Here is a 72,089-nt window from a genome sequence, read left to right as displayed (position 1 = left end):
ATGCCCCCTGTGCTGTGCCCCACACATATAATGCCCCCATCATGCGCCCCTCATATATAATGCCCCCATCCTGTGCCCCTCATATATAATGCGCCATCATGCGCCCCTCACATATAATGCCCCCTGTGCTGTGCCCCTCACATATAATGCCCCCCTGAGGAGACAGGACAGGGGGCATTATATGTGATGGGCACATGATGGGGGCATTATATGTGAGGGGCAAAGAACGGGGGCATTATATGTGAAGGGCACAGCACGGGGCATTATATGTGAGGGGTGCATGATGGGGGCATTATATGTGAGGGGTGCATGATGGGGGCATTATATATGAGGGGCAAAGAACGGGGGCATTATTTGTGAGGGGCACAGCACGGGGGCATTATATGTGAGGGGCACAGCAAAGGGGACATTATATGTGAGGGGCGCAGCAAAGGGGACATTATATGTGAGGGGCACAGCACGGGGGGCATTATATGTGAGGGGCACATGATGGGGGCATTATATGTGAGGTACGCATGATGGGGGCATTATATGTGAGGGGCAAAGAACGGGGGAATTATATGTGAAGGGCACAGCACAGGGGGCAATATATGTTAGGGGCACAGGGCATTATTATGTGGGGGGAACGGGACGGGTCATAATTATTATATGTAGGGGCACAAGATGGGGCATTATTACTATATGTGAAGGCACAGAGTGTTCTGCATTTCAGAAGTATATTGTAGATTATGAGGAATTTCTGGGGTGGTACTTTTTTATGGGCAACAATACATTTGGGTATTTTATTCAGAGGGTGCACTGCACAGCAAGTTATATTCAGAGAGTGCAGTGTGTGGTAGTATTATATACAGAGAGTGCAGTGTGTGGTAGTATTATATACAGAGGGTGCAGTGTGTGGTAGTATTATATTCAGAGGGTGCAGTGTGTGGTAGTATTATATTCAGAGAGTGCAGTGTGTGGTAGTATTATATTCAGAGGGTGCAGTGTGTGGTAGTATTATATACAGAGAGTGCAGTGTGTGGTAGTATTATATTCAGAGGGTGCAGTGTGTGGTAGTATTATATTCAGAGAGTGCAGTGTGTGATAGTATTATATTCAGAGGGTGCAGTGTGTGGTAGTATTATATTCAGAGAGTGCAGTGTGTGGTAGTATTATATTCAGAAAGTGCAGTGTGTGGTAGTATTATATTCAGAGAGTGCAGTGTGTAGTAGTATTAAATTTAGAGGGCACAGTGTGGTAGTATTATATTCAGAGAACACAGTGTGTGGTAGTATTATATTCAGAGGGTGCAGTGTATGATAGTATTATATTCAGAGGGTACGGTGTGTTGTGTTGTTTATTCAGGGGATACAGTGTGTCAGAATTATATTCAGAGGGTGTGTGCCAGTATTATATTCGAAGAATACAGTGTCTGGCAGGTGTTAGGATTCGGCTAGCTGGATGTGGATCCTCTGTGTCAGCGAGGGATTGGCGTGTACCGTGTCGGTGGACCGGTTGTAGGGTTGCTACTGGTTTTCACCAGAGCCCGCCGCAAAGCGGGATGGTCTTGCTGCGGCGGTAGCAACCAGGTCGTATCCACCGGTAACGGCTCAACCTCGCTGACTGCTGAGAAGGCGTGGGACAGAAGGACTAGGCAGAGGCAAGGTCAGACGTAGCAGAAGGTCGGGGCAGGCGGCAAGGATCGTAGTCAATGAGGATAGCAGGAGATCTGGAAACACAGGCTTTGGACAACACTAAACGCTTTCACTAGCACAAGGCAACAAGATCCGGCAAGGAAGTGCAGGGGAAGTGAGGTAATATGGACAGGGAGCAGGTGGAAGCTAATTAGGCTGATTGGGCCAGGCACCAATCATTGGTGCACTGGCCCTTTAACCCCTTAAGGACCGGGGTTTTTTCCGTTTTTGCATTTTCGTTTTTCGCTACTTGCCTTTAAAAAATCATAACTCTTTCAATTTTGCACCTAAAAATCCATATGATGGCTTATTTTTTGCACCACCAATTCTACTTTGTAATGATGTCAGTCATTTTTCCCAAAAATCTACAGTGAAATGGGAAAAAAAATCATTGTGCGACAAAATTGAAAAAAACCCGCTGTTTTCCAACTTTTGGGGGCTTCCGTTTCTACGTAGTACATTTTTTGGTAAAAATGACACCTGATATTTATTTTGTAGGGTCATACGATTAAAATGATACCCTACTTATATAGGTTTGCTTTTGTCGGACTTCTGGAAAAAATCATAACTACATGCAACCCTGACCCCTATAACTTTTTTATTTTTCCGTGTATGGGGCGGTATGAGGGCTCATTCTTTGCGCCGTGATCTGAAGTTTTTAACGGTACCATTTTTGCATTGATAGGACTTATTTTGGACTTTGGAATTTTTTTGCGCGCACGCCATTGACCGAGCGGTTTAATTAATGATAGATTTTTATAATTCGGACATTTCCGCACGCGGTGATACCATATATGTTTATTTTTATTTTTATTTACACTGTGTTTTTTTTTTTTATTGGAAAAGGGGGGTGATTCAAACTTTTAATAGGGGAGGAGTTAAATGATCTTTATTCACTTTTTTTTTCACTTTTTTTTTGCAGTGTTATAGGTCCCATAGGGACCTATAACACTGCACACACTGATCTCCTATGCTGATCACTGGTTTCTCATAAGAAACCAGTGATCAACGATTCTGCCACATGACTGCTCATGCCTGGATCTCAGGCACTGAGCAGTCATTCGGCGATCGGACAGCGAGGAGGCAGGTAGGGGCCCTCCCGCTGTCCTGTCAGCTCTTCGGGATGCCGCGATTAGCCACGGCTATCCCGAACAGCCCGACTGAGATAGCCGGGAACTTTCACTTTTAGCCGCGCGGCTCAGCTCTGAGCGCGCGATCGGCGCTGCGCGCTATTAGAGCCGGGTACCGGCTTCACTATGCCGCCGGGCCTGCCGTGATATGAAGCGGGGTTACTGTGTAACCCCGCGTTATATCAGAAGAGCAGGACCAAGGACGTACCGGTATGTCCTTGGTCCTTAAGGGGTTAAATCTTAGAGAGCTGGCGCGCACGTTCCCTAAGGAGCGGAGCCGCGCGTGCCAGGACATGACAGCCGGGGGCCGGGACAGGTGAGTGACTTAGGATGCGATTCGCGAGCGGGCGCGTCCCGCTATGCGAATCGCATCCCCGCCGGTAGTGTCAGTGCAGCGCTCCCGGTCAGCGGGTCTGACCGGGGCGCTGCAGAGAGAGGAACGCCGCAAGCGCTCCGGGGAGGAGCAGGGACCCGGAGCGCTCGGCGTAACAGCAGGTTTATAATAATTATTGTTTTCATATAGAGGATCAGAATCATAGTGAGGAGACGTCTGGGCGTCAAGTTCTGCAGAGAGAAGATTTAGCTGGAACAAGTAAGTACATCTGAATTAGATAAGTGGTAAGTACATCTGAATTAGATAAGGAAAGACTATAGAGAAGACGTCACCTGTAGTCACTGATATCATTCTGTATCCTCCTCACTATGTCCTATCAGAGCTGGAGTCACTGCAGTTATGATGGGTGAAACAACAACTCACAGCATCCCCTTACCACTGCTAGTGTCATACTGGGAGCTGTAATTTTAAATGGTAAAAACTTTTTTAGCACTTTCCCATTCTGTGGCAATTGGTATATTTGATTATTATTCTGACATGTGAACACGGCCTAAGAGTCTTAAACAAGGTTAGGACTGTATGATACATTTAATAATATTATAAGTTCCGTAAGCAACATCTTATTTTCTGTCCGCCAACACAAAATACTCTAATAGTGCCCCTCTCGAGACTCGACTCTGGATCCGCCCCTGGTATGTATGTATATGTGTATGTTCCAGCATCACGTCCAAACAGCTAAAGATATTAACATGAAGCTTGGCACACATGTTACTTATATGTCAACAACAAACATAAGATAGGTGATTTAACCCTTACTCATCCCCATATGCCAGGGGCGGGGTTTATGTTTAAAGTCCCATACAAGTCAATGGGAAATATATGTTACTGCATAACTTCCTAACGGCTGGAGATATTTCAATAATACTTGGTCACATGTTACTTATATGTCCACTTAAAATATAGGATAATTCATTTAACCCTTAACTACCCCTCCCCCCCATTTGTGAGGGTTGGGGTTTTTGTTTAAAGTCCCATGCAAATCAATGGGAAATGTATGTTCCCACATAACTTCTGTACGGCTGGAGATATTTCAATAACTGGTACAAATATTATGGGTCAGGATAGGAGGTCGGGATAGGAGGTCGGGATAGGAGGACGGGAAAGGAGGATGGGAAAGGAGGACGGGAAAGGAGGACGGGATAGGAGGTAGGAGGTCAGGATAGGAGGTCGGGATAGGAGGTCGGGATATGATGATGGGATAGGAGGTCGGGATATGACAACAATATATTAGGACGGGATATGAAGTCAAAAGCTTCCTCTTTTGTTTATTTTCCTCCCCAACAAGGATTAGGAAGGAAAAACCGGGCAACGCCGGCTACTCAGCTAATATATATATAAAACTCAACGTGTGTGTGTATGTATGTATGTGTGTATGTTCCAGCATCACGTCCAAACGGCTAAAGACATTAACATGAAACTTGGCACACATGTTACTTATATGTCAATAACAAACATAGGATGGGTGATTTAACCCTTACTCACCCCCATTTGCCAGGGGCGGGGTTTATGTTTAACCCCTTAAGGACCAGGCCATTTTACACCTTAAGGACCAGAGCGTTTTTTGCAAATCTGACCACTGTCACTTTAAACATTAATAACTCTGGAATGCTTTTAGTTATCATTCTGATTCCGAGAATGTTTTTTCGTGACATATTCTACTTTAACTTAGTGATAAAATTTTATGGTAACTTGCATCCTTTCTTGCTGAAAAATCCCCAAATTTGATGAAAAAAATGAAAATTTAGCATTTTTCTAACTTTGAAGCTCTCTGCTTGTAAGGAAAATGGATATTCAAAAAAAATAGTTTTTTTGGTTCACATATACATTATGTCTACTTTATGTTTGCATCATAAAATTTATGAGTTTTTACTTTTGGAAGACACCAGAGGGCTTCAAAGTTCAGCAGCAATTTTGAAATTTTTCACAAAATTTTCAAACTTGCTATTTTTCATGGACCAGTTCAGGTTTGAAGTGGATTTGAAGGGTCTTCATATTAGAAATACCCCATAAAAGACCCCATTATTAAAACTACACCCCCCAAAGTATTCAAAATGACATTCAGTAAGTGTATTAACCCTTTAGGTGTTTCACAGGAATAGCAGCAAAGAGAAGGAGAAAATTCTAAATCTTCATTTTTTACACTCGCATGTTCTTGTAGACCCAATTTTTGAATTTTTGCAAGGGGTAAAGAGGAGAAAATTTTTACATGTATTTGAAACCCAATTTCTCTCTGGTAAGCACATACCTCATATGTCTATGGTAATTGTTCAGCAGGCGCAGTAGAGGGCTCAGAAGGGAAGGAGCAACAAATGGTTTTTGGGGGGCGTCACCTTTAGGAAGCTCCTATGGTGCCAGGACAGCAAAAAAAAAAAAAAAAAAACACATGGCATACCATTTTGGAAACTAGACCCCTCGGGGAATGTAACAAGGGGTAAAGTGAACCTTAATACCCCACAGGTGATTCACGACTTTTGCATATGTAAAAAAAAAAAAAAGAATAATTTTTTTACCTAAAATGCTTGGTTTCCCAAAAATTTTACATTTTTAAAAAGGATAATAGCAGAAAATACCCCCCAAAATTTGAAGCCCAATTTCTTCCGATTCAGAAAACACCCCATATGGGGGTGAAAAGTGCTCTGCTGGCGCACTACAGGTCTCAGAAGAGAAGGAGTCACATTTGGCTTTTTGAAAGCAAATTTTGCTCTGGGGGCATGCCGCATTTAGGAAGCCCCTATGGTGCCAGGACAGCAAAAAAAAAAAAAAAAAACACATGGCATACCATTTTGGAAACTAGACCCCTCGGGGAATGTAACAAGGGGTAATGTGAACCTTAATACACTACAGGTGTTTCACGACTTTTGCATGTGTAAAAAAAAAAATTTTTTTTTTACCTAAAATGCTTGGTTTCCCAAAAATTTTACATTTTTAAAAAGGGTAATAGCAGAAAATGCCCCCCAAAATTTTTAACACAATTTCTCCCGAGTACGGCGATACCCCATATATGGCCCTAAACTGTTGCCTTGAAAGACGACAGGGCTCCAAAATGAAAGCGCCATGCGCATTTGAGACCTAAATTAGGGACTTGCATAGGCGTGGACATAGGTGTATTCTACGCCAGTGATTCCCAAACAGGGTGCCTCCAGCTGTTGTAAAACTCCCAGCATGCCTAGACAGTCAGTGGCTATCTGGCAATACTGGGAGTAGTTGTTTTGCAACAGCTGGAGGCTCCGTTTTGGAAACAGTGGCGTACCAGACATTTTTCATTTTTATTGGGGAGGGGGGCTGTGTAGGGGTATGTGTATATGTAGTGTTTTTTACTTTTTATTAAATTTTTGGGTAGTGTAGTGTTTTTAGGGTACAGTCGCACGGGCGGAGGTTCACAGCAGTTTCTCGCTGGCAGTTTGAGCTGCGGCAGAAAATTTGCCACAGCTCAAACTTGTAGCCGGATACTTACTGTAAACCTCCGCCCATGTGAGTGTACCCTGGAGGCGTTGGCGTGGAGAGACGAAGGTCTTCCCTGGAGGAGTTTGCCTGATGGAGGCTGGAGAAGTGGAGATCAGGCAGTCAGGAGGAATGATGTGTTGCGGAGAGAGTTCTACTTCCGAGGCATCCGAGGAACGAGAGAGAGCATCGGCCCTAATGTTCTTATCGGCAGGCCGAAAGTGAATTTCAAAATTAAATCGGGCAAAGAACAGAGACCACCTGGCCTGGCGAGGATTCAGCCGTTGGGCAGACTGGAGATAGGAGAGGTTCTTGTGATCGGTGTAAATAATAACTGGAAATCTTGATCCCTCCAGCAGATGCCTCCATTCCTCAAGTGCTAATTTAATGGCTAGAAGCTCTCGATCCCCGATGGAGTAGTTCCTCTCCGCCGGAGAGAAGGTCCTAGAAAAAAACCCACAAGTAACAGCATGCCCAGAAGAATTTTTTTGTAGAAGGACCGCTCCAGCTCCTACTGAGGAGGCATCAACCTCCAATAGGAAGGGTTTAGATGGGTCAGGTCTGGAGAGCACGGGAGCCGAAGAAAAGGCAGACTTGAGCCGTTTAAAGGCGTCTTCCGCTTGAGGAGGCCATGACTTAGGATTGGCATTTTTTTTGGTTAAAGCCACGATAGGAGCCACAATGGTAGAAAAATGTGGAATAAATTGTCTGTAATAATCGGCGAACCCCAAAAAACGCTGGACAGCACGGAGTCCGGAGGGGCGCGGCCAATCCAAGACGGCAGAGAGCTTGCCTGGATCCATTTGTAGTCCCTGGCCAGAGACCAAGTATCCTAGGAAAGGAAGAGATTGGCATTCAAACAGACATTTCTCCATCTTGGCATAAAGTTGATTGTCACGAAGTCTCTGAAGAACCATACGGACATGCTGGCAGTGTTCTTCTAGATTGGCAGAAAAAATCAGGATATCGTCCAGATATACAACAACACAGGAGTATAAGAGATCACGAAAAATTTCATTAACAAAGTCTTGGAAGACGGCAGGGGCGTTGCACAGGCCAAAGGGCATGACCAGATACTCAAAGTGTCCATCTCTAGTGTTAAATGCCGTTTTCCATTCATCCCCCTCTCTGATGCGGATGAGATTATAAGCACCTCTTAAGTCCAGTTTGGTAAAGATGTGGGCACCTTGGAGGCGATCAAAGAGTTCAGAGATGAGAGGTAGGGGATAGCGGTTCTTTACCGTGATTTTATTAAGACCGCGGTAGTCAATGCAAGGACGTAGGGAGCCATCTTTTTTGGACACAAAGAAAAATCCGGCTCCGGCAGGAGAGGAGGATTTGCGGATAAAGCCCTTTTTTAAATTTTCCTGGATGTACTCCGACATAGCAAGAGTCTCTGGGGCAGAGAGAGGATAAATTCTGCCCCGGGGTGGAGTAGTGCCCGGGAGGAGGTCAATAGGACAATCATAAGGCCTGTGAGGAGGTAGAGTCTCAGCTTGTTTTTTGCAAAAAACATCCGCAAAGTCCATATAGGCCTTAGGGAGACCGGTTACAGGGGGAACCACAGAGTCACGGCAAGGGGTATTGGGAACCGGTTTAAGGCAGTCCTTGAAACAAGAGGGGCCCCAGCTCTTGATTTCCCCAGTGGACCAATCCAGGGTTGGGGAATGGTGTTGAAGCCAGGGTAGTCCAAGGAGAATTTCGGAAGTGCAATTGGGGAGGACCAAAAATTCAATTTTCTCGTGATGAGGTCCGATGCACATTAGAAGGGGCTCCGTGCGGACACGTATGGTACAGTCCAATCTTTCATTGTTAACACAATTGATGTAGAGGGGTCTGGCGAGACTGGTCACCAGGATGTTGAACCTGTTGACGAGAGAGGCCAAAATAAAATTTCCTGCAGATCCGGAATCCAAGAAGGCCATAGTAGAGAAGGAGAAGGTAGAGGCAGATATCCGCACAGGCACAGTAAGACGTGGAGAAGCAGAGTTGACATCAAGGACTGTCTCACCTTTGTGCGGAGTCAGCGTACGTCTTTCCAGGCGGGGAGGACGGATAGGACAATCCTTCAGGAAGTGTTCGGTACCGGCACAGTACAGGCAGAGATTCTCCATGCGGCGTCTTGTCCTCTCTTGAGGTGTCAGGCGAGACCGGTCGACCTGCATAGCCTCCACGGCGGGGGGCACAGGAACGGATTGCAGGGGACCAGAGGAGAGAGGAGCCGGGGAGAAAGAAAGCCTCGTGCGAACAAAGTCCATATCCTGGCGGAGCTCCTGACGCCTTTCGGAAAAACGCATGTCAATGCGAGTGGCTAGATGAATGAGTTCATGTAGGTTAGCAGGGATTTCTCGTGCGGCCAGAACATCTTTAATGTTGCTGGATAGGCCTTTTTTAAAGGTCGCGCAGAGGGCCTCATTATTCCAGGATAGTTCTGAAGCAAGAGTACGGAATTGTACGGCGTACTCGCCAACGGAAGAATTACCCTGGACCAGGTTCAACAGGGCAGTCTCAGCAGAAGAGGCTCGGGCAGGTTCCTCAAAGACACTTCGAATTTCCGAGAAGAAGGAGTGTATAGAGGCAGTGACGGGGTCATTGCGGTCCCAGAGCGGTGTGGCCCATGACAGAGCTTTTCCAGACAGAAGGCTGACTACGAAAGCCACCTTAGACCTTTCAGTAGGAAACTGGTCCGACATCATCTCCAAGTGCAGGGAACATTGGGAAAGAAAGCCACGGCAAAATTTAGAGTCCCCATCAAATTTATCCGGCAAGGATAGTCGTAGGCCAGAAGCGGCCACTCGCTGCGGAGGAGGTGCAGGAGCTGGCGGAGGAGATGATTGCTGAAGCTGTGGTAGTAGCTGCTGTAGCATCACGGTCAGTTGAGACAGCTGTTGGCCTTGTTGCGCTATCTGTTGTGACTGCTGGGCGACCACCGTGGTGAGGTCGGCGACAACTGGCAGAGGAACTTCAGCGGGATCCATGGCCGGATCTACTGTCACGATGCCGGCTGGCAGGAGGTGGATCCTCTGTGCCAGAGAGGGATTGGCGTGGACCGTGCTAGTGGATCGGTTCTAAGTCACTACTGGTTTTCACCAGAGCCCGCCGCAAAGCGGGATGGTCTTGCTGCGGCGGTAGTGACCAGGTCGTATCCACTAGCAACGGCTCAACCTCTCTGACTGCTGAAGATAGGCGCGGTACAAGGGAGTAGACAGAAGCAAGGTCGGACGTAGCAGAAGGTCGGGGCAGGCAGCAAGGATCGTAGTCAGGGGCAACGGCAGGAGGTCTGGAACACAGGCTAGGAACACACAAGGAAACGCTTTCACTGGCACAATGGCAACAAGATCCGGCGAGGGAGTGCAGGGGAAGTGAGGATAAATAGGGAGTGCACAGGTGAACACACTAATTAGAACCACTGCGCCAATCAGCGGCGCAGTGGCCCTTTAAATCGCAGAGACCCGGCGCGCGCGCGCCCTAGGGAGCGGGGCCGCGCGCGCCGGGACAGGACCGACGGAGAGCGAGTCAGGTACGGGAGCCGGGGTGCGCATCGCGAGCGGGCGCCACCCGCATCGCGAATCGCATCCCGGCTGGAGGTGGTATCGCAGCGCCCCGGGTCAGTGGATCTGACCGGAGCGCTGCAGTAGCGAGAGTGTAGCGAGCGCTCCGGGGAGGAGCGGGGACCCGGAGCGCTCGGCGTAACAGCATCCCCTACAGGAGGATACCCACGGAGGAGCCCTCTCTGACCAGAGGTTTGCTATATTGGTCTTAAGAAAGGTATTCACTAGGAACACCACAGGGTTGACCATACACAACCCCCCTAGTCTCCTCGTACGGTAAGTAACCTCCCTCTTCACTAGGTTCAGTCTGTTCCTCCATAACATCTGGAAGAACACACTGTAGACCCGGGTCCAAAGAGGTTCTGGCAACATGCATACACTGCCCAAGTATATCAGTAAAGGGAGCAGGAATGTTTTGATCAGGTTAACCCTTTCCCGGAGGGTCAAAGACCAACCCTTCCACTGATCCACCTTCTGAGCGGCGATCTTAAGCCTGCTGTCCCAGTTTTGTTTGGGGTAATCCCCTTGGCCAAATTCTATGCCGAGAACTTTTGCAGATTCCTGGGGCTCTGGAAGGGCGTCCGGGAGATCAAAACCAGGATCTCCCCCTCCCAGCCAGAGACTCTCGCACTTATCCCGGTTGATCTTGGACCCGGATGCCTCCGAGTAGCGGTCCACCTCTAACATCACCCATTGGCCTTCCTCTTGTGAGGAGACAAACACGGTGACAACATCAGCATATGCTACCGCCCTCAGAGCCAAATCCGGCACCGCCAGGTCCATTCTCACCCCCGCCAACGGTCCACAATCAATCCTCCTAAGGAAAGGATCAATTGCAAACACGTACAGCAACGGGCTCAAAGGACAACCCTGACGGACGCCAGACCCAACCTCAAAAGAGCGGCCAATCCAACCATTCACAAACGGGAAACTCTCTGCCCCTGCGTACAAGGTCTTAAGCCAATCAACAAACCCCCCCGGCAGGCCATATCTCAGAAGAACAGACCAGAGGTATTCATGGTTAACCCGATCAAATGCTTTTGCCTGATCCAAGGACAGCAAGTACCCCTTCCAGTGGCCAGCCCTACCCTGCTCCACAGCCTCTCGGACACTGAGCACAGCACTAAATGTACTGCGGCCCGGAACAGAGCAATGCTGAGCCCCCGAAAGGAGCCGGGGTGCAAACTCCACCAGCCGGTTAAACAGCACTTTTGCCAGAATCTTTCGGTCCACATTGAGAAGTGCTATGGGACGCCAATTCTCAATGTGGGACGGGTCTTTACCCTTTGACAGGATGATCAGCGCTGACCTCCTCATTGACTTTGGCAGAGTGCCCGAGGATAGACACTCATTAAAAACCCCAGTCAAGAGGGGAACCAAAGTGTCCTTAAAGGTCTTATAGAACTCAGATATTAAGCCATCCGGACAGGGTGACTTCTTGAGGGCAAGCCCATCAATAGCCATCCTGACTTCCTCTTCCCGGATCATCTCTGTCAAAACGTCAAGAGAGGAGTCTACTCCTGGTTCAGGGACGGTTTCAGCCAAGAAAGCTGATACCTTATCTCGATCTAGATCCTTCCTTCCCAAGAGGTGCGAGTAGAAGGATCTGACGACCTCCAGGATCCCTGATCTGGACCTTTTCAAGGATCCCGTACTATCAATCAGTCCTGAGACTATTTTACTATTCACTGACATCTTGCAGTTTCTGTAAGGGTCGGGCGAGCGGTACTTCCCGTAATCCCTCTCAAAAACCAAAGATGCGTGTCTGTCATACTGGCACTTCATCAACAAGGACTTCACTCTGGAGATATCGTCACAACTACCTCCAGTCGAGACAAGGTTCTCAAGTTTCTTCCTCAGGCCCTGGTACAAACGGTACCTGTTTAGGCTTCTGAGGCCCGAGAGCTGGCGGAAGAATCTCGCAACCCTTTCCTTGAAGATCTCCCACCACTCTGACTTACTGCTACAAAGGCCCAGCAATGGTACCTGGCTCTGAAGAAAATCCTCAAAGGACTGTCTTATCTCCGCTTCTTCCAAGAGAGACGAATTCAGCTTCCAATAGCCTCTGCCCATCCGGGGGGTCTCTGTAACATTCAGAGAAAACAAAATTAAACAGTGATCGGAGAACTCCACCTCAACAACAGACACTGCTGAAGAGACGGCCTCCTCCTTTAAAAAAAAACTATCTATCCTAGACCTACAACTACCCCTATGATAGGTGAATCCCGCGTGGCCTGGGGTGTGCCGGATGTGGACATCCACCAGGCGAGCCTCACTCGCTATGCTATTAAGGGTGACGCTATCATAAGTCAGCTTGTCTCTGGCACCTCCCCTGTCTTGGGGCCTCGTGACAGCATTAAAATCCCCTCCAAAGACCACCTGCCGACTTGTAAAAAGATAGGGCTTGATCCTCATAAAGAGACACTTCCGGTCCCACTTAGACTGTGGGCCGTAGATGTTAATAAGGCGAAGTTCTTGTCCCTTCATGAGGACATCTAAGATCAGGCACCTCCCCATTTCTAACTCGATAACCCGTCGGCATTCTACCGCTGCGGTAAAAAGGACCGCCACTCCGCTATACGGCTCGGCCCCAAGAGACCAGTAGGAGGGCCCATTCCTCCACTCTCTTTTAGCCTTGTAGATAGATGACATATCTGTTAGCCTGGTCTCTTGCAAAAATAAAATATCAACATTAATATGGGCAAAAAAATCATAGGCCGCAAATCGAGCCGTCTCTGACTTTATGCTGGCAACATTAATAGATGCCAGAGTCAACGGAGAGGGTGCCGCCATCAAGGGTGATTGAGTTAGACAGCTTTCTTTTTCCCACCATCCTTCCCATCCACCCCACCACCCTCCTCATCAGATGATGGTTTACCCCTTTTAAGTGAAATAGATGTGTCCATTTTCCCTTTATATACATTTTCCTCGTCCCCTGACTCTGGGCCAGTCTCCCCCCCTGAAGACATAGATTCCCCAGGGAGAGAGGACTCAGCGTCTCCTGTGAGCCCCACCGCAACATCCGGAACCTCACCCCCAGCCCCCCCCCCCCCTCCTCCGAAGAGGAAATGTCGCGGAGGGCTCGGAACCGGTTGGAGAGACCAATCAGAGGGGGGTCAGTTGTACCTTCCTTTGGCATCTGGCGGGTGGGAGAAGATCTTACATCTCTCCTTTTCTTATTCTTCCGAGTACCCCGCTTTGTTTCTGCCCATCCCCCACTGTCCTCATCCGCGCTCCCACCATGGGAGGACAGTGAGGAGACGGCATCCCCCTCTTTGTGGATCTTCCCAATCTCCTCATCCAGTTCACTATCCCCCAGGGCCTCAGCAGTAAGACTGGCCGCAGGGACAGGATCAGGAGTCACCCCAGTTGGTTGATGCTCCTGTGAGTCCTGAATCTCCCTGTCCCTTTGACGCTTCTCGAGACGCCTCAGTTGGGCAGGCGTCTTCTGCTTACTTTTCTTCCCTGGCCCCTGCACCCCTTCATCCCCGACAGCCATCCCCCCAGCAGAATCCACCTCACGGCTTACTCCCACCGGGGCAACAACCGCGTTGACAAAGGAACGAGGGCAGCGACTGAATGGGTGACCTAAGTCACCACACAGGTGACACCTAATCTCTGCACAAGATGTAGCGAGATGGCCTATTTCCCCACACAGAGTGCACTTCTGCACAGTGCAATTGGCACTAAAATGTGTGGGGTCACCACATCTGTGACAGAGCTTCGGCTGACCCTGGTAAAAGATCTGGATACGATCCCTTCCGAGGAAGGTCGCAGATGGTATATGGGTAACGGTGTTTCCTGAACGCCTAAGCTTGACCATAAACGTCCAGGCCCCTGACCAGATGCCATATTCATCCCTGTTCTTTTTTGGGACCTCCACCACCTCACCATACCGACCTAGCCACGTCATGATGTCAATACAAGAAAGCGATTCGTTACGGGTTAAAACGGTCACCTTCTTGACATTATTTTGGCGAGACACTGCCTGAATGGCAAAGTCTCGCCAGCCGGGCTCATTCTTTACCAACTCATAATTCGACCAGAAGAGCTCAAGCCCCTCCGGCCGAACAAAGCTGATATCGAACTCAGGGGTACCATAAGGATGTATTAAGGCATAGATGTCAGCTGCCTTAAAGCCCAACTTCAGCAGAAGCTCAACAACTTTAGCTCTTGGAGGACATGTATCACTGCCTCTCCACCTCAGCCGGACCACATTCCTTCGGAGACCACCCGGCCCGGCTGTTGGGAGAGACCACACAGTATCCCCCCCTCTTTCCTCTCGGAAGGCTGAAAGACCATGTCTTTCTATCCAAAAGGATAGATCAACCTCCCTACCCTCTACATTGATTGATCTCTCCCCTCTCCTTAAGGCCCCCAGGAGACGCTGCTGCAAACTGCTCTCCCCAGAGCCAGAGGACGAGGAAGCTGCCCCCCTTCCCCCAGCGGTGACATTCGCGTAGCTGCGGACGGGTGCTGCCACCGCTGGGGGTGCAACTGGACCAGGCCCTACATTCCCACCACTAATCTGTGCCCCTTCACCACCCTCCTCCACATAATCCATACCCAAACCATTGACCCCTATTTTAGCTGATGTGCCCCCCATACCTCCACCCGTGCTACAGCCCAAACCACCATTCAAAGCCCCAGAAAGATTTTTAGTAACAGATGAATTATTCCCCTCATTCACACCCTCAGTCACTCCAACATTAACCTCCACATTCATACTGGCTGGACCGGTGCGTTCTGGTGCAGATTTTGTACTGTCAGCATCACTGGGTACCAGGGCTGGAGCCATCACCACAGGACAGGTCACCGGTCCCTTATACAAGGACCGGGAAGCCTGCCTAGCCTGTTTATTAGCGGCCCCAGCCCTGTTTTTACCGGTACCCTCCGCCTCATCCGTACTAGAATGTCCAGCTCCTGGGCGCCGCTGATCTGGATCAGCGGCGCCAATGCAAAACAAAAGTTTTTTTCTACTTTTGGGAGAATCTATTTTTCCCTTAGCCACCACGACTACCTCCGGCACTGAGTCACCCCCCTCTCCCACAGGGGAGCGAACTACAACACCGGAGTCTGCCTCTATGCCCACCGCTGGGCCACCCTCACTGTACGGCCTTGCGGCCGATGCCTTCTCTGCTCCATCCCTGCTACTGCAAACAGGCATGGAGCTCTGCGCCCTTTTAGTATCTGTACTCTCCCCGCACCTTTGCACCGAGTCCACCACAGAACACGGGCTGGGCTGGGTAACGGGGCTTGCACAATGAGCTGACCCTGTGGCCGACTCAGGGTTTACAGGGAGGGGGGTGTAGATGTAACTCACCACTTCTTGCTGCTTTGGCTTGGTCTTCTTCTTCTTACCCCCAGGTGCCTCATTTGGGAGCTCATCTCCAAACACCAGGTTCTGAGGACACACTGGGGATTCCAGCATGCAGATCTGGGCCATTAGCGCCCCTCCCTGGTAGCTGCTGTCACTGTCCTCCCCTGAGTCGGCAGGTGATACTGCTGGTTGCTGTGCAGGGGGCCCACTGTACGGGGCCTGCTGCTGTTGCCGCAGGCCACCAGGTGGATCTGCCTGTTGTTCTTCCTCCATCTCCTCCGCATCATCCACCTGGCTCTCAGGTTGCAGCCCCACCAACCTTTTATTTTCCTTTTCCTCCATTACCTTGAATCGTTCTCCATTTTCCAATTTTTCTTTAAATGGCCCACTCTTCGCCAGTAATTCTCCTCTCCTCTCCTCCAAAGCTTGTATTTCAGCCATAAGTCTCTTTATCTGCCCCTGGATCTCCGTCTTTTTCTTTTTTGGAGTTACCTTAGCCCTGGCACGGTCACAGCGCAGTTCCTCTCGGAGCCTCCTGATGGCCTTACAGGCGTCTTCATACTCACGGAGGTGACTTTTTACCCGGGAGGTATAGGTGGAAATAGACTCCCGGGTCCTCAGCACTCCCCAGCCTTCCTCACTGAGGTCGGCTTCACCTCCGTGAGCACTCTGCCTTCTTTCTGATGAACCCAGCTTTCCGCTGGTAGCACCCAGCTTTCCTGAGGTGGATCCAGCCTTGGAGCTTCTCACCTCTGTGGGGGGAGTTGGAGCAGCATTGCTGCGACTCCTGGTGGAACGCCTCACCCCCAAATCCTCCGATGTTCCGGCCGCTTGCTGGCTTCTACTGCTCCCCTGCGGCCTATTCCGAGGAGCAGAAGCCTGGGCCTCGCCTCCCTCACTCATGCCTGGAAACCCGCTCCCTCCCTGGGGAGGAGGAAGCAGGCCCCAGGTGGAATAGATGGTAATTCCCTGGAGCTCAGGAGACACAGCAGACACACAGCACAGCTGAAGCACGACCACACCCGCAACTAATTGGTCAGCACTCCAGAGCTGTACTCACTACTCTGCTGGTGGGGGTCACTGTGTACATACATTACATTACTTATCCTGTACTGATCCTGAGTTATATCCTGTATTATACTCCAGAGCTGTACTCCCTATTCTGCTGGTGGGGGTCACTGTGTACATACATTACATTACTTATCCTGTACTGATCCTGAGTTATATCCTGTATTATACTCCAGAGTGGCCCCACCCATTGAGTGGCCCGCCCCATTGCCCCTCCTCTTTTGTGGCTCCGCCCATGACCCGCACCCCGGATCTTTTGGAGGCCTAGCAACGCCCCTGGATCCAGGTGAACTATAGAGGGGAGAATTGAGGATACTCGGGAAGCCAAGAGTTTCGCATATATCTTAATGTCTTGGTTCAGTAATGAAATTGGGCGAAGATTCTGTGGGCGATCCAGTGACTTGTCCGGTTTAGGTAAAGTCGTGATAACAGCCTGAAGGTTTTCCTGAGGTAGCGAACCAGATTGCATTGCGGATTGGCAGAATGCTGCCAAATGTGGGGAAAGGATAACCTGAATATTTTGTAGCATGAATTAATAAAGCAATCAGGGCCCAGGGCTTTATCCGGGTATAGGGATTTTATAATCGTACTATGGGTAGCAACCTGTTCCGCTAGTGCGGGGGAGGGGTTAGCTTGGTTTGCACGTTCCGCAATATATAACAAATCATGTACTCTATTAACCCTCTCCTCACGTTGCTTTTTCAAATAGGAACCATACTTTATGCAATACCCCCTTTACAACTACCTTGTGACAATTCCAAAGTGTAATGGGATCTCGAACTGAGCCACTGTTATTCGCGAAATAATCTGTAATATCCTGGGTCAAATACTGTGCACATTGGGGCTGAGACCATAAGAAAGGGTTCCCACGCCATGAATAGGTTGGGGGTGAGGACGCTCCATCTTTGACCTTTAGTGTGATGGCAGCATTGAAGTGCGTTGTATGTTAGGTAATAGATGTCTGTCGAGTAAAAAGAGATCTATTCTTGAATAAGTATTGTGCACGCCCAACAAAAATGTGTATTCTCTCTAATTTGCGTGGTGTATGTGCCATGCATCATATAAATCAAACTTGTGTAAGAAGGAAGATAGTGTGTAGTGAGAGGTGCGATTAGTAGAGGAAGAATCAAGATCAGGGTCAGAAATGGCGTTGAAATCGTCACAGAGTACCAACAAGCCCCATGAGGAACCCCCCGCCACCTTCAAGAGACGTTTCAAAAATCTAGATTGCCCAGAATTAGGGGCATAAATAGAGACTATGGTGAGGGGAGTAGCATTGATGGTGCAACGAAGAATCACATGCCTTCCCTTGAGGTCAGAGATGGAGTCCTGGAGAGTGAAGGCAACAGTATTCTTTACTGCAATCAGAACCCCTCTAGATTTGGAGCTGTAATGAGATTGGTAGAGATGAGTGAAGGCAGGGTGGGGTAGACGGTAAGCATCCTTAGACAGTAAATGAGTCTCCTGCACACAAAGTACATCGCATTTTAAAGACTGAGATTCTGTCAGGGTCCGGACTAGCGGCTGGTGAGGACACAGGAGGTGGATCCTCTGTGCCAGAGAGGCGATGACACGGGTCGTACTGGGGAATCGGTTCTAAGCAGTTACTGGTGTACACCAGAGCCTGCCGCAAAGCGGGATGGACTTGCTGCGGCGGTAACTACCAGGTCGTGTTCCCCAGTAGTGACTCTACCCCTCTGGCAGCTTAGACTGGCGCGGTACACAAGGACTAGACAGAGGCTAGGTCAGACGTAGCAGAAGGTCAGGGCAGGCAGCGAGGTTCGTAGTCAGAGGCAACAGCAGAAGGTCTGGGTACACAGGCTTGGGAACACACTATAATGCTTTCTCAGGGCACAAGGCAACAAGATCCGTCAATGACTGGAAGGGGAAGTGAGTATTTATGTGTAGGGAGGTGATTGAACTGATTGGGCCAGGCACCAATTAGCGGTGCGCTGGCCCTTTAAATCTTAGAACGTCGGCACGCGCGCGCCCTAAGGAGCGGGGCCTCGCGCGCCGGGACGAGACAGCCACAGGAGGAGGAGGGTGAGTAGAACAAGGGGCGATCCGCGAGCGGGTCTGACCCGCCACGCGGATCGCGTCCCCGCCGGCATGAACAGACCCCCTAATATCACTGAAGAGATAGAAGGTCGGCTGCATAAACAAATAGAGAGGGCCGTCCGGGCAGGTACAATGGTGATAATGGGTTATTTTAACTAGGGATCGAGCGATATCGTTATTTTAGGGCCGATACCGATAATCAGTGGAGGTTAGGGCTGATAGCCGATAACTTATACCGATATTCCGGTATAAGTTATCGGCTATTTATCCCCCCTCGACACCGCTGCAGATCATTGATTTAAAGCGGGCACTTTAAATCAATGCACTGCAGTGGCTTTTGCGGTGCCATAGGCCGCCGCCGCCACCACCTGCTTCTCTCCCCCTACCTGTGCGCAGCGACGCACCTGACGTCACGGCGTAGCGGCGTCTATGCAGCGTACTAGGCCGGAGCCTGCCCGGAGTGGAGGAGATGACCCCCTGAGAAGGACAACCCTGACCGGTTCACCCTCCACCCGGAATGCCGCCGGACACTACAGGAAGGAAGGATGGATGGCCCGGACCACCCCCATTACGGGTAAGTTTAATTTTTTTATTGACTCGGAGGGTGGGGGAGGGGCCTGACCGGTATAGCGGTATGGGCAAAAATCCATACTGGTATACCACCCAGCACTACGGTGGGGGGTGCAACGCGGTGCGGTGGGTTGGGGGGGGGGCGGTCGGGGTGCGGTGGGTCGGGGGGCGGTCGCGGTGCGGGGGCGGGGCATTATCGGCTTATTGGCAAGGTAATTGCCGATACTGATAATGCCCAAAATCGTGATTATCGGCCGATAATATCGGCCATACCGATAATCGGTCGATCCCTAATTTTAACTATCCAGATATAGATTGGGGTCCGGGGTTGGCTAAAACTACAAAGGGGCGACAATTCCTAAATTTATTGCAGGATAATTTTATGGGCCAGTTTATGGAGAACCCAACAAGAAGTGATGCCCTGTTGGATCTGATCATTTCCAACAACGCAGAGCTGGTTGGTAATGTAACTGTGAGGGAAAACCTTGGTAATAGCCACCGCAATATAGTTACTTTTGACTTAAAATGTAGAAAACAAAGACAGACGGGGAAGGCAAAAACATATAACTTTAAAAAGGCAAATTTCCCTGGGCTGAGAGCTGCACTACAGGACATAAACTGGGGGGAGGTGTTGTCAAATACTGATATAGAAGGTAAATGGGACATCTTTAAATCAACTCTAAATAACTATACAGCTAAATATATACCAAAGGGGAACAAATATAAACAATTAAAACTAAATCCTACATGGCTGACAAATTATGTTAAAAGAGCAATAAACAACAAACAAAATAGCCTTCAAAAAATTCAAATCTGATGGGTCAGCTATAACATTTAAACAGTACAAAGAGCTTAATAAAATCTGTAAAAATGTAATAAAAACAGCAAAAATTCAAAATGAGAGACAGGTGGCCAAAGAAAGCAAAACTAATCCTAAATATTTTTTTAGATATATAAATGCAAAAAAAACAAGGACAGAGCATGTAGGACCCCTTAATAATGATAATGGGGAGGTTGTCACAGGCGGTAAAGAGAAAGCAGAGCTACTGAATGGGTTCTTTAGTTCTGTATATACTAGGGAAGAAGGAGGAGCTGACATTGGACAGGTCAGTGCTGGTAACACATCATGTAATATCAGTATATTTATGGCCGTACACCACAAAGAACGGAGACTTGGCGGATGACTCAGAGTCTTTGAAATTGTACGAGAATTCAGCCCAGGGTAAGAGGTCGACCCAATCGTCTTGGCGGGAGGAGACCAAATGTCGCAGGTAGTCACCAAGGGTCTGGTTCACTCTCTCCACTTGTCCATTGGACTGTGGGTGGTAGGCGGAGGAAAAATTCAATTTAATCTTCAATTGAGTGCAGAGTGCTCTCCAGAATTTTGAGATGAATTGAACGCCTCTATCAGAGACGATATGCGTAGGCAGTCCGTGGAGACGAAAAATGTGCAAAAAGAATTGCTTCGCCAACTGTGGCGCAGAAGGGAGGCCAGGAAGCGGGACAAAATGAGCCATCTTGGAGAATCGATCAAGAACCACCCAAATGACAGTGTTGCCATGGGATACAGGAAGGTCAGTGACGAAGTCCATCGCTATATGTGACCAAGGCTGTTCGGGCACCGGCAGGGGAAGGAGAAGACCCACAGGCCTCTGGGGAGGAGTTTTGTCACGTGCACAGACAGTACAGGACCGTACGAACTCAGTCACATCTTTTTCAAAGGCAGGCCACCAAAAGTGTCTGGCAATCAACTGAATGGATTTTTTGATTCCAGCGTGACCCGCCAAGTGGGAGGAATGACCCCATTTGAGAGTCCGGAGGCGAAGACGTGGAGGGACAAAAGTTTTTCCTGAAGGAACAGGCACCAGAGAAGCAGGAGCAGCAGAGATTAGACACTCAGGAGGGATGATGTGTTGAGGAGAGGCTTCAGCTTCTGTGGCATTGGTGGAACGTGATAGGGCATCCGCCATGACATTCTTGTCTGCAGGACGAAAATGGATCTGGAAATTGAAGCGGGCAAAGAACAACGACCACCTGGCCTGGCGAGGATTTAAGCGCTGGGTGGACTGTAGGTAGGACAGATTTTTGTGGTCAGTGTAGATGGTGATAGGGTGAAGGGATCCCTCCAGGAGATGTCTCCACTCCTCTAGAGCCAACTTTATGGCCAACAATTCACGGTCACCAATAGCGTAGTTCCTTTCAGGAGGAGAAAACCTTTTAATAAAAAAAAAACGAAAGTAACGTTTTTTCCTTTAGCGTTATTTTAAAGAAGAACCGCCCCGACACCTACTGAAGAAGCGTCTACCTCAAGGAAGAATGGTTTCAGAGGATCGTCCCTAGTCAAGACGTGGGCGGAGGCGAAGGCGGCCTTAAGGCGAGTAAAAGCTTCTTCCGCTTGGGGAGGCCAGGATCTCGGATTCGCATGTTTCTGTTACGAGTGCTCCGGGTCCCTGCTCCTCCCCGGAGCGCTCGCGGCGTTCATCTTCTTGCAGCGCCCCGAGCGCTGCATTAATGTTACCGGCGGGGATGCGACCCGCGTAGCGGGACGCTCCCGCTCGCGGCTCGCATCCCGGTCTCCTCCCCCGTCCTGTTCCCCGACGGCTCAGTCCCGGCGCGTGCGGCCCTGCAGCCTAGGACACGCGCGCGCCAACTCTCTGCGATTTAAAGGGCCAGTGCGCCACTGATTGGCGCCTGGCCCAATTAGTGCTCACACCTGTGACCTCTCTATATAACCTCACTTCCCCTTCCCAGCATTGCCGGATCTTGTTGCCAGTGAAAGCGTTTCCTTGTATGTCCCAAGCCAGTGTTCCAGACTCTCTGCCGTTGCCCCTGACTACGATCCTTGCTGCCTGGCCTGACCTTCTGCTACGTCCGACCTTGCTGTTGTCTAATCCCTTGTACCGCGTCTGTCTCAGCCGTCAGTTAGGGTTGAGTCGCTATCGGGTGGAACGACCTGGGGGTTACCTGCCGCTGCAAGTCCATCCCGCTTTGCGGTGGGCTCTGGGGAAAACCAGTAACCCCTTAGACTCCGTTCCCCTGGTACGGCCCACGTCATCACCCCACTGACACAGAAGATCCACCACCAGTATCCTCACAGTATCCGGATCCTGACAGTAGATCCGGCCATGGATCCTGCTGAGCTCCTGCTGCCAGTTGTCGCTGACCTTACCACGGTGGTCGCCCAGCAATCTCAACAGATAGCGCAACAAGGACAACAGCTGACCCAACTGACTGTCATGCTGCAACAACTCCTGCCACAGCTTCAGCAACCATCTCCTCCACCAGCTCCTGCACCTCCTCCGCAGCGAGTGGCCGCTCCCAGCCTCAGCCTGTCCCTGATGGACAAATTTGATGGGGACTCTAAACTATGCCTTGGTTTCCTTTCTCAGTGTTCCCTTCACTTGGAGATAATGTCGGACCAATTTCCCACAGAACAGTCTAAGGTGGCTTTCGGGGTTAGTCTCCTGTCTGGAAAGGCCTTTTCATGGGCCACACCGCTCTCGGACCGCAATGATCCTGTCACTGCCACTGTCCAGTCCTTCTTCGCTGAGGTTCGTAGTGTCTTAGAGGAACCAGCCCGGGCCTCCTCTGCCGAGACTGCTTTACTGAACCTAGTCCAAGGAAGTTCTTCTGTGGGCGAATACGCCATCCAATTTCGTACTCTCGCCTCTGAATTATCCTGGAACAATAAGGCCCTCTGCGCGACCTTGAAGAAAGGCCTATCCAGCAACATCAAGGATGTGCTGGCCGCACAAGAAATTCCTGCTAACCTGTCTGAACTTATCCATTTGGCCACCCGCATTGACATGCGTTTCTCTGAAAGACGCCAGGAGCTCCGACAGGAGAAGGACCTTGTTCGCACCAGGCGATTTCTCTCCCCGGCTCCTCTCTTCTTAAATCCACTGCAATCTGTTCCTGTGCCTTCTGCCGAGGAGGCTATGCAAGTGAACCGGTCCCGCCTGACCCTACAAGAGAGGACTCGCCGCAGTAACGAGAATCTATGCCTGTACTGTGCTAGTACCGAACACTTCCTAAAAGACTGTCCTGTCCGTCCTCCGCGTCAGGAAAAACGCACTCCGATTCCGCACAAAGGTGAGACAGCTCTAGGTGTGTACTCTGCTTCTCCACGTCTTACTGTGCCTGTGCGGATTTCTCCTTCTGCTAACTCCTCCTTCTCAGCTGTGGCCTTCTTGGTCTCCGGTTCTGCAGGAAATTTTATTTTGGCCTCTTTCGTTAATAGGCTCAACATCCCAGTGACCAGTCTCGTCAGACCACTCTACATCTCTTCAGTCAATGGAGAAAAATTGGACTGCACTGTGCGTTACCGCACAGAACCCCTGCTAATGTGCATTGGACTGCATCACGAAAAAATTGAATTTCTTGTCCTACCCAACTGCACCTCTGAAATTCTCCTCGGCTTGCCATGGCTCCAACGTCATTCTCCTACACTTGACTGGACCACCAGGGAGATCAAGAGTTGGGGTTCTTCTTGTCTCAAACAATGCCTCACGTCTGCTCCCGGTAGTCAAACCCCTGTGGCTCCACCTATACCAGGTCTTCCCAAGGCCTACCAGGACTTTGCCGATGTTTTCTGTAAAAAACAAGCAGAGACTTTGCCACCTCATAGGCCTTATGACTGCCCTATTGACCTCCTTCCTGGTACTACTCCACCCCGGGGCAGGATCTACCATCTGTCCGCCCCTGAGACTCAAGCCATGTCTGACTACATCCAGGAAAATTTAAAGAGGGGATTCAATCGCAAGTTCTCATCCCCTGCCGAAGCGGGGTTCTTCTTTGTTTCGAAAAAAGACGGCCATGTATAGACTACCGCGGTTTAAATAAAATCACCATCAAAAAACGCTATCCCCTGCCTCTAATCTCTGAACTCTTTGACCGCCTTCGTGGCGCCAACATCTTCACTGAATTGGACTTAAGAGGCACATATAATCTCATTTGCATCAGGAAAAAGGATGAGTGGAAAACCGCATTCAATACCAGAGACAGACATTTCGAATATCTTGTTATGCAACGCCCCTGCAGTCTTCCAGGACTTCGTTAATGAAATTTTTCGTGACTTGTTATATACCTGTGTTGTGGTTTACCTGGACGACATCTTGATTTTCTCCTCTAGTCTAGAGGAACACCGTCGTCATGTCCGCCTAGTGCTCCAGAGACTCTGCGAAAATCAACTGTATGCCAAAATAGAGAAATGTCTCTTTGAATGTCAATCTCTTCCCTTCCTAGGTTACCTAGTCTCTGGCCAGGGACTTCAAATGGACCCAGACAAACTGTCAGCGGTTTTAGATTGGCCACGCCCTTCTGGACTCCGTGCTATCCAACGCTTCTTGGGATTTGCCAACTACTACCGACAGTTTATTCCTCATTTTTCCACCATTGTGGCCCCTATTGTGGCTCTGACCAGGAAGAATGCTAACCCTAAATCTTGGCCTCCTCAAGCGGATGAGGCCTTTAATCGCCTCAAAATTGCCCTCGCTTCTGCTCCAGTGCTGTCCAGACCTGATCCATCGAAACCTTTCTTGCTGGAAGTGGACGCCTCCTCAGTTGGAGCCGGAGCCGTACTCCTCCAAAAAAAACTCTACCGGATGTAATATTACTTGTGGTTTCTTTTCTAAAACCTTCTCTCCGGCGGAAAAAAATTACTCCATTGGTGATCGTGAACTTCTGGCCATCAAGTTAGCTCTTGAGGAATGGAGGCATCTACTGGAGGGTTCCAAACACCCCATTGTCATTTACACTGACCACAAGTATCTCTCGTATCTCCAGTCTGCCCAACGTCTGAACCCTCGCCAGGCTAGGTGGTTGTTGTTTTTTGCCCACTTTAACTTCGAGATTCACTTTCGTCCTGCTGACAAAAACGTCAGGGCTGATGCCCTTTCACGTTCCACTGATGCTACCGAATCTGAAGCCCCTCTCCAACATATTGTACCTCCTGAGTGCCTGGTCTCCTCTGCTCCAGCTTCTATTGGACAAACTCTCCCTGGAAAGACCTTTATCCCTCCACGCCAGCGCCTCAAGATCCTCAAATGGGGACATTCCTCTCACTTCGCTGGCCATGCTGGCGTCAAGAAGTCCACCCAGCTTATTTCTCGTGTATATTGGTGGCCTACACTGGAGGGTGATATCACTGATTTTATTCAGGCCTGTACTGTTTGTGCCCAGGACAAGACCCCTCGGCAGAAGCCTGCTGGACTCCTCCATCCTTTACCTGTTCCTGAGCAGCCATGGTCTCAAATTGCCATGGATTTTATTACGGATCTGCCTGTATCCCATGGCAACACCGTCATCTGGGTGGTCGTTGATCGTTTCTCCAAAATGGCACATTTCATTCCATTTCCAGGTCTTCCTCCTGCGCCACAATTGGCGAAGCAATTTTTTATGCATATTTTTCGCCTTCACGGGCTACCCACGCATATCGTCTCGGATAGAGGCGTTCAATTTGTATCGAAATTTTGGAGAGCTCTCTGTAATCAATTAAAAATCAAATTAAATTTCTAGTCCTCCTATCACCCCCTATCCTATGGACAAGTAGAGAGAGTTAACCAGATCCTTGGTGACTATTTGCGACATTTTGTTTCCTCCCGCCAAGACGATTGGGTCGACCTTCTACCCTGGGCTGAATTCTCGTACAATTTCAAAAACTCTGATTCCTGCGCCAAATCCCCGTTCTTTGTGGTGTACGGCCGTCACCCTCTGCCCCCCCCCCCCTCCCCATTCCCACTTCTTCTGGATTGCCTGCTGTTGATGAAGTTACCCGGGACTTCTCTGTCATCTGGAAGGAAACTCAAAAGTCGCTCCTACTGGCCTCGTCTCGTATGAAGAGACATGCCGATAAGAAGAGAAGAACTCCTCCTGTCTTCACTCCTGGGGACAAAGTGTGGCTCTCTGCCAAGTATATCCGCTTCCGTGTTCCCAGCTATAAGCTGGGACCACGTTATCTTGGACCTTTTAAAATCAAGAGTCAAATCAATCCTGTCTACTACAAACTTCTTCCCCCTTCTCTCTGTATTCCTAACTCCTTTCATGTTTCACTTCTCAAACCTCTGGTTCTTAACCGCTTTTCTCCCAAGGTTGTCGCTCCAGCTCCTGTCTCTGGCTCCTCCGATGTCTTCGCTGTTAAGGAAATTCTCGCGTCCAAAATGGTCAGAGGTAAAAAAAAATTCTCGTTGATTGGGAGAATTGTGGCCCCAAAGAGAGGTCTTGGGAGCCCGAGGATAATATCCTCGACAAGGAGCTCATTCGCAGGTTCTTGGGCTCCAAAAAGAGGGGGAGACCCAAGGGGGGGGTACTGTTACGCCGAGCACTCCGGGTCCCTGCTCCTCCCTGGAGCGCTCGCGACGTTCACCTTCCTGCAGCGCCCCGGTCAGACCCGCTGACCGGGAGCGCTGCATCAGTGTTACCGGCGGGGATGCGACCCGCGTTGCGGGACGTGCCCGCTCGCGGCTCACATCCCAGTCACCTCACCTGTACTGTCCCCCGTCGGCTCAGTCCCGGCGCGCACGGCCCCGCTCCCTAGGGTGCACGCGCGCCGGCTCTCTGCGATTTAATGGGCCAGTGCGCCACTGATTGGTGCCTGGCTCAATCAGCGCTCACACCTGTGCCCTCGTTATAAAACCTCACTTCCCCTTCCCATCATTGCCGGATCTTGTTGCCTCAGTGCCAGTGAAAGCGTTCCTGTGTATGTCCCAAGCCAGTGTTCCAGACCCTCTGCCGTTGCCCCTGACTACGATCCTTGCTGCCTGCCCTGACATTCTGCTACGTCCGACCTTGCTCTTGCCTAATCCCTTGTACCGCACCTGTCTCAGCCGTCGGTTGAGGTTGAGTCGCTATCGGGTGGAACAACCTTGGGGTTACCTGCTGCTGCAAGTCCATCCAGCTTTGCGGCGGGCTCTGGTGAAAACCAGTAACCCCTTAGACTCCCCTGGTACGGCCCACGTCATCACCCCACTGACACAGAGGATCCACCACCAGTATCCTCACAGTATACCCATCCGGATCCTGACAGTTACATAGTGGTCGGAAACTCTGCAGCCCTGTAAGGGCACTTCATGATAGTACACCATTAGCCTGCCAATGCCACGTTTATAAGGGGAAGTAGGAGAACACCGGGAGGCTCCAACAGAGACCTGCTCCTCCAGCACTGTGAATCAGAGGGAAGGCTGATAAAGATAAAGCTATTGCATTGCTCTAACATTGCATACCCCACTGGAGAAGGTGCTTCTAAGAGACTTGGGTGAAATTATCTTCTCGGTCCTTTCACTGTATATCCTGATTACCCTGGATGGACTTGCATTTTATTTGTATATCTCAAAGCTATAATCTGTGACTTTCAATATATATCTCATAAACCCGGCTCTTGGTGGTTGCTGAATATCTCTGTGCACTATTCTAATTTCACCACATGGTGGCGGCAGAACTCCACACTACAATATTACTGTGCAAACTGAGTGAGGAGATTTTATTTTCTCCCTGTCGTATTTGAATGCATCATACAACTGCAAAATCTGCTCCTACTGGTTTTTCTTGTCTTGAAGTATGTCTGGTAGGAGGTCTAAGAAACATAATCCTCTTAAATTGACTGAATTTTACTCTCTAAGAAATAAATCAAACTCATCGCTCCTGCCTGACGGTCCTGGTCCCTCCGTGGATACTTCCATTTTGACTGACTCCCAACTTAACCATACATCTCCACCCAAGTTCTCCTCATACTCGGACTGCTTGAGGGGTGACTCTACTTGTTCATCTTCTCCAACACAGAACAACCCACAAAGTTCTGCTACCATGTCCACTACTAATACTGCTAATGTGGACACTTCAAAAGAATCCACCCTTCCTTCTGGTATTGAAACCACTATCAGATCCTTGTTCCAGGAATTCAGGGAGACTTTACAAAAATATTTTATGTCCTCTTTAAGCTCTCTGACTAAAGAAGTTTCCCATCTGGGTGAACGAACAGCACACCTTGAGGACAAGATGGAAAAATTTACGGAAGCTCATAATGCCCTTGTTGATATACAAAACGACACAACTGACGATATGCATGCAATACAATTAAAACTGTCAGACCTTGAAGACCGATCTCGACGGAATAACATCCGTTTCAGGGGGATTCCAGAGGAGGTGTCCAATTCAAAGCTGAGAGAGTTTTTACTGGACTATTTTAGTATCCTGAGCCCAAATGCAGATGACCGCGACATGATAATTGATCGAGTACATAGACTTCCAAAACCTCCACAATTGCCTAGGGAGGTACGTAGAGATGTTTTGGTCAGTATCCACTTCTACCACTATAAGGAAGCTATTATGGACTCTACCACAATTCTGCGTGAGGAGGGGATACCTTACCGTTGGGGTTTCCCCATGAAGCTTTTAGTATCTAGAAACGGAGCTACTCACTCCTTCCTGACACCAAAAGAAACCCTCACCACCATCAGCAAATGGTACCCTGATTTGATGAAAAACTCAATGATAGACATGCAAACAAAGAAATCTCCCTCACTCCACCAGGAATTGACAGTGGTGGGCAACAAGTCTCCAAGTTCTTCCACCAAAGACTCTTCCACCTGTCGGGATGTCCCAAGACCTCCAACATGAGAAGCCATTACACCTGCGACAAAGCACTCTACCTTCTAATTCTGCTCAAATAGTGCTATTCTTACCATGTTTAATCTCTTGATATGATCCATCCTCTTTTCTCTTATATCTTAGCATTTATTCCCTGGTCCTTCTTGTTTCCTCATCTGGTCTTGCTGCTGGCATCTGTTCGTTTTTTCCCTTCTTTTGTTTTATAACAGGTGCAGGACCTGCTGAATGACCTACGATGCAGAATGGACACCACTTTACAGAGACTATGAGTTCCCGAGATGGGCCTGATATTGAACTGTTTGTATTTACACTTGCGGTTAGTAATACTGGTTAAGTTTCAGGGTGGAAGGCACCTCACCCCATTACAATACTTTTTTTTCTCCCCCTCCGAGCCAATTTTTGCCATAAGGCTATGGCATGTTCTCCCAGAAAGTCAATGCTTTACAATCTGTTCTTACTGTTAATGGTTTACATTATGCTTGTTTACCTATATACTCGCTCTCACAAACCAGAGTGACATTATTAATACTAAATTTACACTTGTGGCATTATATGCCCCTAATAAAACACAAGGAAGATTTCTTGCCCACGTGCTGAGAACTATTTCTACAAATAAAGTCCTAATATCATAATATTAGGTGACTTTAATAAAGTCCTCTCACCGCAGGTGGACAAAACTCCCCACAAACCCTTTGAGAGAAATACAGATATCTAAAATCTCTTATTTAAGGAGGATTTATATGATACATGGAGGTCCTTGAACGCCAATGAAAGGGATTATACCCTCTTTTCACATTCACACAATATGTATTCCCGTATAGATTTAATAATGGTCGACAAGTGGCTCCTACAAACTGTCTCGGCTTCGACAATAGGTATTATAAGCTGGTCAGCCCACGCCCCAGTTACGGTCTCTATCAGAGAGGAGTTTAATAAACCCCCTATCTCTCTATGGAGACTTAACAATTCCTTGTTAACAGATGTAGCGTCCTCTAACATAATTGAAAAGGAACTTAATGAATATTTCCAATTCATTGACCCCGCCGACACTTCGGTTTTCACAAATTGGTGTGCGCACAAGGCAGTCCTGAGAGGGGTGTGTCTTAAATTGGCATCTGACCAGAAAAAATCCAGATTATCTAAAATAGTGGATCTCAATACAGCTATTAAATCCCTTGAGGATAAACATAAATTATCTAGAGACCCTGCTATTCTAAAACAGTTGAGCTCCTTATGCTTTCAATTATATCAACTCCTGCATTTTAAATTAGATTTTTTTCTTAAACAACTAAATACCCAATATTGGCAAGGTAATAGGGCTGGAAAGATGCTCGCCAACCGCTACAAAGCCAGGTCTGCTAAAACTAAAATCCCATTTATCTATTCTCCTAAGGGGGAAAAAATACTCTATCCACAAAATATATAGCTAATGTTTTGGCAGATTACTATAAAAAATTGTATAACCTACAAAATGATGCTGATACCCCCCCAACCCCAGGCCTCCTTAATTAAATCCTTTCTGGATGACCTCCATCTCCTGTCAGTTGACTTATCTAAATAAGCCTATAACTGATTTAGAATTTACGTCGGTAATCTCTTCCTTGGAACCTAATAAATCCCCTGGTCCTGATGGATTCACGGGGGTGTACTATAAACGTTTCCAAACGATTCTTTCCACCCATCTTCTGCCTATGCCTAATGAAATATTCCATAAAGGTTTTATCCCCCCCCCCCCCAGAGATGCTACAAACTATAATTGTCACTCTCCCTAAGCCTGGTAAATCCCCTTTATAAGGACCCATCTGCATCAGTGTTTACATCCGGGTTTCTCTCCCACTCCTTTAATATTTCTAATGGGACCCGCCAGGGATGCCCCCTTTCTCCATTGATATTTGCCCTAGTAATGGAACCCCTGGCGGAAAAAATTAGAATGAACCCTGATGTTTGAGGCATAGATACGGGCGAATCTAATCATCGCATAGGCCTATTTGCAGATGATGTCATTATCATATGCAAAGATCCCTTAAACGCTCTCCCTGGCATAATAAAATATCTGCAGTCCTTTGGAAATATATCTTTTTATAAAATTAAAACTAATAAATCCCAAATTTTGGGACTGGGGCTCCCCCCTGCAGTGATCCGTAGAATAAAATTCCGGTACTCCTTTCCTTGGGTTGAGAACTCTATTACATATCTGGGAATTAAATTGACATACCCTTGTAAGAAACTTTTTGATGCAAACTATACTACTTTACTTATAAATCTCAAGAATACAGTCACTAACCTCCCGATTATGGGTGTTTCTTGGTTGGGAAGAGTAGCGGCAATTAAAATTATGGTATTACCTAAAATCCTTTACACATTTCGAAATGTTCCAATTCACTTACCCTGTTCATACTTAAGGAACATTGAATCTGTTATAATGCAATTTATATGGGCCAAGAATAGACCTAGGGTCCAGGCTAACTCCCTTTTCCCTCCAATTCAAAGAGGTGGTATTGGTTGTCCCTCAATAGCACACTATTATAGGGCAGTCCACATGGAACAACTCAAAAGCTTGTGGATAGACGACACTTCAAAACAATGGGTTGTTATGGAAACATCTACACTAGGAGGTATTCCCTTCAAACATATTCTTAGAGCGGCTTACATATTTGACACCAATTTTTCCTCTATACTCCCAACCCTAGGTGCTACGCTCCAATGCTGGAACTTCTATATTCTAAAAAAAGACTTGTATTCTATTGATATTATTCACTCCCATGTGTTAGTTCTGATGGCCCATGTCCCTGACCTCAATGTTCGGAGTTGGATAGCTAAAGGGGTGATCAACATTGCTGATATAGGGGATGGTAACCATTGTGTACATTTTAACATATCCCACAAGGACTTTTACAAGTATCTCCAAATTAGACATGCACTGTCATCCATTAGATTACCGTTTGACGGGGTCGATTCCGAACTTATTAAATGGTTGTCGAACACAACACTGACAAGCCGCAACATTTCATGGAGTTATTCATTCCTTCTATGCTCTACTCTGTTGGCACCTATGTCACATAAACTTAAATGGGAAGCAGAACTAAATTGCCAATTTACTGATCACCAGTGGACCAGAGCTCATTCCATCTTACCAAAATTTTTCAGATGCATCAGTCACCTAGAGACCTCTAAAAAGTTACTTTACAGGTGGTACCTAACTCTATCACGTTTGGCCAAATTTTCGGCAACTTCAGATAATTGCTGGAGATGCTCAAACTTTGGCTCCTTTTTACATATATGGTGGGACTGCCCGAAGTTACAAATTTTTTGGAGAAAACTAGGCAGATTTTTGTCACAGTTGTGTGGATTACCGGTGATACTCAAACCCACATTGGCCCTTCTGAACATAGATATTGATGGTTACTCGGTTTTTCACAAAACAGTTATCATTCATGCTCTTATCACTGCAAGACCTATCATCACTAAAAAATGGAAATCGTCATTGATTCCCACTATCAAGGAAGTAATACAAGGTGTCAATTCGAATTGCTGGCATGAATACAAGGTCTCTTGCGCCCTTAATCTAGATAATAACTTTATGTCTAGGTGGGATGTATGGTTAAATAGCCCTCACAATACAGTGCAACTATGAACCTCTTGTGACTTCTTAACTCAACTTAGTTCCCATCATATAACCAGATCTTCCTCATACCCATATGTGTAAGCTGCAATGGATTGCCTTAATTGCAAATGATGAGTAATTTAATAAGCTATGTTTAGTTATTGTTTCCTGTCTAAATATGTGTTTCATCTCATTTAATTGTACTTTTGAACATAAAGTGGTTCGGTATTGTAACATTCACGTTTCTGAAGACAGGAACTCCGGTGTATGTGGATCCGCTGGACCTGTGTGGCAGATGACTCGGACCATGCCAGGGAACGGAGTCTAAGGTGCCGCTGGTCTTCACCAGAGCCCGCCGCAAAGCAGGATGGGCTTGCTGCTGCAGGCGACACCCAGGTCGTAACCCCCGGCAATGGCTCAACCACACAGGCGGCTGAGGAGATGCGAAGCACAGAAGGGATGAGACAACTCGTAGTCAGGATAGCTGTAGGTCAGGGCAGGCAGCACAGTAGCGTAGTCGGGAAGTAGCAGAAGTTCAGTAGGCAGGCTGCAGAAAAGCTAGGTCAAGGTCACCAGAGCAGGAGATCTGGTACACGGCAAGGCAATACAAAGGAACGCTTTCACTAGGGCACAAGGCAACAAAGATCCGGCAGAGAACTGAGGAGGGTGGAGGAATTTATCAACAAGACACAGGTGGTTACACTAATGAGCGTACTGACCCTTTAAATCTTAATGCTCCGGCGCGCGCACACCCTAAGGGACGGGGACACATGCACTGGAGCAGAGAGGTTGAAGCAGAGGCAGGGGAAACACCCGGAGAGTGACAGATTGGGGCTCGCATGCGGGTGCGTCCCGCAGTGCGAGTCCCAGCCCCTTCGGCAGCAGAAGGTAAGGGGACCATGCGCTCATGGCCAGCGTGTGAGGCCGGAGCGCATAGCGTAACAGGTATCCCCCCCTTTGGTCTTCCCCTCCTTTTATGAGAGAGGAAACTCCTGAGAAGGTCACAGTCCAGGATATTCTCCTCAGGTTCCCAAGATCTCTCCTCAGGACCGTAACCCTGCCAGTCGACCAAAGAAAATTGTTTACCTTGTTTTTGCAGAAAGGATCTGCTTAACTTTGTAGACATCTGATGAGCCGGAGACAGGTGTTGGGAGAGGATTCTTCTGAGAAAACCGGTTTACAACAAGAGGCTTGAGGAGAGAGACGTGGAAGGAATTGGGAATATGTAATGTAGCAGGTAGACGGAGTTTGTAGGAAACAGGATTGATCTTTTGTAGAATCTAGAAGGGACCAAGGTAGCGGGGACCGAGCTTGTAACAGGGGATCTTGAAGCGGATGTATTTGGATGAAAGCCACACCATGTCACCAGGAGAGAAGGACAGAGGAGGTCTTCTACCTTTATCCGCTTGCGCCTTCATGCGTGAAAAAGCCTGGGACAATGACTGTCGGGTCTGTTGCCAGATGGTGGAGAAGTCACGGACCAGCTCATCAACAGCAGGCACACCGGAGGAGACTGGGAGAGGAAGAGGAGGACGGAGATGGAGTCCGTAGACAACAAAAAAGGGAGACGACCTCGTGGACTCGGAATCCTTAAGATTATATGAGAATTCAGCCCAGGGGAGAAGGTCGACCCAATCATCTTGACGAGCTGAAACAAAATGCCGAAGATAAGTCTCAAGGATTTGATTGACCCTTTCCACCTGACCGTTGGACTGAGGGTGGTAGGCCAAGGAGAAGTCCAGATTGATGTCCAGACGGTTACAAAGGGCTCGCCAGAACTTAGAGACAAACTGCACACCTCGATCCGAAACGATATGTTGTGGAAGACCATGTAAACGAAAGACATGCGACAAGAAGTACCGTATTTATCGGCTTATAACACGCACTTTTTAGGCTAAAATTTTTAGCCTAAAGTCTATGTGCGTGTTATACGCCGATACCGCCCAAGGAAAGGCAGGGGGAGAGAGGCCGTCGCTGCCCGCTTCTCTCCCCCTGCCTTCCCTGGGGTCTAGAGCCCTGCTGCCGGCCCTTCTCACCCCCTGGCTATCGGCGCCGCTGCCCGTTCTGTCCCCCTGACTATCGGTACCGGCGCCGATAGCCAGGGGGAGAGAAGGGGCAGCGGCACCCATTGCCAGCGCCGCTGCCCCGTTGCCTCCCCCCACCCCCGGTGGCATAATTACCTGGGTCGGGTCCGCGCTGCTGCAGGCCTCCGGCGTGCGTCCCCTTCGTCGTTGCTATGCGCTGCACGGCGCGGCGCATGACGTAAGTGCGCCGCACCGTGCATAGCAACGACGCAGGGGATGCACGCCGGAGGCCTGCAGCAGCGCGGACCCGACCCAGGTAATTATGCCACCGGGAATGGGGGGAGGCAACGGGGGCAGCGGCGCCGGCAATGGGTGCCGCTGCCCCTTCTCTCCCCCTGGCTGTCAGCGCCGGCAATGGGGCGCCGATACCGATAGTCAGGGGAACAGAACGGGCAGCGGGCCGATAGCCAGGGGGAGAGAAGGGCCGGCAGCAGCGCTCTAGAGCCCAGGAAAGGCAGGGGGAGAGAAGCGGGCAGCGACAGCCTCTCTCCCCCTGCTTTTCCTGGGGATGTATCGGGGTATACAGGCACACACACGCACCCTCATTTTACCATGGATATTTGGGTAAAAAACTTTTTTTACCCAAATATCCTTGGTAAAATGAGGGTGCGTGTTATAGGCCGGTGCGTAGTATACCCCGATAAATACGGTACTTCGCCAGCTGTGGAGCAGAAGGAAGACCTGGTAGAGGAATGAAGTGAGCCATCTTGGAAAACCGATCTACCAAAACCCAGATGACAGTGTTATTATGAGAAGTTGGCAGATCGGTGATGAAATCCATGGCGATATGGGATCAGGGAGTCTCTGGAATGGGTAAAGGCTGTAAGAGTCCTGCAGGTCTTTGCTGAGGAGTTTTGTCACGGGCACAAGTCACACAGGACCGAACAAAATCAGAAACATCACGTTCAAGATGGGGCCACCAGTAGTGCCGGGAAATAAGAAGTAGAGTCTTGCGTATTCCAGGATGTCCTGCTGTCAAGGAAGAATGACCCCATTTCAAAACCTTGCGTCTCAATCTGATGGGCACAAAGGATTTTCCCGGAGGAATTTGCTGAACCTCGGCAGGAGCAGCAGGAATCAAACGGTCAGGAGGAATAATGTGCCTAGGCATGGAGTCCAAACCAATGACGTCAGAGGGCCTGGAGAGTGCATCAGCCCTGATGTTCTTGTCTGCAGGACGGAAGTGAATGAAGAAGTTGAAACGGGAAAAGAACAGTGACCATCTTGCCTGGCGGGGGTTCAGACGCTGAGCAGATTGAAGGTATAGAAGATTTTTATGATCGGAGTAGATGCTGACCGGATGAGAAGAACCTTCCAGTAAATGTCGCCATTCCTCCAAAGCTAGCTTGATAGCTAGGAGTTCACGATTAGTGTTGAGCGGCATAGGCCATATTCGAATTCGCGAATATTCGCATATTCGTCATATTCTCGTTTTATTTTCGCATATAAAATGAGTATAAACAAAAATTAGCACAAGCGAAAATTTGCGTATGTGAAAATTAGCACACCAGTCTCACAAAGTAGTATTAGAGCCTTCTTTACACCACACAAGCTGAAAGCAGAGAGGGGTGATCACTGTGATGTGTACTGTGAAAAAAAAAAAACGAAACGAATATTCGTAATTACAAATATTTAGTGCTATATTCGCAAATATTCGCGAATTCGCGAATATGCGATATTCGCAAATAAAATTCGCATTGCGAATATTCGCGAGCAACACTATTCACGATCTCCAATGGAGTAATTCCTCTCAGCAGGAGAGAAAGTCTTGGAGAAAAACCCACAAGTTACACTCTTGCCTTTGGCGTTTTTCTGTGTGAGGACGGCTCCCGCTCCAATAGATGAGGCATCAACCTCCAACGCAAAGGGCCTCTCTGGATCAGGTCTTGTAAACACTGGAGCAGAGGCAAACGCAGACTTTAAACGGGAGAAGGCCTCTTCAGCCTCTCGAGGCCAAGACTTAGGATTGGATGCTTTTTTAGTGAGAGCTACGATAGGAGCAACCAAGGATGAAAAATGTGGGATAAACTGACGATAATAGCGAATCCCAGAAAGCGTTGAATTGCACGTAGGCCCGAGGGACGAGGCCAATCCAAAACTGCAGATAACTTATCTGGATCCATCTGCAGGCCCTGATGAGAGACAATGTAGCCAAGAAACGGAAGACTAGACTTTTCGAACAGGCATTTCTCCAATTTGGCATAGAGATGATTCTTCCGTAGTCTCTGAAGAACCAGACGAGCATGAGCATGATGCTCCACTAAGTTGGAAGAGAAGATCAGGATGCCATCAAGGTATACGACAACACAGGTCTAAAGAAGATCACGGAAGATATCATTAACAAATTCCTGGAAAACGGCTGGAGCGTTGCAGAGACCAAATGGCATAACAAGATACTCAATATATCCGTCACGAGTATTGAAGGCCGTTTTCCATTCATCTCCCTTGCAGATACGAATGAGATTATACGCACCGCGTAAGTCCAGCTTGGAGAAGACCTTGGCACCACGTAAACGGTCAAAAGGTTCTGAGATAAGAGGTAAAGGGTAACGGTTCTTGACCGTGATTTTGTTAAGTCACCTGTAGTCAATGCATGGACGGAGTTAGCCATCTTTCTTATCTACAAAGAAGAAACCTGCTCCTGCAGGAGAAGAGGACTTACAGATAAATCCCTTTTGGACATTCTTCTGGATATACTCAGCCATGGCTCAGAAACTGAAAGAGGATATCTCCTCCCACGAGGAGGAGTGGTACCAGGCAGAAGATCAATAGGGCAGTCGTAAGGACGATGTGGAGGCAGAGACTCAGCCTGTTTCATGCAGAAGACATCCGAGAAATCTTGGTAAGGTGGCGGCAGGCCAGGTAAAGGTGGAGGACGAGAAACAACTTTACGCAAAGCAGATTGGAGGCAAAAATGTTGACAGGATTGTCCCCAGTGAATTATTTCTCCAGTTTTCCAATCCAGTTGCGGGGAATGGCATTGCAGCCAAGGAAGACCAAGAAGAATCTCAGAAGTACAGTGTGGTAGAACATAGAATTCAATCTTCTCTTTATGCGATACTCCCACTTGCATGACGAGAGATTCAGTACGGAAGTGAACCTTACAGTCCAGATTTTGTCCATTTATAGAGGAGATGAACAAGGGCTTGGCAAGCCGAGTAAGAGAAAGATGATACTTGTGGACTAAAGCCGCATCAATAAAGTCACCTGCAGATCCGGAGTCCAAAAATGCTGTAGCGCTGAAGGAAGACTTGGCTGAAGCGAAGACTTGTACAGGAATAGTTAAGCATGGAGAGGTAGTATTCACACCCAGGGATGCCTCTCCCACATACCCTAGGTGCGGACGAACAGTACAGTCCTTGAGAAAGTGCTCCGGGCAACAGAAATTCTGGTTGCGTCGTCATGACCTCTCCTGCTGCGTAAGACGAGGACGATCTCCTTGTATAACCTCTTTGGCAAGAGGCGCAAGAGACAGAAGAGGAGAACGTTGGGACACAGATGTCAGACGGGCAGATTCCCTCTCAAAGCGCAATTCCTCCTGTCTTTCGGCAAAACGCACATCAATGTGTGTGGCCAAGTGGATACGTTCAGACAAAGAAGATGGAGGATCTCGTGCTGCAAGGGCATCTTTAATCCTGCTCGACAGTCCTTTTTTAAATGTGGCACACAAGGCCTCTTCATTCCAGGCAAGTTCAGAGGCTAGAATGCGGAACTGAACAACGTAGTCACCAATGGTAGAATCTCCTTGACATAGATTCAGCAATGCCGTCTCAGCTGAAGAGGCATGTGCGGGTTCCTCAAAGACACTGCGAAATTCGGCCAAGAATGCAGACAAACTGGAGGATACTGGATCACCACGGTCCCAAAGGGGTGTTGCCCAAGTCAGGACTTTTCCAGAAAGTAGACTAATGACAAAGGCCACCTTACTACGTTCAGTTGGAAACAGTTCAGACATGAGCTCCAAATGCATGGAGCACTGTGTAAAAACGCCTCTGCATGACTTGGAATCCCCATCATACTTGGAAGGCAAAGGCAGGTGCAGCCAGGAGAGACTGCAGGAGCTGGAGGAGGGAGTGGGCCAGATAGTGGTACCTGCTGCTGTTGCAAGGCCAAAAGCTGTTGCATCATGGCTGCAAGTTGAGAAAATTGCTGCGCCTGTCGGGACAACTGCTGTGAGTGAAGTATCATAACGGAGGAAAGATCCGCAGCTTCAGGCAGGGGTTCCTCAGCGGGATCCATGGCCGGATCTTACTGTAACATTCACGTTTCTGAAGACAGGAACTCCGGTGTATGTGGATCCGCTGGACCTGTCTGGCAGATGACTCAGACCGTGCCAGGGAACGGAGTCTAAGGTGCCGCTGGTCTTCACCAGACTTGCTGCTGCAGGCGACACCCAGGTCGTCACCCCCGGCAACGGCTCGACCACACAGGCGGCTGAGGAGATGCAAAGCACAGAAGGGATGAGACAACTCGTAGTCAGGATAGCTGTAGGTCAGGGCAGGCAGCACAGTAGCGTAGTCGGGACATAGCAGAAGTTCAGTGGGCAGGCGGCAGAGAAGCAAGGTCAAGGTCACAAGAGCAGGAGATCTGGTACACGGCAAGGCAATACAAAGGAACGCTTTCTCTAGGGCACAAGGCAACAAAGATCCGGCAGAGAACTGAGGAGGGTGGAGGAATTTATCAACAAGACACAGGTGGTTACACTAATGAGCGTACTGGCCCTTTAAATCTTAATGCTCCGGCGCGAGCACACCCTAAGGGACGGGGACACATGCGCTGGAAGCAGAGAGGTGGAAGCAGAGGCAAGGGAAACACCCGGAGAGTGATGGACTGGGGCTCGCATGCGGGTGCGTCCCGCAGTGCGAGTCCCAGCCCCATCGGCAGCAGAAGGTAAGGAGACCATGTGCTCACGGCCAGCGTGTGAGGCTGGAGCGCATAGCGTAACAGGTATTTATGCCGAATGACCTTTGATGTATACTTATGATGCACAGCTGTTACTTTGATACTTTTATTTTTGAAATAAAACTTTTCATGTTAAAAAAAATAATAATAATTGGGAAAAAAACTCACATCCATACAATCTATCATTAAGGACACAAAAAGAGACAAGTTCCTACAGGATAAGTTAGATTTCGACACAGATAATGTATTTTCTTTTGCTACCTTTAAAAAACGTCAAAAGAGGGCAAATAAGTGGAAAAAGAGTGATTTCTGGACAACCGAATCGGAGTCCAGTGAATTGGAAAAGGAAAAGCCGCATCATACACAATATCATACACATATACATCATCTACAACCCCGACACCGCCCCCTTTAGGAAAAGAAAGACAAGGAGAGGCCGGGGCAGAAAACATAGGGACAAAAAGGAAAACTGTCTCGTGGAGGAAATAAAAGAACCCAAGACTTTAGCTGTAATTAATCTCTCTGATTATGTTTTGGATGAGGCGGCAATTTCAGTCCTTTCCAAGGGACTTAATTTTTGTTTGACAGACCAATTTGATCCTGTTTTGTTTGAGATTGACTTACATCATTCTATGCGCAAACGTTTTTTTCACAGTAAGTGAAAGGGAGAAATACCGGTCAGTATTGGACCATTAGGATTTTCAGTATTGCAATCAGCCCCTCACGTTGAATTAGAAGCACTAGGTTCTCTTATTGACTTGCTGTCAGAAAATGATAATACTTCTGATACTGTACAAGATACCATTTTTGTTCCGGAATTCACTGGAGGGATAAAATCAAATGTTTGCTCCCCGGTGAACCCCGGTAGTAGTATTGATTTGTTTTCCCGGCGAGTGTTGGAGGAAATTAAAGCTCTCAGGTACTCAACTGCCCCCCTAAATCTGACATTACAAGAAAAATCTGCCCTGGAAAAGTTAAAAATGAGGGAGGATATTGTCATCAAAAAGTCAGATAAGGGGAGCAATGTGGTCCTGATGACTAGAGATTTTTATTTATCCGAAGCCAAAAGGCAATTAAACGATTCACGATTTTACTGTAAATATAGCTCGAATCCTCTACCAAAACTTATAAATCGTTTGCGGTCCTTGCTGAGATGCTACGTTGAAAAAAATGTATCTAATGAAACTGCAGAAAAATTGTTACAACCGAAAATACCTAATTGGTATTTTTTGCCAAAAGTGCACAAGACACTTCTGTCCCCACCCGGGAGACCCATTGTCTCCGGGGTGGGGCAATTTTTACTCACCTTGGAAGGTCTGAGTTGGCGAGAACCCTTGTCAAAATTCCTCGATTGGATTCTGCACCCCCTGCTCGCGGAGATACCATAATTTGTCAAAGATACTAATGCATTTTTACTCACCTTGGAAGGTCTGAGTTGGCCAGAAAATAGTATACAGTTATCCCTCAACTTACAATGGCCTCAACATACAATAGTTTCAACATACAATGGTCTTTTCTGGACCATTGTAACTTGAAACCAGACTCAACATACAATGCTACGGACAGTCCAGATCTGCAAAACGTGTCAATGGCTGGAAGAACTGACCAATCAGAATGGGCATTCACTGGTAAAACCCCTGTATTACTGAAGTGTATGCACTGATTGGCTGTCTGGTAAAGGAAGTAAAGGAAGGTATTACATGTTCTGTACTACTCATTACCTGTGCCAGGGATAGATGTTTTAGGTGGGGGCAGCTCCATTTTACTTTTTTTGGGACACTGTGTATACTGTAAAGGACCCTGAAGAAGCTCTTGTCCTCTACATAGACAGTGATTACAGCTTCCAGCAGATCTTTCTTACTTTTATATGTAAAGTTTTGCTTTATCTGTATTAGGCTTAGTTTTTCTTAGTTACTTTTCTGGCAGCTTTTGGAAAACTGCCACTGCAGTTTTTGAGCCAAAGCCAGAAGTGTACTCAAAAGGAATAGGACATATAAAGGAATATAAACTTACACTTCTCCTCCCTTATGGATCCACTTCTGACTTTGGCTCAAAAACTGCAGTGGCAGTTTTCAAAAAAACTGCCGGAAAAAAAACCAAGTGGAAACTTAGCCATACAAAGCTATAGAGAAAAAGTTAAAATATGTAAAATACAGATAAAAGCCACAAAAACAGAGACAGAAAAACTCGTTGCCAAAGAGAGTAAAACTAACCCCAAAATGTTCTTTAAATATATAAATAGCAAAAAAGGTCAAAAATGAAAGTGTAGGCCATTTAAAAAATGATGAGGAAGAAATTATAGACAGGGGTCAGTAAAAAGCAAATATACTAAACAAATTCTTCTACACTGTATTCACCGAGGAAAATGAAATGCCAGGTGAAATACAGTGTGATAAGGTAAACTCCCCAGTACAGGTCACCTGTCTAACCCAGGAAGAAGTACAGTGCCGCCTACAAAAAATCTAAATAGACAAATCACCAGGTCCAGATGGCATTCACCCCTCGAGTTCTAAAGGAATTAAAGGGGTACTCCGGTGAAAACCTTTTTTCTTTTAAATCAACTGGTGGCAGAAAGTTAAACTTATTTGTAAATGACTTCTATTAAAAAATCTTAATCCTTCCTGTACTTATTAGCTGCTGAATACAACAGAGGAAATTATTTTCTTTTGTAATGCTCTCTGATGACATCACGAGCACAGTTCTCTCTGCTGACATTATTATAATAATAATAATAACAATAATGCTTTATTGATTGTTGTCCTTAGTGGGATTTGAACCCAAGTCCCCAGCACTGCAAGGCAGCAGTGCTAACCACTGAGCCACCATGCTGCCCTTAGCATACATCTGCTATACATCTGCTATGCATGGTTGCTAAAATGGACAGAGATGTCAGCTGAGAGCACTGTGCTCGTGATGTCATCAGTGTTCCAAAAAGAAAGGAATTTTCTCTGTAGCATTCAGCAGCTAATAAGTACTGGAAGGATTAAGATTTTTTTTATAGAAGTAATTTACAAATATGTTTAACTTTCTGCCACCAGTTGATTTAAAAGAAAAAAGGTTTTCACCGGAGTACCCCTTTAAGTATTGTAATAGATAGACCTCTATTTTTAATATTCAGGGACTCTATAGTAACAGGAACTGTTCCCTAGGACTGGCACATGGCAAATGTGGCGCAAATATTTAAAAAGGGGACAAAAGGTGACCCCGGGAATTAGGCTAAGTTTCCACTTGTTTTTTTTTTTTTGGCAGTTTTGGGGAAAACTGCCACTGCAGTTTTTGAGCCAAAGTCAGAAGTGGATCCATAAGGGAGGAGAAGTATAAGTTCTTCCTTTATATGTCCTATTCCTTATGGATCCACTTCTGGCTTTGGCTCAAAAACTGCAGTGGTAGTTTTCCAAAAACTACTAAAAAAAAAAAACAAGTGGAAACCTAGCCTTAGTTATCTACTTATTTTTCTTTAATCCTCACTTTTTCCTATTTTTGGATGACATTTTGGGGCTTCAGAATGAATTACCAGGTTTCCATTGAGTTATGGTCTCAACATACAATCGTTTCAACATACAATGGTCATCCTGGAACCAATTAATATTGTAACTTGAGGGATCACTGTATTGGTATCTATCGACATCGAAAGCCTGTTTACTAGTATCCCGCAGGCAGGGGCTATCGAATCCATAAGGGAGTGTCTATTGTCATCTGATAAAAGTCCGGAATATATCCAGTTCGTGTGTGATGCATTGGATTTTATTTTAACAGGCAATGCGTTTATGTTCGGGGAGGAGTGGTATGCCCAAATAGGAGGAGTGGCAATGGGTACACCGGTCGCGTGTACCCTTGCCAACCTCTATGTGGCAATTTTCGAAAAGAGGTATATTTTCACAGATAATAACCCCTTTCTTAGACACATTGCCTGTTATCGTCGCTTTGTGGACGATGTGTTCATGGTCTGGACAGATGGTGAGACATCGTTCACGGAGTTTGTGGCTAGTCTTAATAGAGATAATGGAATGAATCAAAAATTTACGTACAAAGTAGGTGCACACGAACTGGAGTTCTTGGATGTCCTTGTTATAATGAAGGACAATGAAATTATAACACAGGGCTATCGCAAACCAATAGCATGTAATGCACTATTACATCATTGTAGCTACCATCCGGACCATGTAAAATCCGCATTCCCTAATGGGCAATTTTTACACCTGAGAAGGATAAATAGCAAAGAAGAAGATTTTCAGACACAGACAAATGATTTAATATATCGCCTCTTATCGAGAGGCTATCCAAGAGATGTACTGAATAAAGCTTTGATTAGAGCTCAAAATACAAGTAGAGAAGATCTCCTGAGAGGAATAAAAAGAAAAAGAAAAAAATCACAAGAGAAAAATAAGAACGAAGTATCGTTATGTACACAAAGTAAAAAGATCAATAATCCGAGACTGTGCTTTTCTTTTCAATTTAGCCCAATGGCTGAAACAATTAAATAATCTATCAGAAACAGTTGGTTTTTGTTACAAAATGACAATGATTTAAAAGAGTACACAGGCAGATTTCCGCTTATAACCTTCAAAAAAACTAAAACCATCAGGGACCATTTGGTCTCTAGCACATTAAAAATGAAAAAGAGAGAAAATTGGCTGGGTAAAACTTTAAAGGAAAAATGTCACATATTTTCTCCTGCACTATCCACAGGTATTGGTGGATAGTGCGGGAGACGCTGATTAAAACGAGCCCTACCTTGGTTTGATCCGCGCCGCCGTTCGCCCGCAATTGTAGTTTTAATCTCTGTGTATATCCTGGTGTAACTGGCAAAGGCAGTGCTGCTGCGGGCTAACGGACACTGACGTCAGCGCCGCTCATGAATATTCATCCCTCCCTCTGGTTAGGAGCAGCAAAGAGAGGGAGAAAGGGAGGGATGAATATTCATGAGCGGCGCTGACGTTTTAATCAGCTTCTCCCGCACTATCCACCAATACCTGTGGATAGTGCGGGAGAAAATATGTGACAGTTTTCCTTTAAATGCTGGAAACTATCGTTGTGGGACTTGCAAATGGTGTAATTATATTTGCACAGATAAGAGTGTCAACATAAGTTGTATTTTTCATAGTTTTTAAAGATGTTATGTGCTGTAGATCCAGTCATGTAGTGTTTGCTGTAATGTGCACCTGCAAGAGGTTTTACATTAGATGTCCTATTAGGGCACTCCACACTCGCTTTAGGGAACATATTTAGTCGGTTAAACCCGGTAAAGGCTCCCCGAGATTTATTGCTCATATTAACGAAGTGCATGGAGGTTTAACTTCAGAACTAATATTTTTTGGTTGGGAAAAAGTTGAACGAGTGGAAGGGATTGATAGACGGAGAGCGCTCCTGCAAGGGGGACTCAGTCTGAATGACCGCCTAGATATGAGCGTTTTTAGGTAGGAGAGCTACCAACTATCCTCCCGCATCTCTATGTAAAACAATACCTCCAGCACTTCATTATTGTTTAGTGTTGTCTGTTACGATGAAAAGTACAGGTTAACTACTGTTTTTTACATTCTATTGTTTTTAACTTTTTGTCTGGTTTAAATAAAGATGTAAACGCCCCTACCCAGAGGTGTCACGTGTCCTTCACCTGAGGGTAGGCCTGTCATTCACCTGAGTGTAGGCGTGGTCTGATGAAGCGCCAAAGAGAAGGCGTGATATAACTATTACCACAGCTTTAACCTGACTCTGCTCCGGCATCCCGCATATGGATATATGGACATTTTAAGCACTTTGAAATAAAGAATCCTGCACAGCAACGATAATCGTGAGTGCCTTCTATTCTTTCTACTATACAGTGGCATAGCGTGGGTTGTCAGCACCCGGGGCAAGGCAAGTAATTTGCGCCCCCTAACCCGTGGATTTTAGCCCACAATAGTAGGCAGCTCCCCCACATTAATAGGCAGCTCCCCGACAATAGTAGGCAGCTCCCCCACAATAGTAGCAGTTCCCCACAATAGTAGGCAGTTCCCCCACAATATTAGGCAGCTCCCCCCACAATATTAGGCAGCTCCCCCCACATTTGTAGGCAGCTCCCCCCCCCCACATTAGGTCAGCAGTTCCCCCACAATAGTAGGCAGCTTCCCCCCACCCCACAGACATACAGCTTCCAGCCATATACAGTGTATGGCTGGAGGCTGTTTGTCTGTACTGCTGCCCCCACAGTGATCCGGTCACCACTCCTCCGGCCCGGGGTCACATCTACTGCTATGGCCTATGGACCGGTAGGTTCCGGGACCGGGGGTGCGTTGACCGGAACAGTGAAGAAGATGACGTGCCGCCGGTCACTTACCAGGCCCCGGCCAGTGCGCGTCCTCCTGTGATGATCCTGCGGTCCTCCTGCGTCTCTATGGTTGTGCGCACGGGACGTCAGTGACGTCCCGTGCATACAACCATAGAGGAAGAGATGCGAAGGACCGTAGGAGGACACGTGCTAGCCGGGGAATGGTGAGTGATGGTGGGGATGTCCGGGATAGGATTAGGAATACTTCTTTTTATGTGCCCGGGCCGGCCCCCGTGTGTGGCTGCAGGAGGGGGCCGACCAGAGCATATAAAAACTAATACTGTATATTAAAAACCAGGGGGCCTCCAGCTGTTGTGAAACTACAACTCCCAGCATGCCCGGACAGCCTTTGCCGGTTTAGGCATGCTGGGAGTTGTAGTTTCACAACAGCTGGAGGCCCCCTGGTTTTTAGTATACAGTATTAGTTTTTATATGTTCTGGCCGGCCACCGCCTGCAGCCACATATGGGAGCCGGCCCGGGTACATAAAAAGAAGTATTCCTATCCCGGAGAGCGCGCCCCCCCCCCCCCAGATGTTGCGCCCGGTGCGGCCGCCCCCCCCCCCCCTGCACCTCCCACGCTACGCCTCTGCTACTATATACGTTTATATGCCTTGCTGTATCAAGAAAGAGCACTACACTAATTGTGCAGCATACCTGTGACACCATGTATCCACCACCTGCTTGAACTAATCAGCAGCTACAACGGAGCTCTATAGTGTGTTTCAGTGCTGACCCAACCTGCTACCTTTTACATTATGAAATAAAAAAACAGCAAAAAATCGAAACAAAAATTTATTTGTCCCCTACATACCTTATTGTGATAGATGAAAGTCCGCACCGGCTATCCGCAGAGCGCCACAGAATCCCCTAGCTTTATATGAATGAATGAATATATTACAAATGTATAAAAATGCATTATCAATATCATTACTAGCTTTGAATGTTGTTATTATTATTAATATGTGTATTATTGGTGTTATATTGCTTTATCGCTATTACAAACAGAAAAATGTCTACGTTTAAAATGCCGTCAGTAAAGATGTGTCAAATTATCGCATCAAGGTGTGTCTGCCAACCATGCCAACCACCACCTCACTTCCGTCAGAAAATTGACGTCAGTGACTTTCCAACACGGGAAATTTCGAAGTAACTTTCTTATAAGTACGGCAAACAATGTTTAGACCATATCAGCCTGACGAAGCGGGGGTCACCCTGAAAAACACGTTGCTCCTACTCTGTTTTATTCTTTTTAAAAACAAATCTGTTTTTATGGTTTTGTTATATTTGAATAAACAAGTAGTCTATCAAACAGGACACTTGTTTTATTACTACCTACCCTCAAGGCGCCGCGGATACTATCCTCTTTCTTCTGCCCTGGGAACTGCTGGAGCAGCCCTCCCCAAGGACCACTTCTCCCTATCCTTCAAGACCGACACAACTGCCTTTCGGGACTGGATGCCGGCTGCCAGAGGACCCTAAGAATACATTGTATTCCTTTCATGCGAGAAACAGTGTTGTGCCTGAAGGCAACACTAATAGATGAGTGGAACAGCAATACCTGTCTGCACTCACCGCAATCAGTTTTACTGGCTATTTCAATACGTGTTCCAACCATATATATATATATATATATATATATATATATATTTATTTATTTATTTATTTATTTATTTTTATTTTATTTTTTACAGCACTTAGATAGCGCCATCATTCTGCTCTTATCTTTTTTCTACATATACTGCAAATATCCTCTGTTCGGAATGAAATTAAAGGGGTACTCTGCCCCTTGCATCTTATCCCCTTTCCAAAGGATAGGGGATAAGATGTTAGATCGCTGCGGTCCCGCTGCTGGGGACCCCGGGGATCGCTGCTGCGGCACCCCGCCATCATTACTGCACAGAGCGAGTTCGCTCTGTGCGTAATGACGGGCGATACAGGGGCCGGAGCAGTGTGACGTCATGGCTCCGCCCCTCATGACATCACGGCCCGTCCCCTTAATGCAAGTCTATGGCAGGGGGCGTGACGACCACCCCCCTCCCATAGACTTGTATTGACGGGGGCGGGCCGTGACGTCACGAGGGGCGGGGCCGTGAAGTAACGATGCTTCGGCCCCTGTATTGCCCGTCATTACGTGCAGAGCAATCTCGCTCTGCGCAGTAATGATAGCGGGGTGCTGCAGCGGCGATCCCCGGGGTCCCCAGCAGCGGATAGGGGATAAGGGGATAAGATAAGATGTCTAGGGGCGGAATACCCCTTTAAGAAATGGCAGTCGTCAGGAACAGTGGAAGCTAAAGCAAGATCTGGAAGGCCAAGAAAAATATCAGACAGCTAGCAGGATTGTGAGAAAAACAATTCAAAACCCACATTTGACTGCACAATCCCTCCAGAAAGATCTGGCAGACACTGGAGTTGTGGTACACTATAAAAAGATACTTGTACAAATATTGTCTTCATGGAGGAGTCATCAGAAGAAAACCCCTTCTACATCCTCACCACAAAAATCAGCGTTTGAACTTTGCAAATGAACATATAGACAAGCCTGATGCATTTTGTGGACCGATGAGGTTAAAATTGAACTTTTTGGCTGGAATGAGCAAAGGTACGTTTGGAGAAGAAGGGGAACAGAATTTAATTAAAAGAACCTCTGTCCAACTGTTAAGTATGGGGGTGGATCAATCATGCTTTGAGGTTGTATTGCAGCCAGTGGCACAGGGAACATCTCACGAGTAGAAGGAAAAATGGATTCAATAAAATTTCAGCAAATATTGGATGCTAACTTGATGCCATCTGTGAAAAAGTTGAAATTAAAGAGAGGATGGCTTCTACAAATGGATAATGATCCTAAACACGGGTTGAAATCCACGGGGGATTACATCAAGAGGCGTAAACTGAAGGTTTTGCCATGGCCTTCACAATCTCCTGACCTCAACATAATTGAAAATCTATGGATAGACTGTAAAAGAGCAGCAGTGCATGACAGACAGCTCAGAAATCTCAAAGTACTGGAAGACTTTTGGAAGGAAGAATGGGCAAAGATACCTCAAACAAGAAATGAAAGACTCTTGGCTGCCTACAAAAAGCGTTTACAAGCTGCAATACTTGCCAAAGGGGGCAGTACAAGATATTAACTCTGCAGGGTGCCCAAACTTTTGCAGACGCCATTTTTTTGTTTTCTGTTATTTTGAAAGTGTAAATGATGGAAATAAAATATAACTTTTGTTGACATATTATAAGAATGTCTAATCTGTAATTTGATGCCTTTTGGAGATTTTTCCATCTTTCCTTGGCTTCTTTATGTACATTAAGACAAATTTTTACCTGGGGTGCCCAAACTTTTGATCCCCACTGTAGGTCCCCCACATTAGGTTGGCAGTATAGGTCAACCCACATTAGCTTGGCAGTATAGTTCCCCCACATTAGGTTGGCAGTATAGTTCCCTCACATTAGCTTGGCAGTATAGTTCCCCCACATTAGGTTGGCAGTATAGTTCCCCCACATTAGGTGCAGTATAGTTCCCCCACGTTAGGTGCAGTATAGTTCCCCCACATCAGGTGCAGTATAGTTCCCCACATTAGGTGCAGTATAGTTCCCCACATTAGGTGGAGTATAGCTCCCCCACATTAGGTGCAGTATAGCTCCCCCACATTAGGTGCAGTATAGCTCCCCCACATTAGGGACAGTATAGCTCCCCACATCAGACATCAGGTGCAGTAAAGTTCCCCACATTAGGTACAGTAGAGTTCCCCACATTAGGTGCAGTATAGCTCCCCCACATTAGGTGCAGTATAGCTCCCCCACATTAGGTGCAGTATAACTCCCCCACATTAGGTGCAATATAGTTCCCCCACATTAGGGAAAGTATAGCTCCCCACATCAGGCATCAGGTGCAGTATAGTTCCCCACATTAGGTGCAGTATAGCTCCTCCACAGACATACAGCCTTCAGCCATATACAGTGTATGGCTGTAGGCTGTATGACTGTGTACTGCCCCACTTCAGTGCTCTGTCCACCTTTAGGCCATAGAAGTAGGTCCCGGAGGAGTGGTGGTCGGCGCACAAAAGATGACGTGCAGGTAACTTACCTTGCCCGCGCGCGTCCTCTTCCTCGATGCTCCGCTTCTCCGTTCTCCGTCAGTGACATCCCTACGTGCGCTACCTCCCGGCGGCCCCTGCGTTTTTAAAGTTAATGCGGGGCCACAGAAAATTAACCAGGACAACCTTGTGTCCCGAAAAGATCTTTCGGGACACAGGGATGTCCTGAATGTGACATGGCCCCCTGCGGGCTGCTCAGTGGCAGATCCCTCCCCCTGGATCCGCCACTGAGCAGCCCGCAGGGGGCCCCCTGAGGAATGGGGGCTCTGGGCAATTGTTCGGATTGCCCCACCCTAACACCAGCCCTGGCCTCAAGTTTAAGTCTTGATTAGGGTGTGCCCAGACACACTAGGCACACCCCGTGCGCACGCCTATGGCCCATACCATGAATGGATAACACCGCCATAACAGGGCTGAACAATACCACCATACTATGACTGGATAACACCCTCATCGCTTCTTGGCCTTTTGGCTCAGATCAAGTGTAGTACCTTTCCTGTTAGTTGGCGGTGTGGAAGACCACATAGGCAGTATGGGGAACCACACAGCCGGGCAGGTGTGCCAGGGATGGCTATGGAGAGCAGCAGTCATGTCTTATGAGACCTGTTCCTGCTGGATCTGGCCATAGGGTCCGGGTAGAGTAAGAGCCGAGGTGCAAAAGTGCCCTGGGAGTGGTGACCCCAGAGTGCCAGAACTCACTTGGGATTGGCAACCCCATTTGATGGATGGTACGTAGCACGCACTTTTTCTCTTAATCTTCTGGGCACTCACCCTTTGTATCCCAGCCTTCCAGTTAGGATTGTGGAATTTTTATAGATCTGGTCGGATATCTGGGCAGTATTACACTGTGCACATCCACTTATTTATTTCTTTTTTATGTCACTGTGTCTACTCTTTGTGTTCTGTTTGTTCACTAGGATTTGGTCGGGGTGGGGTAGCCCTTCTGGGTGTCACTCCTGCCGGTCTAGGGGAGGTGTGTGTGGCCATTAGGTTCCTCACGTCCCTGCTAAACCCCATGGCTTTCCTGGCACAGCAGGGAAGCCGCACCGGTTTTACTGGCTCCTCGGTGACCACTTAGTTAATGCCTAGTTGCCTGCCAGGGGCACTTTTGGCCCCTGAGTAGCTTTGGCGAAAGAGGACATTGTACCTAGAACCTTGCAGGTGCCTTTTGGGCTGGAGGCAGGGCCGGATTAACGTAGGGGCGGATGGAGCTGCCGCTCCAGGCCCTTAGATGAAAATAGGCCCAGCGGCCTGCACAGACAGCCCTCATAGGCCGCCACGATAAATATGATAACAGAAAAAGAGGGCCGGCCCTGCACTGTCCCAGGCCGGCCCTGCTTCTTACTTACGGCCCTGGGTCACTGCAGGCCGCTGCAGCACTGTTTTCTTTTTATGAATAGTTATCCTTCGGCCCTTTAAGGTGAGTGCAGGGGCCGTGGCTGCAATGCCTCTCTGGGAAGAGAGCCGAGGGATGCTCCTCCCCCCACACTCCTCTGTGTGCAGGATGCAGCCCTATTGGAGCAGGCAGGTTCTTTGCTTCCTGTTCCATTGCTGACTACATCACCCGCCCGCGCCAAAGGGGAAAAGGAAGACTTCCCCTGCCCACCGCTGCGGCCCCCTATACAACAGGTAATTTTCTGGGAGGAAAAGGTTGAGGGGCAAATTGCTGTTTGGAGGGTCAGTGGGAATTAAATGGGCAATTTCTTAATGTTTCCTGACCAGTTTTAAAACTACAACTCCCAGCATGCCTTTGGCTGTCCAGACATGCTGGGAGTTGTAGTTTTGCAACACTTTATCTATCTAATCTCATATCTATCTATCTCCTATCTATCTCTCTCCTATCTATCTATCTCATATCTATCTATCTATCTCATATCTATCTATCTCATATCTATCTATCTCATATCTATCTCATATCTATCTATCTCATATCTATGTATCTATCTCATATCTATCTCATATCTATCTATCTATCTATCTATCTCATATCTATGTATCTATCTATCTATCTCATATCTATCTATCTCATATCTATCTATCTATCTCATATATATCTTATTTCTATCTTATATCTCAGTGTTTCCTGACCGTGGTGCCTCCAGCTGTTGCAAAACTATAACTCCCAGCATTCGTTTGGCTGTCCAGGCATGCTGAAAGTTATAGTTTAGCAACAGCTGGAGGCACCTGGGTTAGGAAACACTGATCTACCTATGTTGTTTCTAATATCTATATTATATCTCAGTGTTTCCAATATACCAGTGTACCCAATATACCAGTGTACCCAGTGATACAGTGTACCCAATATACCAGTGTACCCAATATACCAGTGTACCCAGTGATCTAGTGTACCCAATATACCAGTGTACCCAATGATACAGTGTACCCAATATACCAGTGTACCCAATATACCAGTGTACCCAGTGATAGTGTACTCAATACAACAGTGTACTCAATATACCAGTGTACTCAATATACCAGTGTACCCAAATACCAGTGTACCCAGTGATACAGTGTACCCAATATACCAGTGTACCCAATATACCAGTGTATCCAGTATACCAGTGTACCCAATATACCAGTTTTACCAATATACCAGTGTACCCAATGTACCCAATATACCAGTGTACCCAATATACCAGTGTACCCAATATGCCAGTGTACCCTATATACCAGTGTACCCTATATACCAGTGTACCCTATATACCAGTATACCCAATATACCAGTGTACCCAATATACCAGTTTTACCAATATACCAGTGTACCCAGTGATCCAGTGTACCCAGCATACCTAATATACCAGTATACCTAATATACCAGTGTACCTAATATACCAGTGTACCCAGTGATTCAGTGTACCCAGTGATATTGTACCCAATATACCAGTGTACCCAATATTCCAGTGTACCCAGTGATACAGTGTACCCAGTATACCAGTGTACCCAATATACCAGTGTACCCAATGATAGTGTACCCAATATACCAGTGTACCCAGTATACCAGTATACCCAATATACCAGTGTACCATATATACCAGTGTACCCAATGAGAGTGTACCTAATATACCAGTGTACCCAATATACCAGTGTACCCAGTGATACAGTGTACTCAATATACCAGTGTACCCAATATACCAGTGTATCCAGTGTACCCAGTATACCAGTGTACCCTATATACCAGTGTACCCTATACACCAGTGTACCCAATATACCAGTGTACCCAGTGATACAGTGTACTCTCCCCAGGGCACCGGCTGCTCTTCTGCCCCACATAGTGGATAGTCCTGATGGGCAGGGGCATATACTGTCACTAGGGTCCGGGTATATACTGTCACTGGGGTCCGGGTATATACTGTCACTGGGGTCCGGGCATATACTGTCACTGGGGTCCGGGTATATACTGTCACTGGTGTCCGGGTATATACTGTCACTGGGGTCCGGGCATATACTGTCACTAGGGTCCGGGTATATACTGTCACTGGGGTCCGGGCATATACTGTCACTGGGGTCCGGGTATATACCATCACTGGGGCCCGGGCATATACTGTCACTAGGGTCCGGGTATATACTGTCACTGGGGTCCGGGTATATACTGTCACTGGGGTCCTGGTATATACTGTCACTGGGGTCCGGGTATATACTGTCACTGGGGTCCGGGTATATTCCTCTTTCCTTCCTCATTAAACTAAAGGGCTCTTGTTTTTCTTGCCCTGTGTTTTCAAATATTTTTTCTTATAGATAATGTCGAAGTTAGTAGGCAGAGGGGGGCAGGCCTTGAGTTGTGTAAGGGGCCCCAAAATTTCTGATGGCAGCCCTGGTCTTGTATATAATCACTTATATGGTATACAGACCCTGTGTACAGCTGGTAACTTTTGCTATATGGGCACTGTGTGGGGGAATACTGGTCTGTGTATAGTGGTTTTATTCAGTACAGTATGGCAGTATTATCAAGTTATTGTGTGATGTATATATTTCCTCCTTGTATACTGGTATTCTTGGTCATGGAAAATTATCTTACCTATGTTAACTTGTTATATATTTTCTTTTATTTTGTGTGTAGGTTGGGGCAATAGTAGGCATTTGGGTTGGATAGGGGCGTGGCAGAGGTGTGGCCAGGGGGCCCTTGCTTTATTTGGTCCGAGGGCCCTGAATGTTGTCAGTCCGCCCCTGCCTGGGTGGTCACATGGGCTGGGTAACCTCCTGACCAGCATGACTCATGTCACGGTATCGTAGGACGCTCCTCCCCCCTGTCAGAAAGAGGATCGTATGTGCTGCTTTCCTGCCTGGCCCATGCCAGTCAAAAAATTTTACTGTGTGACAGCGGCTGAGGTCCCGCCTGCGGTCATTGTTCTCTGCCTCCGAAGTCCCCCAAAAAGGTACCACCAGTCATGAACTGACTTGCCATTCAGGTACATAGAAAAGCTAGGTGACAATTTCTCACCTAGCTTTTCCATGCTCCTGAATGGCATGCCTCCTTATAAATGCTCAGGTATTATAGGCAGACATGTCATTCAGGAGCATGGAAAACTAGGTGAGAAATTGTCACCTAGCTTTTCTGTGTACCTGAATGGCATGACTGCTTATCATAGCTCAGTTATTATAGATAGATTTACCTATAACCTTTCTGTCATATCTGTCTATTCTATGGTAAGCAGATATGCCATTCAGGAGCCCAGAAGCCCAGGACCTAGAAAATAAAGTTAATGGGAGAGACTTATCAAAACCTGTGTAGAGTAGTGGTGCAGTTGCCCATGGCAACCAATCAGATCGCTTCTTTCATTTTTTTTAAAAGCCTCTGAAAAATGAAAGAAGTGATCTGATTGGTTGCTATGGGCAACTGCACCGCTCTTCTTCACAGGTTTTGATAAATCTCCCCCAAAGTGGAACTGTTTGCAAAAAGTGCACTGTGTAGAAAGCCCCCAAAATTGGATTTTTTTTCAAGTTTGTCCCACAAATATTTGTTTGTTTGTCATTGCAAAGTATAATTGGTGACGCAAAAAAACAAGCCCTTATATGAGTCTGTAGGTAGAAAAGTAAGAGTTATGTCTAGAGATGAGCGAATCAGAGCTGACGAACCCGAATTCATTGCAAATTTCAGAAAATATATACGATTCGCAACGAATGAGAATATCGCTGTGATTCTATCGCGCAAATCGCTTCATTAAACTCCATTTACTGTGGTGCAGGCTCCAGGGCATCTAAAATGGCGGATCCGCATGTCAGTATATGGGGCAAGGAATGCTGGGAAGGCAGGAAGAGAAGTAGGCGGGATGACCCTGAATCACATGCAGGATGTAGCCAGTCACACCTGTGATGTCACAGCCCTATATAATCGCAGCCATCTTGAGGCCAGTCACTTCATTATATTACACTGCAGAAGGATCATAGGACGCAGAGCCTGTGTGTGTGTTACAGCAGAGAAAAGCGCAGTCCAGCAGCGTTTAACATCCTCCTAGTAACATCAGATAAAAGAAGCGATCTGATTGGTTGCTGTGGGCAACTCAGCAACTTTTGGACACTAACATATATTCAGCTATCCTGGTAATTTAATGTGCATAATACGTGACGGATGCGCTTTATTTGTGTTAAACAAAATTGCTTTGTGTTGCTTTTTCATTTTATATATTTCGATAAAAAGGCCCATCAAAATCTTCAGCACCAGGCCCATGATCCTCTTAATCCGGCCCTGGCTGGAGGCAAAGGGTTTTGGTTTGTTGGGGGGCCTCTCTCCTTTCAGAGAATGGCTTGCGACCGCATCATCGTGCACGTTTTTTTTGCGTGAACACTTACGCTTTTTACTTGCACTTGGGTGACTTGAGAGTAGTGTTGAGCGGCATAGGCCATATTCGAATTCGCGAATATTCGCGAATATATGGATGAATATTCGTCATATATTCGCGAATATTCGCATATTCGTTATACCCTCGTTTTATTTTCGCGTATGCGAAAATACGCGTATACGAAAATTAACATATGTGAAAATTCGCATATGCGAAAATTAACATATGCTAATTTTCGCATCGCGAATTTTCGTATATGCGAATTTTCTCACGCCAGTCTCACACAGTAGTATTAGAGCCTTCTTTACACCACACAAGCTGGAAGCAGAGAGGGGTGATCACTGTGATGTGTACTGTGAAGAAAAAAATAAATTAAAAACGAATATTCGTAATTATGAATATATAGCGCTATATTCGCGAAATTCGCGAATTCGCGAATATGCGATATTCGCGAATAATATTCGAATTGCGAATATTCGCGAGCAACACTACTTGAGAGCACGTACCTCAGCTCTTAAAGAAAGAATGACTGCATAACACCACCATACTAGAACTAAAAAGTACCACCATCCCAAGACTAAGTAACAACGCTATACAATAAATGGATAACACCTCCACACCAGAATTGTAAAATACCACCATACCTTTTTTTTTAACCTCATGGGGACCAAGCAGCAGAGCGCTGATACATTGCATGTAATAGTCCCCTATGGTTACTAAAAAATGGTGAAAAAAAACAAAAAATGTATTAATGTGATTTAACCCCTTTCCTAATAAAAGTTTGAATCACCCCCCTTTTCCCATAAAAAAAAAAAAAAATATGTACTTCCGGTTCCGGCGCGGACATGTGAGGAGCAGGGAGACGGAGCTCCTCACCTCACGCCCCATATCCGCACAGTACCGGCTTGCAATAGGCCTCGCCACATACCTGAATCCCCCCATAGCGCTCGGCTGCCACGGGGGGAGAGGACAGAGAGGTGTCGGCTCCGGCGGGACTCCAGTAATCAGCCGCTTCCGTGCCCGCGGCCTCTGACGGCTCTGACTCGCCGCCATCTTGGCTTCTCGGCCTCTTCACTACCCCACAAGGACGTTAGGCCTCGTGCTCCCACGGAAGCTCTCTCAGCACTGAGGCACGGCTGTGTCTCTCCACTCGCAGGATCTCCTCAGCACCGGAGTGCGAGCCACATACCTGACAGGTCAGCAGCATTGGGGAGGGAGGGGATGGATTGCTCCACACGCAGCCACTCAATAGAGGACAGTCAGTGAAATAGCGGGGGAGAGTGACAGGTGGTAGCCCTAGTCTCCCTATTAACGGGACCGCATCTGCTTTATTCACCGCACCGGGCCTCCTCACTGCAGTCCCCCAGAGTATAGGAGGAATATCTTTTCTGGACTTGTTACAGCTATCCAGGGGAGAGGTCGAACAGTGACTGCATCCTTCTACCTGGAGTGATCATCACCTCTATATCACTGCACACCTAATATACTTGGAAGAGCATAACAAGCTTGTACACATTATCCAATTGGGCCTGATACTGCGATTACAGCCAGTCCCAATATAGACCGTTTTGTGCATAAAGGAGTACAAAGGCATATCTCCTCAGGACTTGGTACCCCCACCGCCGCTTCTACACCTGTGGCCGCTGCTGCACCTTGCTTGCCCGGTGTAGCCATGGAAGTGTCCGACAGCCAAGCTCTCTTCACACAGCCGGAGGTGAGCCAGCCTCTAGCACTTTCTCACCCCCCCCCTCACCCATCGCGGATCAGGGAGCGGAGGTCGCCTTACCGGCTACCATGAATCTTCAGTCCTTGGCGGCTGCTCTTGTTAAGTTAATCACCCCTACAATCCAGGCCACGCTGGAAAATACCATTCGCACCACGCTGACCCAGATTCAGGCCGACCTATCGACTCAAGCGGGGCGAATAGGAGAGGCTGAGCAAAGGATTGTGGCTCTGGAAGATGAGAACAGTGGCCTGGCCACTAGATTGCGACAAACAGAAACAGACCTGTGCTACGTCAGCGAGAAATTAGAGGATCTGGAGAACCGTTCCAGACGGAATAATCTGCGACTAGTGGGGATCAGTGAATCTTTTCCACAGTCAGACCTGCAGAACTTTTGTGAGAGTGACCTACCAAAGGCACTTGGCCTTCAACACAAATGTCGAGTTTAAAGAGCGCACCGATTGGGTCCACCTCCCTCCCCACGTCCACGTTCCCACTCGGACCCTGATGTCCGCCCACGCCAGGTGATATTTAAATTGCTGGACTATAATGACAAGGTTGAACTCCTGAGAGCCTTCCGCAGACGAGCTACTCCTCTGACTTTCCATAACAAAAAGTTGATTTTTGAGGACTTCTCCACTGAAGTGGCAAAAAAACGCAGAGCGTATGGCAAAGTCTGCACGGCCTTATACAAGGCAAAGAAACAATTCCAGCTACAATACCCGGCTACATTAAAAGTTTTTATCTCCGATGGAACTTTCAAGATTTTCCAGACACCGGCTGCAGCTGAGGTGGCTTTACAGGAGCTGAAAAAGATTAAGGAAGTGTGAGATGTACTCAATCTGGTGTGGTGACCGAGAACTTCAGTCTGGGTATAATCTCCTGTATACCCTGATTAAGCAGAAAATTCGTAAAGATAAATGGGGGTGACTGGTTCTCAGGAGCTGTTGATGGGTGCCGCTCGCTCGTCTCATTCACCCCCTGGATGCCCTCCCTCACCTAGGGAACACGAGGCACCGGTCTCCCGCCTTCACCGCCGGAGGGAAGACTCCACTAGATCATCGGGAGATGCCAGGAAGAGGAGAAAGTCGGCGAGCAGACGGAGCAGGAGTCGTAGTGGGCGATCTTCCTCCCCAGACTGAGCTATGTTGTTACGCCGAGCGCTCCGGGTCCCCGTTCCTCCCCGGAGCGCTCGCCTCATCTTCGTTGTTGCAGCGCCCCGGTCAGATCCACTGACCGGGTGCGCTGCGGTCCCGCCTTCAGCCGGGATGCGATTCGCGATGCGGGTAGCGCCCGCTCGCGATGCGCACCCCGGCCCCCGTACCTGACTCGCTCTCCCTCGGTCCTGTCCCGGCGCGCGCGGCCCCGCTCCCTAGGGCGCGCGCGCGCCGGGTCTCTGCGATTTAAAGGGCCAGTGCACCAATGATGGTGCCTGGCCCAATCTTCCCAATTAGCTTAATTGGCTCCCACCTGTGCACTTCCCTATATCACCTCACTTCCCCTGCACTCCCTCGCCGGATCTTGTTGCCTTAGTGCCTAGTGAAAGCGTTCCCTTGTTTGTTCCTAGCCCGTGTTCCAGACCTCCTGCCGTTGCCCCTGACTACGATCCTTGCCGCCTGCCCCCGACCTTCTGCTACGTCCGACCTTGCTTCTGCCTACTCCCTTGTACCGCGCCTATCTTCAGCAGCCAGAGAGGTGAGCCGTTGCTAGTGGATACGACCTGGTCACTACCGCCGCAGCAAGACCATCCCGCTTTGCGGCGGGCTCTGGTGAAAACCTGTAGTGGCTTAGAACCGGTCCACTAGCGCGGTCCTCGCCATCCCTCTCTGGCACAGAGGATCCACTACCTGCCAGCCGGCATCGTGACAGTAGATCCGGCCATGGATCCCGCTGAGGTTCCTCTGCCTTATATCTCGGATATCACCACGGTGATCGCCCAGCAATCCCGACAGATCGCCCATCTAACCCACCAGCTGTCGGAAATGTCCACCATTGCGCACCAACTTCAGTCGCAACTTCACCAGCAATCTTCTCCTCCGCCAGCTCCTGCACCTCCTCCGCAGCGAGTGGCCACTCCTAGCCTCCGCCTGTCCTTGCCGGACAAATTTAATGGGGACTCTAAGTATTGCCGTGGCTTTCTTTCGCAATGTTCCCAGCACTTGGAGATGATGTCGGACCAGTTTCCTACTGAAAGGTCTAAGGTGGCTTTCGTGTTCTGCCTTCTGTCTGGAAAAGCCCTGTCATGGGCCGCTCCGCTCTGGGACCGCAATGACCCCGTCACTGCCTCTGTACACTCCTTCTTCTCGGAAATTCGAAGTGTCTTTGAGGAACCTGCCCGAGCTTCTTCAGCCGAGATTACCCTGCTGAACTTGGCCCAGGGTGTTTCTTCCGTTGGCGAGTATGCCATTCAGTTCCGTGCTCTTGCTTACGAGTTGTCCTGGAATAGTGAGGTTCTCTGCGCGACCTTTAAAAAAGGCCTATCCAGCAACATTAAAGATGTTCTGGCCGCACGAGAGACTCCTGCTGACCTACATGAACTCATTCATCTAGCCACTCGCATTGACATGCGTTCTTCCGGATGGCGTCTGGAGCTCCGCCTGGATATGGACTTTGTTCGCACGAAGCGTTTTTTCTCCCCGGCTCCTCTCTCCTCTGGTCCTCTGCAATCTGTTCCTGTGCTTCCCGCCGCGGAGGCTATGCAAGTTGACCGGTCTCGCTTGACACCTCAAGAGAGGACACGACGCCGCATGGAGAATCTTTGCCTGTACTATGCCGGTACCGAACACTTCCTGAAGGATTGTCCTGTCCGTCCTCCCCGCCTGGAAAGACGTATGCTGACTCCGCACAAAGGTGAGACAGTTCTTGATGTCAACTCTGCTTCTCCACGCCTTACTGTGCCTGTGCGGATATCTGCCTCTACCTTCTCCTTCTCTACTATGGTCTTCCTGGATTCCGGATCTGCAGGAAAATTTTTTTTGGCCTCTCTCATCAACAGGTTCTACGTTCCTGTGACCAGTCTCGCCAGACCCCTCTACATCTATTGTTTTTACAATAAAAGATTGGACTGTCTCGTACGTTTCCACACAGAACCCCTCCTAATGTGCATCGGACCTCTTCACGGAAAAATTGAGTTTTTTTTCCTCAGGTTCTTTGGCCCCAAGAAGAGGGGGAGACCCAAGGGGGGGGGTACTGTTACGCCGAGCGCTCCGGGTCCCCGTTCCTCCCCGGAGCGCTCGCCTCATCTTCGTTGTTGCAGCGCCCCGGTCAGATCCACTGACCGGGTGCGCTGCGGTCCCGCCTTCAGCCGGGATGCGATTCGCGATGCGGGTAGCGCCCGCTCGCGATGCGCACCCCGGCCCCCGTACCTGACTCGCTCTCCCTCGGTCCTGTCCCGGCGCGCGCGGCCCCGCTCCCTAGGGCGCGCGCGCGCCGGGTCTCTGCGATTTAAAGGGCCAGTGCACCAATGATGGTGCCTGGCCCAATCTTCCCAATTAGCTTAATTGGCTCCCACCTGTGCACTTCCCTATATCACCTCACTTCCCCTGCACTCCCTCGCCGGATCTTGTTGCCTTAGTGCCTAGTGAAAGCGTTCCCTTGTTTGTTCCTAGCCCGTGTTCCAGACCTCCTGCCGTTGCCCCTGACTACGATCCTTGCCGCCTGCCCCCGACCTTCTGCTACGTCCGACCTTGCTTCTGCCTACTCCCTTGTACCGCGCCTATCTTCAGCAGCCAGAGAGGTGAGCCGTTGCTAGTGGATACGACCTGGTCACTACCGCCGCAGCAAGACCATCCCGCTTTGCGGCGGGCTCTGGTGAAAACCTGTAGTGGCTTAGAACCGGTCCACTAGCGCGGTCCTCGCCATCCCTCTCTGGCACAGAGGATCCACTACCTGCCAGCCGGCATCGTGACATATGTCTTTTGGGTTTTTCTTATCGTTAATATTTGATGGTACCTTCTCTAGTATTGGGGATTGTGCCTCTTCTCTGACATTGATCCTGCTAAATGTTTAGCTGAAGGACTGATTTTATGTACCTTGCAAGTTAATCACATACCTTTTGCACCACTTCAGAATTTACACTCCTTCTATTGTGCATGGTTTAGCATACTTACATCTAGGTGTGTGGTACGCATATTATATTTCAGGGGGGTTCCTCAGTTTTACGATACAATCCATCTCTGTTACTGGGCGATTTATTATTACTAGTGTTTAGTGCGGGGTGAGGTGGGGGATCCTTGTCTCCTCATGTGTCTAAAAAGGTGAAGTCCCTTACCCATATGTGGGTCGCTCTAGGAACATGACGAGCGCCTATTTTCTACGGGTTTCTTCCTGTTACTTATGTTCTCCGTTCTGTTTTTCTTTTTTTGTTTGATAGTGCACTTACTGCTGTCCTGTTAGTCAGTGTCCTTGTACTGTTTTCTGCTCAACTGCCCCCCGACCTACGTCTCCTACTTCTGAAGGTATGGCCTGGCCTTGGTCTGCTCTGGGGTGCTCCCGGGTGTGTCTCCCTTCCTATGTCCAATTTTTCCCCCTGTCCCCCTTGCCCCTTCTTTATGCTTTTGTCTGGGTCTGAGGCCTCCCCTCTATCCCTTGTGGTGCTACTCGGAGTATATCTGACGGCATGTGTAGAATAATATCGTGGAATGTCAAAGGATTGAGATCCCCGCAGAAACGCATGTCTATCCTCCGCTTCCTAAAACGGCTACGGCCGGATATTGTCCTTCTGCAGGAAACTCACCTCCAGGATAGTGACTTCCATAGAATGCAAAAGATGTGGGTGGGTAGAGTTGTAGGTTCTCCAGCAGTGGAAGGTAGATCAGGGGTTTTGACATTGATCCACAAGTCGTTCCCATACCGTCTTCTATCTCATGTCCATGACTCGGAGGGACGCATATCTCACATTCAACTGGAACACCTTGACCACACATATAATATTTAGAATGTATATGCCCCTAATGGCGACAATGCCTCTTTCTTTGACTCTCTCACAGGTACTGTTAACCGTTCGACTGGGCCTTTTACAATAGTGGGAGGAGATTTCAACTCAGTAGTGGATCCACTTGTGGACAGGAGAAGCGCAGCTGCCCCGCCGGTAGCCGTCCGACTGAGCGACACCGTCCTTCCCCCTTTTCTCACTCACACTGGGCTGCAAGATGCATGGCGCCATCTCCACCCGGATGGCCGTGAGTATACCCATTTTTCCCATGCACACAACTCATGGTCCCGTATTAATTACTTCCTGATTAGTGCAACCCTGTGCCCCCATTTATTAGCTGTTGACATTCAGGACATGGTCATTTCTGATCATTCCCCATTACTCTTGGAATTGCAGCCATCTAGCCCCAAAGGCTCCGACTATCTTTGGCGATTTCCATCATATCTCGCTAAGGATGAGTCTTTCCTTGACCTCCTGAAAGGCTGGTGGCTGGAATTCGAAGCTGACAACTCAGTACACACTGGCAATCCTACACTATATTGGGAAACGGCAAAAGTGGTCATGAGGGGTAAGCTAATGTCTTACTGTTCTTCTCTTAAACGCAAAACTCAGGAGGGATATGCTGCCGCTAGTGCCGCCCTTTCCACTACTTACGCCCGATTTGTCGATGATCCCACTCCATCAAATAAACTCCGTTGGCAGGATGCGCGTTCCTCATATGAACTATGGTTAGATAGGGAATGCATTCATCGCTCTCATGTAGATGTCGAATTCTTTAAACATGGAAATAAGGACTTCCGGTTCCGGCGCTGCCATGAGAGGACGCGGCTAGCAGAGCTCCCGCGCCTCCTGACTCTTATCCGGTCTCTCTAACAGCCTTGTGACCCCTCCGGGACCCCGGGACCCACGGATACCCGCTACACTCTCCAGCCCTGCTGTATGGAGCGTTACCTGCTCCGCCGACCCAGAGAATCACCGGCCTCCCGCATCTCCCGCCCGACTTCAGCGAAGCGCGCGGCGACAGCTCCACGTGGGTCGGTGTCGGCAACGCGAACACTGCAGAAGCGCCTGTCCCGCTTCTCCTACGGGCAGTCTCCCACCCGCCGGAGCCCGGTACCTGCTGGACAGCTCTGCTCCTCTCCGGTGGCGGCCTCGTCAGCGCAACTCAGTGCTCCCTCTTCGGACTCAGCATCTCCAGCAGCGGAGGACGTCCTCACCGAGCCTCGCACCCTGCAAGTGGAGAGCGCTCATATCGGAGGTACTGCTTACCCAGCGCAGGTCAGTGTTTCCCCGGTGGGGCCAGCTGATCCCCCACCGATGGCTCTGTCTCCTGCTCAGGACTGTGACTCACTTAGGAGGCCTGCATCTCCCTCCCTGGTCCCCTCAGGGGGCGCAAGGGGCATCATGGCGTCCAACAGCCCCCCCAACTCTGGTCCTCCTCTCTCTCAGTATCCAGCAGAGTTGCAGGTGGGTTCTCCCCCCCCCCCCACCTCCTCATCCATGCAGCCTGTCCCTACCAACCTATTGGGCAGCCCTGGGAGCTCATCTGTCCCTGCTCATCCACAACCTGCCTTTACACCACAGACTGTCAACTTTAAAGCATTGGCTGAACAGATAATGGCGCAGATTGTCCCAGACATACAGAAGTCCTTGGAAGCAACGCTGCAGGCGTCCTTTGATTCACTGAGAAGGGACATTTCTCAAACTAATATATCTGTGGCTGCAGTGCGCTCTGATGTTACTGATCTCCAGGCCCACCAATCTGATTTATTTAATCAAGTTGCTGACCTAGCGCAGGAAAACGCCAACCTCTGGGCTAAGCTTGATGATCTGGAAAACCGCTCGAGGTGAAATAACCTGCGTATTGTGGGACTTTCTGAACGGATACCCTCCCTAGACCTTCAGCACTTGTGCGAGATTGAATTGACCGAGGCTCTGGGCCTGGATCATTACTGTAGGGTGGAAAGGGCTCATAGACTGGGACCTGACCTGGGGAATCGACCTGACGCCCTTTGTTCATCTCAACCTGGCCAGCAGAGCAGACCACGCCAGGTCATCTTCAAACTGTTGGACTATAATGATCGACAATCCATCCTAAGAGCCTTTCGGAGGCGCACTGCACCGCTAATTGTTCGGGACTGTCGCATTCTTATTTTCGAAGATTTTTCTGCACCTGTTGCTAAGAGACGCAGAGCCTTCAGTGGCGTTTGTTCCGACCTGTTCAATAGGAAAGTCAAATTCCAATTACAGTTTCCTGCTATCCTGCTATTTTTCACGAAGACGGGACTTCCTCGGTTTACTGAACCCCAGCCGCAGCGGAGGCAGCGTTGCATAGTCCGGCTGGACGTGATTGTATGAGAAGGCCCCAGAGAGACGCTACTGAACCTCTCCCTGCTCACTCATCTGGACGGGGGAGTCCACTCCAAGATGTCTCCTGATCACTCCCCTGTTTATCCATGTGTCCCTCTGCTGTGCAGGGCTAATAGCTGGAGGGGGTATAGGTATCCTGAGTGATTATTTTGTTATTGTTCATTTTTGGGTCCTTGGCGACCTCAGGGGAGCAGTGTTTGCACTTATGATGGACTAGAGGGTGATATTGCTCCTCCACCGGGATTCTGGGTTTGTTGGACCTGAGACTGCCGATTTCTTTTGAGGGGTAGCGGGCTAATAATTCAGTGGGTGGGGGGGGGGGAGGTTGGGGTTGAAGTTCACCTGGCTATGTTTTCACTTACATGTTTAGTCGGGAGGTCCGCACACTTTCTGGCAGAAAAAAGCGAAGTCCCGAGCATGGTGCTGACGGTCGACTGACGGTCTTTACGCACGTAGTGCAAATTCAGTTCTTGTGTTAACTAGACACGTTAGAGCTTAGTCGCCTCGAGCCCGGTCCCTGGATTGTTGGTTGGGCGACAATCTCTAACGGTAGTAGGGTTGTCGGTATACATTGAAGGACTGTGTGGTGTGTGCGGTGTTTGAGAGGCCTGCCTGATTGAGTGTGTTTTTTTTATTTATTTTTTCTCCCTCTCTTTTTTTCTCTCCTTGCTCTTAGAGACATGCGGATCATCTCGTGGAATGTGAAGGGGCTCCGTTCTCCTAACAAAAGGATGCAGATACTTAGACATTTGAAACGTCTTCATCCTGATGTAGTGATGCTACAGGAAACCCATTTAGCCGCAGACGATATTGCACGCATGTCCAAACTATGGGTAGGTTCTGTTCTGGGATCCCCGGCAGTAGGAGGTAAGGGGGGTACGTTACTGCTTCTTCACAAAAATTTTGGGGGGACGATTGTGTGACATGAAACGGATTCAGAGGGGCGGTGGACGTGGGCTCACGTTAGATTCGAGGGCCTTGACTTTAGTTTCTACTGTTGCTATGCACCTAACGGAGATAATAGACCTTACTTTCAGGCTTTGGAGGACAGGCTCTTAGCGGACACGCTTCCTAATAAGATTGTAGGAGGAGATATGAATGCTGTGGCTACGACAGACGAGGATAGGAAAGGTGGGACGGCTGACAGGACGGTTCCTCGTACGAACGACAGGGTGTTTGGGGCCTTTCTGGGTTCGGTAGGTCTGAAGGACATGTGGAGGTTAATGCACCCAGATAGTAGGGACTTTTCCCACTTTTCACACAGCCACTCATCATGGTCCCGTATAGACTACCTGCTGGTTTCCCCCGATTTAGTGCCCCGGGTAGCGGACACAGACATACATACCATGGTGATTTCAGATCACTCTCCCATCTCATTGCTCCTAGCGGACTCTTTCCCGAAAGGGTCCGACTTCCAGTGGCGCTTCCCTGCTTACATGTATAAGGACGACAATTTCGCGGACTCGTTGAGAAGCTGGTGGCAAGAGTTTACTTGGGATAATGGTAATCATACCAGTAATGCACCACTTTTCTGGGAGTCTGCTAAATCTGTTTTACGGGGTCGCCTAATTGCTTATATGTCAACGGTGAAGAAGAAATCTCTTCTTCACTTTCAAGAGGCTAGCACGGCGCTACAGAAGGCCTACACTGATTATATTTCTCGTCCCTCAGCGGCGCTGTGCCAGGCTTGGAAGGCAGCAAAGACGACCTTTGATCTGTGGTCAGAGCGAAAATGTATGGCGACTTATTCCCGTTTTAGAGTGGAATTGTTTCGATTCGGCAATAAATCGGGCCGCCTCTTGGCACGCCTTGCCAAGGGAAGACATTCTCCCCAACACTTTTCCTCCCTAAGGGACGAATCGGGCACGACGCACTCCGACCCCAACACTATCAACTCCCTCTTCTGCTCATATTATACCGCGCTTTATGCTACTTCGCCTGCTGACATGGTTGCTGGCGGGGCGTTTCTGGAGTCGGTCACCCTCCCGACCATGACCACTGATCAGCGTGATCTTTTGAACGCTGACTTTACAGAGGAGGAGGTGCGCAATGTGATCAAACACCTTCACAACTCCAAGGCACCTGGCCCGGATGGGTTCACGGGCGAATTTTATAAGATCTTGGTGGAACAGGTGGCGACTCCTCTGACATCCTACTTCAACCATGTTTTGCGCACTGGCTCTCTCCCCCTTCACTCCAACACGGCCACGATCAAACTGTTGCTGAAACCGGGTAAGGACCCCCTACTCCCCAAATCTTATCGCCCCATCTCGCTAATCAATCAAGACCTCAAATTAATGTCTAAAATAATGGCGGATCGCCTCAGTATCTCCCTCCCTTCATTGATTGGTCCCTCACAAGTGGGCTTCATACGTAATCGCTCAGCTGTGACTAACATTCGAAAGGTCCTCGCGGTCCTGGATAGGGTGCAGCACCGCCCCAGAACGGATGAACATCCAGTGCTTTTGGCACTGGACGCTGAAAAGGCGTTTGATAACGTCAAATGGGACTGGCTTGGGATGGTGCTGGACAAGATGGACATCACCGGGAGCTTCCGGACCTTTCTGCACAGTATATATTCCTCGCCACAAGCTAGGGTGTTCACGTCCGGTGTCCTCTCCCCCTCCTTCCCCCTTTTTAAGGGGACGAGACAGGGATGTCCACTCTCTCCGCTATTATTTAACCCCTTAAGGATGCAGGACGTAAATGTACGTCCTGGTGAGGTGGTACTTAACGCACCAGGACGTACATTTACGTCCTGAGCATAACCGCGGGCATCGGAGCGATGCCCGTGTCATGCGCGGCTGATCCCGGCTGCTGATCGCAGCCAGGGACCCGCCGGCAATGGCCGACGCCCGCGATCTCGCGGGCGTCCGCCATTAACCCCTCAGGTGCCGGGATCAATACAGATCCCGGCATCTGCGGCAGTTCGCGATTAAAATGAACGATCGGATCGCCCGCAGCGCTGCTGCGGGGATCCGATCATTCATAACGCCGCACGGAGGTCCCCTCACCTTCCTCCGTGCGGCTCCCGGCGTCTCCTGCTCTGGTCTGTGATCGAGCAGACCAGAGCAGGAGATGACCGATAATACTGATCTGTTCTATGTCCTATACATAGAACAGATCAGTATTAGCAATCATGGTATTGCTATGAATAGTCCCCTATGGGGACTATTCAAGTGTAAAAAAAATGTAAAAAAATGTAAAAGTAAAAGTAAAAAAAAAGTGAAAAATCCCCTCCCCCAATAAAAAAGTAAAACGTCCGTTTTTTCCTATTTTACCCCCAAAAAGCGTAAAAAACTTTTTTTATAGACATATTTGGTATCGCCGCGTGCGTAAATGTCCGAACTATTAAAATAAAATGTTAATGATCCCGTACGGTGAACGGCGTGAACGAAAAAAAATTAAAAAAGTCCAAAATTCCTACTTTTTTAATACATTTTATTAAAAAAAAATTATAAAAAATGTATTAAAAGTTTTTTATATGCAAATGTGGTATCAAAAAAAGTACAGATCATGGCGCAAAAAATGAGCCCCCATACCGCCGCTTATACGGAAAAATAAAAAAGTTATAGGTCATCAAAATAAAGGGATTATAAACGTACTAATTTGGTTAAAAAGTTTGTGATTTTTTTTTAAGCGCAACAATAATATAAAAGTATATAATAATGGGTATCATTTTAATCGTATTGACCCTCAGAATAAAGAACACACTTCATTTTTACCAGAAATTGTACGGCGTGAAAACGAAACCTTCCAAAATTAGCAAAATTGCGTTTTTCGTTTTAATTTCCCCACAAAAATAGTGTTTTTTGGTTGCGCCATACATTTTATGATATAATGAGTGATGTCATTACAAAGAACAACTGGTCGCGCAAAAAACAAGCCCTCATACTAGTCTGTGGATGAAAATATAAAAGAGTTATGATTTTTAGAAGGCGAGGAGGAAAAAATGAAAACGTAAAAATTAAATTGTCTGAGTCCTTAAGGCCAAAATGGGCTGAGTCCTTAAGGGGTTAATGTAGCACTTGAACCTCTGGCCAGATATCTCGAGGATTCCTCGATTTATCATGGTATCCCTATTCAACACACGGAGGTCAACTTGACTCTCTTTGCAGATGACATACTTATCTTCATGGCAGATCCCAAGGCTCATTACTCTAACCTGATGTCAACGTTGACTCACTTTGAGACTTTCTCGGGATATAAAATTAACCAATCTAAAAGTGAACTCTTGTCGTTGGGAACCCCGGGATCCTCCTCCTACTGGGCTGCACTCAATATCCCAGAGGGGCTCCTTAAATCTTCCATCACGTATCTAGGAATCAAAATAGGGAAGTCCCCGTCCTCCATGAATACCTTGAATTACCCCCCACTTTTCCAACAGATCTGCAACGAACTACAAAAATTGAGTCACCTGCCAATCTCTTTCCTGGGCAAATGCCACCTGGTAAAGATGATTAGTTTTCCTAGACTCCTATATCATCTGCAAACTTTACCTATTCTCCTGAAGCACAAGGACATCAACACTCTTAATTCAGCCTTTACTCGCTTTATCTGGTCGGGCAGGTGTCCTCGCATTTCCCTCCAAAAATTGATGCTTCACCGAGTGGATGGGGGAGTGGGTTTCCCCAATCTCCGAGGCTACAATTTATCGTGCCTATTTAGACATGTTCTGGACTGGATTTATACATCCAGCTTTCACTCCAATTTTGAGGTGGAGGCGGATTACGCATCCCCCTGGAATTTGGTGACCTGCTTGCATTCTAAATTATCATGCCTGCACGCACATATAAAACGCTCTGTCTTGATTAGGGACACGGTAGTGACATGGCGGTCAGTACGCAAGGTCTACAATCTACCCTTTCTATTGTCTGGGAGGCTACATCTGTGGGGTCATCCGGAATTTCCCCAGGATAGGGAGAATGCACTGTTTACTCAGTGGAAGCGCAAAGGGTTGAGCACCGCTAGGCAACTAATGCATCCTGAGGCAGGTCGCTGGTTTACCCCAAACGAGCTCCTACAGCAATTTGACATCTCCCTCTCACTTTCTCCAGGTGTCACAAATGATGTCCTTCTGTGCCTCTAGGCTCCGGGATCCGAGTTCGGAATTACGGCCCTCACCCCTGGAGGATTTGATAGGGACGCAGCCCAAAAAGTTGTCCATCTCTACCTTGTATAGATGTTTCAATGAACGCTTTTTGAGAGTCTCTAAACACACTCTTTTTGACAAGTGGGAAGCTATCTTGCAGGACCCCGAGACTAGAGAACACATACTGGAAGGATGGACAAAGGTTAGGCAGAATGTCATAAATGAAAGGTGGCGGGAATCTTACTTTAAAATGATGCACTTTGGTTATCTGGGCTTTAACATCCCGGCCTCGGCAGCATTTCCTGACAGGATCACGTCATGCCCGAAATGTAACGCACCTGCTACTGACTTTCTGCATGGTATCTGGTCCTGTGAGAAAATTCAGCTATTCTAGAGGGAGGTGGTGGAATACATATCCAAATTTTGGAAGGTCAGCTTGCCATTGACACAGCGTGCTCTCCTGTTCCAGTCTGTTGATGCATCCATTATGGAAGAGACAGGCCTACGGTCACTACCCAGGTTCATTCATGTCATACTCCTGGTGGCTAAACGTATAATTTTACGTGAATGGATCAAACCCGCGATGCCGTCTTTAGCAGCAGTGGTGGAAGATCTTAAGGACTTTTTGGAGGTCGATAGACTGGACACGGAGAGGCATCGTGAGAGGGATGCTAGGAAATTCTTTGCTAAATGGCGCACCTTCTTGGCTGCCCACTTCACTAAACCACAAATAGACGAAATTGTACTGCCGTTCCGTCATACGGAATGGTACTCTTTGGCTTCTCTCAGCAACACTTTGGGCCCACTCCGCCTTTCTGATGACAGGGGTTGATTCTCTCGTGCTTCTATATTCTTCTTCCACAATTACCTCTTCCACGCTTCTCCATGTCATCTTCACCCCCCTCCTTTTTTTTTTTTTTGTGTGTGTGGGTATGTGTGCTTGGAAGTTGGAAGGATGTCAGGTGTGGTAAGTGGAGGAGGCCCCTGTGTGTGGGAGTGAGTGTTTTGCACCATGCTGACAATCGTACTAATTTATTTCACTGTAATTTGGATTGTGATTGCCTGTTGTCTGGCGATCTGTTTGCCCTCGAACGAGGACTTATATATCATATTTGCTTTTATGACTGTTGGGTCCGGAGTGACCCTCTCTTTGATTGCATACCTGTCTTATTACCCTGATTGTGGTTTACCTTAATTGTAAAATTTTGAAAATCCTTTCAATAAACAAAGTTTGAAAAAAAACATGGAAATAAGGCAGGCCGCCTATTGGCAAGGCTAGCTAAAGGGGCACATGCACAAACACCGGTTATAGCTTTACGGGATGCCCAGGGTCACATTCGACGGAGCCCTCAGGAAGTCACCACTGTACTGGGTTCCTTTTATTCCGACCTCTACTCATCGCCTCCATCAGTGGGGAATGAAGGTACCAGTTTTCTCAACAGCCTGACTCTACCGTCCTTAACGGAGGAGCAGCGCCAGGACCTTAATGCAGTGGTGACGGTTGAGGAGGTGGGGGAGGTCATCAAAGGTTTGGTGAACGGTAAGGCCCCTGGACCAGATGGATACTCTGGAGAGTTTTACAAGATTCTCCAGGAAAAGGTCACCCCCACATTAGTAGCTTACTTTAACGAGGTCCTGCGGTCGGGCTGTTTGTCCCAGGTGGCTAAGTTGGCATACATCAAAGTTCTCCCCAAGCCGGGAAAAGATCCCCTTGAGCCAGGGTCGTATAGACCGATCTCACTTATAAATCAGGATATCAAGATATTATCTAAAATACTGGCAGACAGGTTGGCGCGTTATCTCCCAAATCTAATTGGGGATCACCAGGTGGGGTTTGTCAAATCTAGATCGGCAGTCACCAATATAAGAAAAGTACTGGCGGCCATGGATAGTGTTCGGGACCAGGCGCAGACATCCTCCCACCCTGCGTTGCTCACTCTAGATGCTGAAAAAGCTTTTGATAATGTCCGGTGGGACTGGCTGCACATGGTCCTAGACAAGTTTGGGATAACAGGCAACTTTCGTACCTTTCTGTCGGGCTTACATGAGGGTCTCACAGCTAGGGTGTACACCCCGGGTTTCCTTTCCCAGCCCATTCAGCTACTGAAGGGCACGAGACAGGGGTGTCCCTTATCCCCGTTATTGTTTGATCTGGCAATAGAACCTCTAGCACAGTTAAGGTGGGCTCCGGTACATTTAAATTGTCCATGTTTGACGATCATGTGCTTCTCTATCTTGGTGAACCACAGAGGGACGTTCCTAAGATTCTGGCCTTTCTAACTATGGTGGGACGTTTTACAAGTTACAAAATTAATGCATCTAAAAGTGTCCTGTTGCCCTTGGGGACCTCGGCCCCCAGGTGGTTGAACACGGCAGGGGAGTTAGGAGTTGCAGTCA

The sequence above is a fragment of the Hyla sarda genome, chromosome 4, assembly GCF_029499605.1.
Source record: "Hyla sarda isolate aHylSar1 chromosome 4, aHylSar1.hap1, whole genome shotgun sequence".
NCBI lineage: Eukaryota > Metazoa > Chordata > Amphibia > Anura > Hylidae > Hyla > Hyla sarda.
The sequence above is the reverse complement of the archived record's forward strand: the minus strand, read 5'-3'. Positions refer to the sequence as shown.